The following is a 71,101-nucleotide window of genomic DNA, read 5'->3' as shown; positions in this document are numbered from 1 at the left end:
AATCCTCAAACCCAAAAGATTGAGATTAGAAGCAAAACTTGATAATAGTTCGTCGATCTCCCTCTCCCATGATGAACTGGTCCAATCCAATAGGTCTCCGGTAAAAGAGGAACATGGAAGCCCGGGAAGCCAACTTCTTCTATCTCCGATGCCAGGAAAAGATATTGGTTTGAGCTCGGAGCCAGGGGTCTCAGTGAAGTGCAGAAGCTTCACCGATCTCGAACAGAAAGATCGGTCTGAAAGGAAACAACAAAGTCGAGAAAGGCGGAAATGGTCGATGGATGTTTGAGCAAGAAGGCGGCGGCTGAGATATGTTAGGGACTTAGGGTTGCGAAAAGAAAATGCTGAAAGGAAAAGAATAGATGAAGCAATGAAGGCCGGGGTAAATGGTGGAAGCATCTAGATTCTAGAAGGCACGTGATACCTGGATTTTTGTTTAAAATTGGATATATTTTTTGTTTTTTAAATTTTGATATATATTTTTATTATTTAATTATTTATATATAATATATACCCGGTTACCTGGTGTTGCGTCAGAAAGAGTCCAAACCCAAGTGCAGGCTTTCACAAGTAATAAATTATCGATAAGTACGAGGTTGATCCATAGGAAATGGTAGATACTAAGTAAAATTCCTATTATTGTGCAGAAAAGTAAATTGAGTTGATTTTTTCACTAAAAAGTAGAGCAATAGAGAGATGGTAAACTAAAATTTAATTAACTAAACTAAATTAATAAAAATGAATTAGAGAAAATTAATAGGTTACACTAAGGTTTCGGAGATCTACCTAGCATTATATTACGTATTCCTGAGACATTTTTTTTAACTCAACTAGGTAGAGAATCAATTCTTCTAATCAGAAAATAAAATAATTAAGCTCAAATTAAATATAAAATAAATTAAATATGGATTGATTGAGAATTTGATTTTATATACATGTTATAATAAATGAAGCATTCAATATATTTCCGAATCATAACAAATCAAACAAAGTAAATATTTGATATAAACAAAAATATAATGAATTAATGAATCAAAATAAACTTGTAACATTAAATCACTCTCAAATTCAAATCATCTCCAACATTCATTCATTAATCTATTAAAAACAAATAAAATAGTCTCAAGAACACATAATAAAAATACTAGACTTCATTCCTAACCTTAGCTAAAGATTTAACCATTCATAACTATGAAAATAAATTTCATAACTAAAGTGCTAAACATTAAATTTAAACAACTAAAAGAAAATAAATTGAAAATAACAAATACTAGAACCAATAGAAAATCTCTAGAAGCCTTTTAAATCATCCGCTCCGTCACTTAGTTGAAGAGAAAAAAATTGCAGAAAAATTATCTCCTTTGGTTCACCGTGCATCATCTTTTATAGAGATAAAAGTCATTATTCTTTTGGGATTAGTACAACTATAGAAATCCCAGTCTTCTACATGTTCCAGGTCTCTCTTTTACATTTGAAACAAAACATTGCTTCTTCTTTTTATAGTGGCCAAAGAGACATTTTTCTTCTTGGTTTTGTATTACCCATCATCTTAGTGATAAACTAGATTTCAATCTTCCTTTTTCTTTTCCTTGTTTTGTCATGTAGTAGTATTATAATGTTTTTCCAATTCGTAGGTCCAGCAGTTTGGTTTCACATCTTCTTGTATTACACATTGGACTTTATCTTGGGCATATGATAGACTTATTCTTTTGACTCACCTCTTGGCTTTTACTCTTTACTTTCTTTTGTAATTCCTACGTAACACAATCTCTTGCATTAATATATCATTTAAGCTTAAGATTAATAATTGAACAATATTCCACAATTAAATATAAAATGCAAGAATTAAATCATAATAAGAGATGATAACGTTTACTTTAATGGATAAAATAAGCACTTTTAAGCTATTATCACTTGGTTTTTCGGTTATAACTGGATTTTTGAAAAGGCTAAAACTGGGTACCAAACTGGTTTTTCGGTTACCGGTTGGTACCCAGTTATGATTTCTCGGTCAGATTTATACCCCTCCCTCTGAATTGTCAGGAGTTTGCAATTATAATATCGAATTATCAGAACTCTTCATGTATAATTCTCAATTATTAGCCCAATTTAATTTCACTATTACTGTTAGGGTTTATGATTAAATCAAATGCTAAATTGGTGAAAATTTTCTTATGCTCCTGTAAAATTTATAAATTTATAAATTTACCCTAAATTGAAAAATTAAGAATTAAGAAAAAAGTAAAACAGGAAAAATTAACTCTAATTCTGATCTTGATCTGTAATTGAAATCTTTGTTGTGTTTGATTTTGTTGTCGGAGGAACGAAGAATCGAATAACTTACATGTAAGTTGTGCGTATGAATTCTATGTGTGTTTGTTTTTTTAGAAAATAAATTAAAGCAAAGGTATTTTGGTTATTTTGGCATTCCTTAGCCTAACCGATGAGTGAAATGAAAAGGGGTCGATAATTGGGAACCCAATATTGATAATTTTGATAATTCGAGGTTACAATTACAAAATTTTTAAGACTACCATATTAGCTTTATGAGATAATTATAAGATAAAAAATGACAGAGTTTTCTTTTAACCCAATCTATAAAAATACCATGTGTCCATTTTACTTGTAAAAAACACATTCTTTTTTTGGACAAAGATTTCCTCCAAGCTAGGTTGGAGGAACTTCTTCCAACCCCAATCTATAAAAATGACATGTGTTCCTTAGTATACGAGAATCACATGTTTTTTTAATAGTATGTGAGATGTAAATGCTTTATTTTCTTTCTCTCTCTCTCTCTCTCTTTTTATTTTTTATTTATTTTTTATTATAAAATTTATTCCAACTTTGTTCATACTATTAAAAAAAAATAGGAAAACTTCACTTATAACCCCTGATCTTTTATCACTTTTGAAATAAGGTACTCAAACTTTAAAAAGTTTCAATTTATGGTATCTATATTTCAATTTTAACCATCTTTTAGAATTTTTCGTTAAATTCATCAAAATTTTCAAAATACCCCTGTATTTTGTGTTTTAAAAAAATTATAAAATAATTTCATACATTTATGCATGAATATTTTTACAAATTTCGTTAAATTCTAACCAACACCTAAATCATTTTAATTTTTTTCTTTTATTTCTTAAAAAAAATGAAAGGTATTTTGAAAATTTTGACAAGATTTAACGGAAAATTGTAACGAATGTTGAAATTGAAGAAAATTGAAAGATATATACCCAAAATTGACATTTTTTTAAAGTTTACATATCTTATTTCAAAAGTGATAAAATGTCAGGAGTTATAAATAAAGTTTTTTCAAAAAACATTTGATTTTCACATGCTCGAAGTACATATGCCATTTTTATAAACTTGGTTGGAGGAAAACTCTGTTCAATTTTTTTTTTTTTAAATAGTAAAAAAATAGTCGAAAGAAATTTTATTAAAGAAATTTTATTATTTAAAAAGGGACACATAATATTTTTATAAAATAAATTTAAAAGAAAATTCTGATAAAAAAAATATGAGATATATAATTTCTCTTCCAAAAGAATAACTATTCCCTTCTTGAATTTATTGGTGCCACAAATTTTTATTGGGACTTTTGTTTGGTTTATATTTTTCTAATTTGTAGTTATATAACTTATATTGTACTACAAATTTTAAATCGTTAAAATTGAATTAGTGCAATGAATTGAACAACACGTTAAAATTTCAAAAACCAATCTGCATTTTATAAATATATATAAATTAAAGTCTCAAGCTTTCGTTCGTTATTGTTGTGCAATTTCGGTCGCCCCAGGTAACACGGAGAGAGAGACAGAGAGAGAGAGAGAGGGGGGGCTTTAGGTGGTGGTTATGGCCGATAGCAGAGAGGGCGTGTCACTGCCATCGGGGCCTGACGCGAAGAAGAGGCGAGTGAGCTACTTCTACGAGCCGAGCATAGGGGACTACTACTACGGGCAGGGGCATCCGATGAAGCCCCACAGGATCCGGATGGCCCACAACCTCATCGTCCACTACGGGCTCCACCGTCGGATGGAGATCAACCGGCCATTCCCGGCGGGGCCTGCCGACATCAGGCGGTTCCACTCGCTGGAGTACGTGGACTTCCTCGCCTCCGTCACGCCGGAGACCCTCACCGACCCGGTCTTCTCGCGCCACCTCAAGCGCTTCAATGTCGGCGAGGACTGTCCGGTCTTCGACGGCCTCTTCGGCTTCTGCCAGGCCTCCGCTGGCGGCTCCATCGGCGCCGCCGTCAAGCTCAACCGCGGTGACGCCGACATCGCCCTCAACTGGGCCGGCGGCCTCCATCACGCTAAGAAGGCCGAGGCCTCCGGCTTCTGCTACGTCAACGACATCGTGCTCGGCATTCTCGAGCTTCTCAAAGTTCACAGGGTATTTTTGGATTTTTCTGTTTTTCTTATTATTATTATTATTTTTTTGTTTTTTAATCCTAGTCATTGTTAATGTGCTATGGGATGCATTTGCTTCAGATTTTCTAAGCTTTGTGTTAATTATGGTTTGCATTTTACTAATATTGTTTTGTGTGTATTTGGGTGTGATCAAGTTTTGAGCTTTATTGATTTCTGGGTTGCTGAGTTTCATGATTATGAATTGTTCTCTTTTTTGCTTTGAATATTTAGTTAGCTTGGCTTTTCATTCTTAGCTATTGTTATCATTATATTATTCTTTGAACAGAACATTGTCCGGTTCTCATCTTGCTATTGGGTTTTGAATTTCGAGCTTTGGGTATTAGATTTTAATGTTGCTGGGCTTATACACTGTTATATTTGGCTGAGCACTTCATTTGTTGTCACTGGGCAGCGTGTACTCTATGTAGACATTGATGTTCATCATGGAGATGGGGTTGAGGAGGCATTTTACGCCACTGACAGAGTCATGACTGTATCCTTCCATAAATTTGGGGATTTCTTTCCGGGGACCGGGCACATTAAGGACACAGGGTGGGGGACTGGGAAGCACTATGCCCTGAATGTCCCATTAAATGATGGAATGGATGACGAGAGTTTCCGTGGTCTGTTTCGGCCCATCATTCAAAAAGTCATGGAGATCTATCAGCCGGATGCGGTTGTTCTTCAATGCGGAGCAGATTCGTTGTCTGGTGACAGGTTGGGGTGCTTCAACTTGTCTGTGAAGGGCCATGCGGATTGCCTTCGTTTTCTTAGATCTTTCAATGCGCCTCTGATGGTCTTGGGTGGTGGAGGGTATACAATCCGCAATGTTGCCCGTTGCTGGTGCTACGAGGTATTCCTCTCCATTGCGTTACTCTGTCTCTCTAACTTTTTGGCATAATCCTTTATAACTTTTGTAGGTGATAAGTTATCATTTTTATGAGTTAATTTGTTACTTTATCACAGACAGCAGTTGCAGTTGGAGTGGAGCCTGATAATAAATTGCCTTACAATGAATATTATGAGTATTTTGGCCCAGATTATACCCTTCATGTTGACCCATGTAACATGGAGAATCTAAACTCACCCAAAGATATGGAGAAAATAAGGTACTTCTAAGTAATGGGTTTTTTGCCTTTTATTTTCTGCCCCTTCTGATGTCTATTCCTTGCTTATACATACAGCTATAGTTCATGTTATTGAATTTATTTAAAATTTAGGGCTAAATACGTTTGATCCCCCAGTGGTTTAACGCCTTTATTTTTTGCACCTTGTGATTCATTTCGTATCATAGATGATACCTTGTTTTTGGCTAAAGACAGAGATGATACTTTCATCCAAAAATTGATGGAAGTTCATGTTAACATCTCTTAGAATCTGACTCGTATCCTATGCATTAAAAAACCGGCCATGAGCCACCCCTTTGTCCAAAATCCCAAAGGGGTGGCTCCTCCTCTATTAACTTTTTTTGTTTGTTTGTTTAATTTTTTTAATACATAGGACACGTGTCAGCTTTTGAGAGGTATTGACGTGGAATTCCATCAATTTTTGGACGGAGGTACCATCTCCGTCTTTAGCTATAAACGAAGTACCATCTACGATACGAAATGAACCACATGGAGCAAAAAATAAAGTTGTTAAACCACAGGGGGTAAAAAACGTATTTAACCCAAAAATTTATACTAAGCCTTTAATTAGTGACACTCATTAATTGAAAAGCCATACTTTTGTCTCAAATAATCTATCTGTGTTCGTGTTTTTCTGTTTGCACGTTGTTTGTGTTGGTATCTGAGAAAGCATCTTCCTATGATGTTGTCCATTTTCCAGTATCTTGTATGGTTGTTTGAGTTCATCATTGTCATTCTTGGTGTAGCTATGTTATACTTTCATTTACCATTTTATTTGAAAAATATTTGATCTATGTAATTCTCAGGAATACGCTGCTAGAGCAACTTTCAAGATTACCACATGTGCCTAGCGTGCCTTTTCAGACAACACCACCCACCACACAAGTCCCGGAAGAGGTCGTAGCCTGTATTGAATTTCTCATTTATATTTCTCAGTATCACCTCTTCACTATCTCTTTGTTTTGATCTCACTGGAGGTTTCGTTGGATGTAGGCGGAAGAGCGCATGGATCAAAGGCCGAAACCTCGCATATGGAATGGTGATGAGTATGACTCTGATCCTGATGAAGACGAGAAGCCTCAACATACTGAGTCAAATTTGGAAACGAGGTAAGCTTTATTTCTCATCATATCAGATTTGGGAGATGTCATTTATTTTTTTGGTTCCTGAAATTATGACCGTGTTTGGAACACAAGTCTGATATGGTCCTTCATATAGGATAGTTATGCGAGTCAAATCTCTGATGTTGTACTCATGAAAAGGTTTTTGGAGCCACCTTTTTATGATATTCTCTAGATAGAACTCAAAGAATTCGAATTTGGATAATCATATGGGGGACCTTAATTTATGCCATTTTCAATGAAACCCTTTTGCCATTATTTTCCACGATATCCATTTATTAGCATTGATCTAGTTGTAGATTTGAATTCTCTGGCCTTTATGTCAGATGGGGTATAAACTGGCCTCTCTTAGGATCCATCAGTAATTGGGTAAGGCCGTAGTTCACTATTCAGTGCAAGATAAGTTTTGAATCTCTTAGAAAACTCGTGTCAGTTATAGTATTATAAAATGTGTTTTTTCTCTGTATTTATGTATGTAATCTGTATACTTATATTTCTGTAGAACTGAAATCTCTCCAGCAATTCACTTGAAGCTTTGAATTCCTTTCCGAGTCTCAGGCAAATGAAACTCAAACCTTAGGTTAATTTAATAGATCCATTTATTGGGACCTTCCTAAAACTCACCAACTGGTGCTCCCAGTGTTGATAGTGGGGAGAAGGTGGTGTATCTATACCAGGATCTCTCTAGTTGTTACTTGATAACATTCAATCTGCATACAAATTAAGAACTTAAAAAAAAGAGAGTTGCATGTTCAGCTTTAGGGTTGCTTTAGGAGGTTGCCCGGTGGTTAATATCTAGGACGAGCCGCATATGTAACCTTCTTTTCCTTAATCTCTGATAGAAATAAATAATGACAAAATAAAAAGGGGGTTCAATATCCCAATATATTGTTAGAGAGCCTTTATAATTGTACCTTACATTTCATTTGATATAATCCTATGTGATTGTGAATGCAGAGATGCAGTTGATGAAATGGATGAAGATAGAAGTGAAGTGCATCCTCTGTCCTGATATTGGATTAACTTCATAGCTTCTATAGTTGTATCTCATTTGGACATTTTAGCTCAGAGCTTAATTATAATCTGGACATGAAAGCATTAGAATAGGCACTTTACTAATGGTCAAGTCGACAACCCCCTCCTTTCTTCTTTTTGTGTTTTTTCTTTCAAACTTGTTTTTGATGTTACAATCCACTAGAATCAGAGTTAGGTTGAATACACAGTGCTTGGATTAGTTGGATACTTAATTTGTTCATAATCCATTCTTCTCTTGGAGTGCCTCGATTCAATTTTTTGTTTACCTAGATTGCTTTGTCCAATTACAGTGAACTCTTCGTTTAGAAATCAGGTAGATGCACATTGCCTGTCAATCATAAACTGGCACTGTAAACAACCCATCCAATAATTGCTGTTTATATTCTGCCTTCACTTCCTGGAAAAAATGAAAGAAATTTGCAATACTACCCAGTTTTCTTTCATTCCCTTGCCAGCCTTTCCAATTACCAAAATTTACATAAAGAGAAGTCTTAATAATCTAATTCAGTAGTCAATACTCCAAATGCAAACACTTCATGAATACAATCAATTTTTAATTTGTCAAGTAATCGTAAGAATAAAAGAAAGGAGGGATGCTCACGAGCCAATAAGCCCTCACCAGTCTCATCCTCCATGCCATGTCTTTTTAAACCTGGCCCTTCATATCCAAGTTTTCTACTCTTCCCTTCTCACCCCCCCGCATCATCCTAATGAACTCGAAGAGCTTCTCTTTCTGTTCTTCCCTTCTCTACCCCCACATCATCTTAATGAATTCCTCTCCTTCATCCTTCCTTTATTTATCGTTTTCTCTCTTCTTTTTTTTTTTTTTTTTAGTTTTTACCATCTTTTTTTTGGGTATTAGATGTTAGATTTACCTCACTCCCACCTTCTCCACCATCCATGCGCCTATCATCCACCCTTTTCAGTCCCCGCTCCACCATCCACGCGTTGCTGCATGTGGCGCACATGAGCTGCATGCGCGGAACCTGTTTTTAGGTCTTTTGTGGCAGATTTTAAGCTCCTCAACCCCTACTCCTTTCGATCTCTATATGTGATGTCCCTTTTGGTGTATGGAGACTTCTAGATCTAGGCCACTCTTAATATTGTCCTTCGTGTTATTTACCATTCAATTATTGTTAGTTATGTTTTCTTTTGTTCTCTTTAGCTTCTTTAGACGTGAGTCAAGAACTAAGATAAATATTAGTACTTTTAGTTGCACTTACAACATCTCACTATGGGTCGTTACAATTAGTTCTGCTGGCAGCATTCTTACTCGCTTGTTGTATCATAAGAATTTCTCCGGGCTATGAAAAGACCTGCTTTGGATTTTTGTTGGGGACGTTATTATTCTTTTTTATAAGTATGCACTTGTTTCATCTCATCTATTAAAAAAAAAAAAAAAAAAGGAAATGGTAACTGATAGGGAAAGTTTAATTATGTAGTTGAACAATGCAAGCCAAGCCTTTAGCTTGGCCTTGGAAGGATAGCTCTCGAGTCCAAGAGATTTTTTTTGGGAAAAATATATGCTTGCCCATACATCTTCGCAAGCTAGGTCCAAAATAGGTTTTTTTTTTTTTTTTTTCTTGGAAAAATATACTTAGCTTCCTCTAATTTTCACTTACCCTAAATTTTCATTTGTGACATTTCACCATCTCCAATTACTGTTTATTTATTTGTTTGTAGTTGGTACTTTCTGTAAGCATTTAGTGTTAAATTGGATGGAAAATATTGAATGTATGTGACCGACACATGCATTATTTTTATTTGAAATGCCTATACCTTGATTTTAGGAGATAAATTGTCACATTTGCCATTCAAATAAAAATAAAAAATATAATTTTATTTTTTTTTTATTATTTTTATTTTAAAAAAACAAAAAAAAGAGATGGTGTGGTCCGACCACCCCTCATATCAAAAGGGTAGTTCAGCCACCCTAAGCCATTGGAGGTGGCCACACTAACCCAGCCCTCAACTGTTATTATTATTTATTTTTTTATTAAAGGCTAATTTAGACATTTCAAGTAAAATATTTGCACGTGTAAGTCACGTGCACAAGTTTCCGTCTATTTTAACGTCAAATACTAACAGACAACATCATTTGATCCGGCTTACATCCAATAAGTAAATACTGTGAGTGGATTTGGACGATCAAGACTCGATCAATAACTTCCATTTTTACATAAACAACATTGTTGGGCTCAAATTTTACACACTTGATGCTAGCAGGCAAAACAAATGGAGACATTGGGTTCAAGAGAAAAATTTGAGCTCCCTGTTTCAGCCTCCACTTACTAGCTAGCTTCGAGGAGAGGGGGAAAACAACGCCTACTGCTCCTTCCAGCCCTCAACGATTTTGCAACCTTTTCTTCAGCGCCGCCACGAGTTCGCGCGACAACCTCTCTCTGCATGACATGATTCCCATAAACTCAGCTTCCTCAGTTCCCTTTAACTCGGAAGAAAAGCCCAGAATTCCCAAAGCCACCAATAGACGTGGCGAAAACAATAATGATAATTGATGAGGATGGAGAGTATTTGAGTTCAACTTCAGTGGGCAATTAGAGCAAACATGTTGTGGACTGTTTTAAGAGGGAGAGACCCACCGGCAGAAATCTCATGAAATGTACGTCCATAAACAAAACAAAGACAAGAAAATTAAAAGAAAGGTTTTTGTATGGTCATATGAAAGACTCGGGCTAGCTTCGTTTGTTCATGTGTTTTCGGAGATGCTTTTTGTTTTTAATTTGAAAAATTGATTTGACACGACATAAATGTGAAAGCATTTTTTAGTGTTTTATAGGTATTTTGTGTTTTGATTTGTTAATATTTTTGTTTTGGAAACAGAATTCAAAACCGATCGAGAAGAACATTTTACCAAACAAAGCCTTATACAATAATATTCAGGTCTTCCCAACAGACCATTCCCGACTATAAAACATTTAAGGCATGTTTGGAAAACAATTTTTTTTTTATTTTTTTATTTTTTTTTTATTTTTCTATTTTTCAAAAACATGTTTAGGCATTTTTTTTTTTAAAAAAAAAATTGAAATTTTACTTGAGTTTTATCTAATTTTGGCTCAGGCTTTCTAAACTATCTAAAAATAGTTTCAAAAAACAAATTTTCTTGGTATTTATAATTTTTAATATAATAAAGAATAGTAAAATATAATACAAAAAAAATCGCAAACTTAAACAAGCCCTTGATGAACTTTGAAGCACTCATCCTCTCAAACCCACAACTTGTACAGTAGCTCTTGAGCTGCAACACTGGTACTTATGTTAGAATCTTTAAAGTTAAAAGTAAAACACAAGAAGCTTAAAAGGAAAAAGTTGATCAAGATGAGATGGAGGAAAAGAACAGTACTGTGGATATATATGTTGAAAGAGTGAAATGATATAAAAGACCCTCTTCTAGCTCCAAGAAAAGAACTAAAAATATTAAATAAATACGAGAGAGAGAGAGAGAGAGAGAGAGAGAGAGAGAGAGGTGGTATTGATATGTCGAATTGTTGAGATCGACCTGGAAGGAGCTATCATGTATAGAGACGAGTAGGCGTTGTTGTCCCCTTCCCCTTGAAGTTGCATGGACGGGTTGAAAGAGGGAGATCAAATTTTTATCTATACATACACATAAATACCTCATGTATCTTCTTGTTCTTTTTTTGTTTTGTTTTTTTTTTTTTACCATTATGGGAATTAGGGTGGTCTAAGCCCAAAGTAGTCGAATTTAATTGGTAACTCGTAGTTACCAGCATCTAAGGACCATTATTCCCTCATTCTTTGAGTTCATTCCATTTCCCTTCCCAAAACAAAGGCTAAAAAATAACACGATTAATTAATTGTAGTACACACCGCTAGCGGTGTTTGTGGTAGCGGCACGTGATGGTATGTGTGAGTACAAAATACACCCAATTAATTCTTAGTTTCAGACCCAAAAGAGCGGTGAAAACTAAGAGATAAATGTATAATAAGATAATTATATGATTATAGAATTTAATTGTAATGCTGCCTACACAATTGTATTGCGGTGTTTGTATTTATAACAATTCTTGAGTTTATCACATATACAAGATGATGCAGCACGGATAGGAACATTACATAAAATCATAAAAAAAATCTTGCGTTAATTTAGAGTCTCAGCAAAATAATGAAGATGATAGAACAAACCAGTGTCTCACTGACCTTGGTAGCGTCTCACCACCAAAAGAGAAGAGGAACCATGCCTCCAAGAAACAATTGTCTTTTTTCATAAATCATCATCTGTCTATTACAGTAGAACATTATGCTTAAATATGCTCATAAACTAAATCCTAACCCTAATGTGACTAACTTTGGACTAAACCCATTATTGAATTACAAATAACTTAATTCTTGCACGATACTAAGTTGGTATGGTTTTTTTTTTTCTTTAAAAAATAATTTTAAATTTTAAATTATTAATGACGTGTCCAATTTAACACCTCACTAAACAATAATGATCTATCATGATTGATCAGAAAATCTAACGATCCTATTGATCTATCATGATTGATCAGATGATCTATCGATCCTGTTGATCTATCATGATTGATCAGATGATCTATTGATCCTATTGATCTATCATGATCGATCGGATGATCTGTTGATCCTATTGATCTATCATGATCGATTGGATGATCTACCATGATTGATCGGATGATCTATCGATCATATTGATCTATCATGATCGATCGGATGATCTATCAATCCCATTGATCTATCATAATGGATCGGATGATCTATCATGATCGATCGGAGGATCTATCGATCCTATTGATCTATCATTATTGATCGGATGATCTATCGATCATATTAATCTATCATGATCAATCGGATGATCTATCGATCCTATTGATCTATCATTATCGATTGGATGATCTATCGATTCTATTGATCTATCATGATCGATTGGATGATCTACCATGAATGATCGGATGATCGGATGATCTATAGATCATATCCGATCTATCGATCCTATTAATTTATCATGATTGATCGGATGATTTATCGATCGTGATAGAGTTTGATCGACCAGACTTGACATAGTGAAGGTTCAATCGATCTTCTAATCAATCCTAGTGTAGTAGACTGATCGATCATGATAGAATAATATGATCGATAGACCATCCGATCAATCATAGTGCATAAATTTGTCCAATCGATCGTGATAGAGTTAGATCAATCATACTTGACACAGTGAATGTTCGATTGAACATGCGATTGATCTTAATAAGTACTAGTCCGATCGATCGAGCCTATTGCATTAGTCCGATCGATCATGACAGGATCATAGGATCGATATAATATATATTGATCGATTAAAGTGTATTACTACAATCGATCAAACATCCGATCTAACCTATTGCATTAGTCTGATTAATCATGACACAGTCCGATAGACTGGACTTGACACAGTGAAGGTTCGATCGAACGTCCGATCGATCCTAGTGTAGTAGTCTAATCGATCATGATAGAATAAGATTATTTAATCGGACTAATTAATACACTATGATCGATCGGATGGTCTATCGATCATCTTATTCTATCATGATCGATCAGACTACTACACTAGGATCGATCGAACGTTCGATCAAACCTTCATTGTGTCAAGTCCGATTATATATATATATATGTTTATGTTTTTCTTTAGCACACGACAAAAGCCAGGCCATTGCAATAGCCCACGATTTGGGCGCACCTTTCTAGATTGTGCAGTGGCAGGTAGATCTTCATAGTAATTCAATATCCAGACCACGTCCATTCGTTGGGATAAGGAGCGAAATTGATCAAGTACTTCGGACATTATCTCGTGTTGCTGTTGGGACGAAGGAGCTGTACGAAACGGTCTACCACTCTGTTATGTGATGATGGATTATTTTATTTTTTGTGCGGCAGATTGTCAATTGTTTGAGAAAACAGTTGATTCTTGAGCTCTAATACCAAATCGATGCAGTACGGATAGGAATATAACATAACATAAAAATAAATCTTGCGTTAACTTAGAGTCTTACCAAAATAACGAAGATGATAGAATAAACCAGCGTCTCACTAGCCTTGGTAGCATCTTACCACCAAAAGAGAAGAGGAACCATGCCTCCAAGAAAAAAATTGTATTTTTTCATAAATCATCATTTGTCTATTACAATATAACATTATGCTTAAATAGGCTCATAGATTAAACCCTAACCCTAAGCCTAACCCTAATGTGACTAACTTTGGGATAAGCCCATTATTGAATTACAAATAACTTAAACTTTGGGTCAATTAAGCTCATAATTAAATTCAAATAAAATTAATAATTTAAATAAAACTAAATGACCAATTTATTCTTGTCCCATTCTGCATCACACGATATATACAAAATGAACTTTATCAGAACAACGTAAGATCCGGTCTATTTGCTATTGTTTATCCTTTGATTATCTTCTGATAATGAGCTTCCTGCTTAGTGTTTATTTAGATGATCTTTAGCTTTAGCATTATCTGTTGCTTAGGATTTATGCCCTCTCAAACTCGAAGTGGGTAATCTAACTTTGAGGTTGGATTTAAGCAATGAAAACCTTTGAGAAACAAGAGGCTTTTGTAAGTATGTTAGCAACCTGATCCTCTCTTGATATAAATTGAAAATCAAAAGCTTTGGCAGCAACTTTATCCCTTACAAAATGGTAATCGATCTCAGTATGTTTTGTTCGAACATGAAAGATTGGATTGGATCGAGGTTAGATAGATGGCTCTTATATTATCATAATTAATGCAAAATAGGGGTACGAGGCAAAGTAATACCAAGCTCTCCTAGAAGGGATTGGATCCATATTAATTTTGCATAAGCATTTGCCAATGCCTTGTACTTAGATTATGTGCTAGACTTGGAGACTGTCGCTTGCCTTTTTAAATCTTGTAAAAGTAGATTGTTTCCAAGGAAAACACAATATCCAGATGTTGAATGTCTGTCATCTGAGCAACTTGCCCAGTCCGAATTTGAAAATGCAACAAGCTGTTGTGAAGAAGAGTGGTGAATGCAGAAAGAATGATCACTTGTGAATTTCAAATAATGTGTTTAACTGCAGTACGCCAGTGTGGCTCGATCCTACATGAATTGGAACACCTTATTTATTTCAAAAGCTATGTCAGGGCGTGTGAGAGACAAGTATTGTAAATATCCCACTGTGCTTCGATAAAGTGTAGGATCTATGATAGTGGAGCCCTTAAATATGCTTAGAGAAGATGAAGCCGACATGGGAGAGGAGATAGTGCAAAGGGCCAAGAAAAAGTGCATAATGGCAAAGGGCAACAAAAAAATTGCAAAGGGCCAAGATACTTGATGGCAAAGGAGGATTGCAGATAAGTGACAAGTTGAGAAATACTCTCTTTGTGTGAATTTCATTGTTATAATTATGTCACATAAATTAAAAGAAAATGGGTCAGGCCATTGAATTTGTAAATGCAAAAAAGAGGCCGGAACAGGCTTTTGAACTTGTAAAATTCAATTCAAGCAACTCTGCACTAAGGCGAGAAAATCAGGATTTTGCCGCCTGTTTCAATTTGTATAAAGCCTTTTGCAATTTGAAAAAAGCAGTGGAAAAGCTAGGATGTACAAAACCTGGAGGTTGCGTCATGTAAACATCTTCTTGTATGAATCCATCTAAGAAAGCACTGCCGACATCAATTTGATGAACAGTGTGTATGGTGATAGATTTCACCACAAAACCGAAAGGTGTAGCAGATGGAGAGTGTTTGAACAGCAGGAGAAAGAACTTTGGGCCGATGAGACAGGTGTTGTGGTAGTAGGATGACAGTGAGTGAATGGAAAGGAGTACTCTTCCTTAAAGATGACATGTCGGGCAATTAATGTAGATTTTCCTTGAAGGTATGTGCAGGCATTTGTACTTATGATGGTTTTTGCTATAGCCAATGAAGACACATGATTTTGATCGAAAGGCTAATTTGTGTGAATTATATGAGTGAAGAAATGGCCAACATTCACAGAAATTTTTATTTTTTTTTAATTTTTTTTGCAGAAACGACTTATTTTAGTCAAGAGCAGTGTCTTGAATCTTGATCAATAAGAGCTTAAATGGGGACTCGTTATGAGTGACTTTGGAAGGAAGTTGATTGATAAGAAAGGCTCCAGATTTAAAAGCATCATTCCAAAGGGATAGAGATGCTTCAGTAGTGGCTAGAAGAGGTTGATGATCAAGAAGAGGCGGCCATTGAAGCAAAAAAAATTTGACGTTAGTCTTGGAAATGCTATATACGATTATAGAATTTGATTGTAATTTGTAATGCTTCCTACCTCAACTGTATGTCGGTGTTTATATTCCTAGCAATTCTTGAGTTTATCACATATGCAAGTATATACAAAATGATCTTTATCACAATTCTTGAGTTTATCACATATACAACTATACAAGATATATACAAAATGATCTTTATCATTGTTAGAAAAAAGTAAACGAAAGCAGAAAACTTTTTAATAACTGGACAATGAAATACTTTTAAGGTGCGTTACCATATCATTTTCCTTAATAAATTATTTGCCCCATAAAAAATTGTATGCAAAGGGTTACAACAAACTTTTTAATAAAAGGACAATAGTTACTTCTTCAATGTATTGAATAACTATTTATTAACTGCTAGAGTAACAGTCATAACCGTACTAGAGTATACATATAAGTGCAATTTAATGCATACACCCAAGTATTACTTTAAGAGTAATGATTGAACACCACCCAAAGATACAACTTTTCACTACCTTGCCAATGTGGCAAAGTGGTTCCATACTTTAATTTATGTTTAAAGAATAAAAAAATTCAAAAAGTAGTGGGGGATCACCTTGCCACATAGGCAATGTGGTAAAAAGTTGTCTTTAGGTGGTATTCAATCATTACTCATATCTTCATTTAATGCTCTTTAATACATTTTTAAAACACAAAATAAATATATATACATATTAATTTTGAAAATGCTTTAACAATCATAACAACATAAGATACAATCTAGCTATTTGCTGTTGTTTATCCTTTCATGATCTTTTGATAATGAGCTTACTGCTTGGTGTATATCTAGATTAATTATCTTCAGCTTTAGCCTTATTTGTTACTTGGGATTTATCTTATCCAATAATAATGAGTTCTGACCATGGATTACGAGACAAATAATAGTACGGCCAGTATATATATATATATATATATATATATATATATTATGTGGTCCAGATCTAAATCTATAAGAAGAGAGTTTAAAGCTAGAATAGGAATATAGAACTGTCGAATCTACGGGAAGGAACCTCTAACCTTTAACTCATACATTTTCGTATCATGAGTTTCAGCTTAGCTGAGATAGCCCCCAAGTTTGAATGCTTTGTTTGACTACAAAGCATTAGAAGCTAAGTCCAAATATGAGGAAGTATCGATGCTGGTTCCTCCTCTTTGCACAAAATTCCACACTGCTTTTCTGGCCATATTATAAGACCAGGCTCACGAGTTGCCAAGGAATAGTTGACTTCATTCAATGCACGTGACATGTGTACTACTATGCTCTACCTGTACGGATTGTTTATATTATTCGATCCTTATTTTCTGAGCAATATTATTCGATCCTTATTTAAAGCTTTGGGCTCAGAAAATATGAGAGTGAGAGTGTTTATATTATTATTATTATTATTATTTTTTGAGATTATAGTGCTTTAGGGTTAAGTAGTCTACTCCAGAACCAATTGTTTTAATACTAGTAGTCAGAGACGGAGGGAGGGGGGCTGGCAGGGGACATGGCCCCCCTAATTTCCTTGAAAAAAAAATTTCTTAGGTTAAAAAAAAAAAATCTCCAAAAAAAAATATATATATAAGTTAAAAAACTAAAAATTTAGCTTATTGGCCCCTACCAATAATTTTTTTTTTCCACCGGCCCCTGCCCATAAGAACTTCTGGCTCCGTCCCTGCTAGTAGTAGAATTTGCAATTTTTTACACACGAATTCAATACAAAATTAGTTAACGAGTTATAGTTGATGAGTATGACTCGTTTAATTGAACGGATCGGATTATAGTTGATTTATATAGTCTTATATGCATGCATGTCTTGATACGACTTAGACCTTACTGGCGATATTTAGGGATAACAAGTTTTGACATGACCTACAAATCCAACACAAACTCAACATGAAATTTAAGGTGCAGATAACATCTTCAACAAAAAGTCTCAAAGTCAATCTTGTAGATATTTAAATCCAAGCATATCTTATTGTTTTTGTACCCCACCACACACAAAATAATATGCATAAAAGCAGGATGGCTTAAGGCGTCTCTCCGTCTGAAATCTTAGCCTGCTCCTGCCTGCCTCTCTCACTGTCTTTCTTTTCATAGCAAAGCTGAACTGACTGGCTTCTACAAGTTCGTGTTTACAGCTTCCCATGATGATCAGTAGTTTTCCAGTAAAGCTGATGGCAGCAGTAGTTGCAGTATTTCTTCTCATGGGTGATATTCCCACAACTTCTGCATTAGTTCCTTCTGGTAATAATAGTTTTTATTTTCATCACATTAATTATATATGTTGAATCCAAGATCGATGTTTTAAAGTATTGCCAATTGCACATATATATATTGAGGGCCCTTGAGGTTTGAGTCTTGGACCATTTCTCACAGGCTACCATTTTTAATTATTTGGGGTGAAAGGTGGCAGCAGGAAGAGTTTATGGCTTGTATACAGTAGAGATGGCTCCACGAAGACAGTTCCAAGAGAAGAAGGCAGCTCTGAAGGTCTGACCACTAGCCTACGAGGAGGAGGAGTTCTATCTCCGCCACCCTCACCCATCAAAAACCGACAATCGTCGATGCGTGCGGCTGCACCTCCCCCCGATCAGATTCAATGACTTCGTTCTGTGGATGTGATTCCCAGAAGGAAGTTCATCCTCAAACTCGATCAGTGCCTCATAAACAAGCCAGATTTCCTACTTTCTTATTTTATTTTTATCAATATTTCAGTGCTATCAGTGTATATACGCACTTGATTAATTTTAAATGTGATACGTCTCTCTCGTGTGCATTATTTATGGAAATGAAGGGATCTGAAAAGGACTGCCCAAGTACAAGTTGTAAATTAATAAAACAGAAATTCATATAAAATGGGAAGCTATGAAAACAAATGAATATAATATAATTATATTAACAAAGTCCTATGAAGAGCAAATGCCAAATTAATAAACATTAATTGTGACAAGGTTTTGAACAGACCAGCTTAATTCCCGTGACAGCTAAAATATGCGAAACTCTTGGTCAAAACACGTAAAGTAATCTTTGTGTCTGGGATCGATGTAAGGGACAGTGATGCAATGGAAATAATAAATTAAGATGGAATCCAATGAAATGAAATGAAATAAAAATAAAAATGGGTGTATTTGGAATGAAAAAGATTGGAGTGTTCTTCTTTGTGTTGTGTGTTTGGAAACTTATTAAGAAAGGGATGGAAAGAAAGCTGGTATCACGTGATTTTACTATTATATTCCTTAATTTTTATTATTTATGTTGTTATTGAATACGATATATATAAAATAAAATTTTCTATTCTATTAACATTCTCTCAAGAAAAATGATACACATACATCCTCTACACATGTCTACACAATGAAGTTTCAAATTTATCATTGAATTTGTGAGATCCAATGTGAGTTTTATAAATTAAAGAGTTAAACACCTTTTTGGTCCCTGAGTTTTAGAAACTTTATTTTTTAGTCATTGAGTTTAAATTCGCATCACAGATGATACCTCAGATTTGAAAAATGAATGAATTAGTACCTCGATTAAGTTCTTCGTCCAAAAACTAACAGCCTGTCATGTGTCCAGGGACGGAGCTAGACATTTAGTTGGGAGGGGGCCAAACAAAAAATAAATTAAAATATGTAGTTAAAGTATAAATATAAAATATTATGGGTAGGTTTGGTATCTCTTTATCTTCAAGTTTTTTCAACGCCTTATTGAGTCTCTTATGTGCTTGAAAAAAAAAAAATCTTCAACACATTTCCTTTTTTTTTTTTTTTTTTTTTTTTTTTTTCGGTCTCAACTATACACTACATCATCTACGACACAAAACAATATTTCCGTTCATTCAACAGGTAATATTAGTCACAATATGGTGGAGTGATGCTTTTCATGGCGTGGCCGAACCGCCTATTATTTCAAAATTTCTTCATAAGATTCAAACTCTTGCAAAGATTAATATTCTCAAGTTTTTTTTTTTTTTTAATCTTCATCTTCCCAAGTTAATTCTCAGCAGTCAAGAACAAACCTCCAAAAAAATATGTTGAGAAATTTGCTCCTCTGTTTTCGGCCTGCACCCATATTTTAATTCATTTCTATTTCTCCATAAATTATAAACCGTTTCACAAAGAACCAATCGACAAAAAGAAGTTCTAAAAGATTTATTCCTTCACACTTTAACAACAAAAATAGGCCAAAATTTCTATACAGCAAAAATGGGCCAAAATTTCTGTACCATATCACTGCTATACATGCCTCCAAAGTTAGCACAATAATCCTGATCATCATTCACCTTTATCGGATTAAAATTCAACGGCAGCAAAGAGTAATCTAGTGGCTTCACGCAAGATATAGGCTGCAGCTAATTAATTCTCTCTAGTTCCATATTCTTCTGAAGTATCATCGCCTAAGTATCTGTTATTCCTGATGTTGTATCCTTCATGATCACCATATAAACATCGTTTTTTTTTTTTTCAAATGAGCTGGGGGGGCCATGGCCCCTACTGGCCACCCCCCAGCTCCGTCCCTGCACGTGTCAACCCCATAAGATTGACACGTGTTGTAGTATAAAAAAATAAAAAATCTTTAAAAATTAATTAGAAAAGTATCCTACCTGATCTCCTCAACTCCGGTCAACCAGTACCCATCATCGCTGCTTTCCATCTTTTCCTCCTTTCGGAGATTATACACCACATGGCTCGAATAATTATCAACACGAAGACTCCCCATTTGTGAGCAATAGCCTCCCTTGCTTCGCTGTCACTGTCGCCATCATCAATCTTTTATTCCTCTTCAACATCGCTCCCTTCCAACTCATCCCATAGCTAGGCCTCGGCACAACCATGAGAGCAACCATGAGAGCCAATGACTCCTTCGGGCGAATCCACGTACGGATGTATTTGGCTAAGCACCTCTTCGTCCGCTTAATCGCCACCAGAAGCCTTGGATGTATTTGGCGTGAAAGAAGGACTGAAGGAGGTTAGGAGGCGTGAAAGTGAAAAGTGAAAATTGAAAAGAAAAGTGATGCGGCTAGGTTTGTTGTGTTTTTTTTTTTTTTTTTTTTTTTTTTTTTTTTTTATTTAAAAAAATAATAATAAACGAATTATAATCATGTCCCGAACCCAATTATCCCAAACCCAAATTCTGTATTTTTGTGTCGTGTTTGTGTCGGGTTCACGAGTCGTATCAAAAATTGCCAACCCTACTCTCAACTCTCTCTCTCTCAACATGGACGAGTATGGACCACTTTAAATTTTGCCTTATTTTTTATTTTATTTTTTTATTTTTACTTATCTCTCTGATCTCAACTCTCTCTCTCTCTCTCTCTCTCTCTCTCTCAATATTGAATCAAAAAAAAAAAACCTCTCTTTCAACTCTCTTTTCTTCTTCCTCATCTCTCTCTACCTCACTCTCTTTTCTTTGTGTGTGTGTGTGTGTGTTTTTTTTTGTTTTGTTTTAGAAGATGACGACTCACCCACCGGCCTCACGGCTCATTCGCCACCACCCGGAGAAGCTCGTTTTCGTCGTCGGTGACGGAGATGAAAGCGTCGAACTCCACTCCAGGCCGAATTTTTTTGGGTCACCCACCGGTGCTTTTTCTCTCCTTTTGAACTCTCTTAGAACTCTATGTTGGCCGGATTTTAATTTTGGGTTGGATTTTTTTGGTTGAATTTCATGGGGGAGGAAGGCGAATGGAAATTGTTTTTGTTTGTTATTTTTTTTTGGGTTGAATCTCTATGCCGGTTATATTGATTTTTTGGGTTGAATCTCTATGCCGGTTATTGTTTTTCGTCTCCGGGGAACGGAAATCCACTCCGAACGTTGACGGAGAAGGAAAATCCGCTCCGAATCTCGACGATGAGTTGGACCCGAAGATCGGGCGCAGATCTTGCCGGAGATCCAGTGAGATATAGTGATATACGTACGTATACGTATATCGTATACGATCGATATTAGGAAGACAAGAAAAAAAAATTTTGGTTTTCGGCGACGTGGGTTAGGGGTAGGTGGCAAAAAATACTTATTTATTTTTATTTTTTTGGTTGTTTTTTTTTTTTTTTAAAAAAATAAAAATAAAAAAGCATTTAGCCATGTGGGTTTCCCACGTGGCTAAATGCCGCTTGGCTAAATAACCACGTATATGAAAAGCCACGTGGCTAATTGGCATTTAGCGACATCCTAATTAGCTACGCGGAACCCATGTGGTTAATTGCATGTGGTGAACCATTAGCCACATGGATGTGGCACATCCATATGTGACTAATTGCAGGTGGCTGGCACATCCACATGACTAACTGCAAGTAACTAAAAAACACATTTAATTTTTTTTGTAGTGAGATCACACCCCTAAATTAACTATGGTGTCATTTACAGAGAAGTGGGTCGTTTTTCACCAAAGCAGAATAACAATATTGACTTAATTCGGAATAGGACAAGAGGCAAAACATTGAGAATTCCTACGAAAACGACTTATATCTCCTCATCTCCATTCAGATCGCTGTTAAATCAGCAAACTCAAGAGTTTTAATTCGAGATAATATTAAATTACTATTTATTTCAAAAGCTTAAACTAATAAAAATAGATGAATTTAATAATTTAATTTATATTTAAATAACCATAAAAAAAAGTTTTTCCATTTTTATTTCAATTCAATCTGTTATGATCACATGGAGAGGACATGAACATAAGCTGATAAGCGTTTAAGGTGCCTCTAGGGCCAATCCTATGAGAGGAGCCACCTGCTACCGACAAGTAAATCAAGACTAATCTATAACCAGAACTGTTGAATAATATATTTTTTTTAAAAAAAAAAACACTGTTAATAATTTTTTTATTTAATTCTGTGCATGCCTTTATAGGCAAGACAAGAGTTATATATATATATATATATATATATGTGTGTGTGTGTGTGTGTGTGTGTGTGTGTGTGTGGGGTGGGGCAACCCGTTGAGAACTTGTCTTATTTTATGCAACTATCACTTTGCCCATCCTCTAGTAGTCGCATGTCTTGTAGTGAAAGCGTGTTCCTAAGTGGTACCAACACCACCTCCAACAAAAGTCAAAAGTGTTGAATCCATTATGAGATATGATTTTAGAAATTTGATTGTAATTTTCTAAAATCCATATTTGATTGCATTTAAATTTGACTTGATTCAAAAGGCAAAAGTGCTAGAATACGTTATGAGATTTGATTTTAGAAATTTGATTGTAATCTCCTAAAATCATATTTAATTGTATTCGAATTTGATTTCATTTAAAATAGATCTATTATTTTGTATTCTTTTTACTTTCCTATAAATTAAGGCAATTTATATTGTAAATTTTATCAAGTGAATAAGAGCAAAATATAGTAGCGCGCTCTTAAGATTTTATCTTACGGAGATAATAGACTCAACCCGTAAGATTTATTGTCTATATTTTTATTTATTCCCTTATTTTATATTTATTTGTTATTTCTTCAAAAATAAGTATGCCCTCAAAGTCAAGCTTGTAGAATTTTAAACCATGTGGCCAGTTGTTGTTCTACCTAACCAAAGATAAAAATAATATGACTTATATAAAAAAAAGATAAAAATAATATGCATAAAAAGAGGAGGCCGGGCTAGCTTAAGGCTTACGCCTCTCCGTCGACTAAGACTCTACGTGCCTGGCCTTAACATCTTTCTCCAAACTCTCACCGTCCTAGTGCTCATAACAAAGGTGAACTGACCGCCGGCCGGCCGGCTTCTACAAGCTTGTGTTTGCAGGTTTACAGGATGAGTTGTTTTCCGGCAAAGGTGATGGCAACAGTAATAGTAGCAGTATTCCTTCTTGTGGGTGATATTCCAGCAACTTCTGCATCACTTCCTTACGGTAACAATAGTTCTCTAAAAGTCCTTCTATATATATATGACCCCTTTTTCTAATTATACATATATGAAGGTCGGCCTTGACTCTATGGTCTTTCTTTGGCCTGAAAGGTGGTCGAAAGAGATTATGGCTTGATGGCTCGACGAAGATAGTACCAAGATTGCAAGGCAGCTTTGAAGGTCTGAGCGTTAGTAGTAAGAAAATAGTTTCCTTCCGGAGCCTACGAGCAGGAGGTATAAAGTTGCCACCTTCACCCGTCCATAACCCACGAAAATCTTGGGATCTGCCTGCACCTCCGCCTCAGATTCTATGATTATATATGTTTCTGACTTTGTTCTCTGGATGTGATTCCCAAAAGGAAAGTCATGTTCAAACTTGGCGACTCAAAAACAAGCCAATTTCTTTCTTTCTTTCTTCTTCTTCTCTCTTTTTTTTTTTTTTTTTTTTTTTTTGGAGGTGCTTTGTTAAAATATTAACGAGGCAATTTGAGGTGTTTCAGTCTATGTAATTTACGTACTTGATTGATTTAGATATGTGCATGATGGTCTTTTTCTACCTAGCTTATACATTATTCATCCAAACGAACGTACGCAACGAAGGGATCTGAAAAGCCCATGATGTACATTTTTTTCATTCTGCACTAATTAAACCCACAAGAAAAAAATAAATGATCTCTATCATCAATCCCTAATCTTAAAAAAAATAAAATAAATAAATACATTTCACATCCCCGTGAAGACCTCAACACAAAAGCTTCCTGCTAGTCAATAACGCATCCCTCATCTCCAACCAAATGACAAAAGCTTGCATAGTAATAAAAAAAGAAAACCAAATCAAAGACCACAAATCCACGATTTGTTACTTAACACGAATAGCATCCCAAGTATATATGTAAACAAGAAGACACCATGTTTTGAAACAAACTAGCGTGGAATATCTTTATCACCAAAAGAAACCAAACTCAGCTTACTATGAATATTTACAATTTGATCAGAACGAGTAGTGTAACGCCCTGCCCCGTCTTGTACAAAAAGACGTAAGTGAAAATTTCGATTTTCACGTGACATTACAACTCATCAGAGTTATAAATTGGCAGCGGAATATATTTTGTTTTATCAATGACGCGTCAAAGCTAACTGAAATTACTTCTAAATAAATAATATAACTTGATGTACTAGCGTGGAATATCTTTATCACCAAAAGAAACCAAACTCAGCTTACTATGAATATTTACAATTTGATCAGAACGAGTAGTGTAACGCCCTGCCCCGTCTTGTACAAAAAGACGTAAGTGAAAATTTCGATTTTCACGTGACATTACAACTCATCAGAGTTATAAATTGGCAGCGGAATATATTTTGTTTTATCAATGACACGTCAAAGCTAACTGAAATTACTTCTAAATAAATAATATAACTTGATGTTCTTACATAATAAATACACTTTAAAAATAGTAACATATATGCCATAGACGACACTACTATAAAATACCAACCAAACTGTAATAAATATTACAACACTAAATAAAATGAGTCTGACACATAAATGAAAGATAGACTAAGCAGGGTAATTTATCACATCCAAGAGTTTACAAAATGAGAGGCAACCTAGCTTCAAAAGACCGCCACTAGGATTCATCTAAGCATCTGGATAGTTTTAATACTCTTCATCCTCAAATCCTGTATAAGTAAATAATACAGAGAGAGATAATAATACAAAAATACCTAAGTGAGTTCACTGCTTCCAATAATATATATATATATATATATATATATAAAGCAATGGCATGATAGTTTTATATGCAGATTTTTGATTATATTTTTGTAGCACTCATCTCGTAATAGATCCTATGGTCCGTATTAGCGTGTTAATTGGGATCCTACGGTCCCCCTTTTACGAGTTACTTGGGATCCTACAACCACTTGGAGCCTATGGTCCAGTGTCATCTCACAAAGTTTTATTAATCTTTTATTAGAATCCTACAGTTCCAACATAACTAAAATCCTATGGTTTCAGTGACTTATTTATTATTTTTTTACTGGAATCCTACGGTTCCAGCGTAACTGAAATCATACGGTTTCAGTGGCTTGTTAATCAGTTTAGTTAAAAATAGTAAATATGCAAATTCACATGCACTACCCAAGAAATAAAACAGTAAACACAATATCAAAGAAAGGTCCACCAGCATCACCATCGATAAGTATAAAGATAATTACAGTCTTCTGCTTCCAAAAAAGTATCTACACAATTGTTGATAAAAGCTTCTAGAAAAATAGCTAAAATTACACCCATGCTGTAACACACGAAACAGAGAATTTTTTTGTTTTCCTTTTAAAAAAGATGCAACCCATGCCATGAGAGCAACAAAGAGTTTTTTTCTCTTTGCTTGCTTCATTCTTATTTGATTTTCTTTTCCCTTTCATTAACATCATAAAGTCAAATCTCAAAATTCGCGCACCAAATAAGAATTAAATTCTAATTTCAAAAATCGAACACCTAAACGGACAATCGTTTTTTCCTCTTTCTGTTTTGTACTTCAAAAAAAGGAAAAAGAAAAAGAAAAAAGGTGACTCTAGGGCCAATCCTATGAGGAGCCACCTGCCACCCACAAGTAAATCAAGAAAAATCTATAACTAGAACTGTTTAATAATTTTTTATTTAATTCTGTGTATGCCTTTATAGGCAAGAGTTACATATATGTAATATGTATACATGTGGTGGGAACTTGACTTATTTTATGCAACTGTCACTTTCCGTGTCTAATATTTACTGTTCTTATGTATACTGTACCATAATGGTGGTTGCTACTGTAGATTGGTTGACATGCATGTGAATCTAACGCCCGGCATTGAGTATAAGTGCTTCATATCAATTTAAATGCTTAAGGGTCGGTTTATGTTTGCGATTTTAAAAAGTGCGATTTAAAAATAGCGATTTCAAAAAGTGATTTTTAAAAATGCAGTTAAGCGTTTGGCAAAATCACAGTTTGGCTTTTAAAATCGCAGTTTAACCTCTTAAAATACTGCGTTTTCAAAAAAGCATCATATTGCTTGCGATTTGAATGAACACTTTTCTGCATTTTCAAATCGCAATTTTTTAAAAACGCAATTTTCAAACGGTTCATTTTCTACGATTTGGTTTAAAATTACACTTTTTCTCTACGAAATTGCAATCTCAAACGCACCCTAACACTATTTACTCACGTGTCATGCACCAACTCCTCTAGTAGTTGCATGTCTTGTAGTGAAAGCGCGTCCCTAAGTAGTAGCACCACCACTTTCAACAAAAAGTCATAAAAGTGTTCGAATACGTTATTATGAGATTTGATTTTAGAAATTTGATTGTAATTTCCTAATTAAAATCATATTTGATTGTATTTAAATTTGATTTGATTTAATCTTGACCTACCATTTTATATTTTCTCTATCTTCTTATAAATTAAGACATTTTATAGTGTAAATTCCGTCTAAAGAATAAGTGTAAATGTAGTAGCCTTAAGGATTTTATCTTATGAACGTAGTTCATAAACCGAACTACGTAAGATTATTGTCTCTATTTTCATTCATTCCGTTATTTTATTTATTTGTTATTTCTTAAAAAATAAGTATACCCTCAAAGTCAAGCTCTTGTAGAATTTTAAACCATGTGGCCAGTTGTTCTTCTACCTGGCCAAAGATAAAAATAATATGCATAAAAAGAGGAGGGCTTGAGGCTTACGCCTCTCCGTCTGAGACTCAACATAAGTTCCCGGCCTTCACATCTCTCTCCAAACTCTCACCGTCCTAGTGCTCATAACAAAGGTGAATTGACCGCTGACTGGCTTCTACATGCGAGCTTGTGTTTTCAGGTTTACAGGATGAGTTGTTTTCCGGCGAAGGTGATGGCAACAGTAATAGTAGCAGTATACCTTCTTGTGGGTGATATTCCAGCAACTTCTGCATCACTTCCTTACGGTAATTAACAAGTTTTCTAAAAGTCCATATATATGAGTCAATGTGACCCCTTTTTCTAATTATATATATATATCAAGGCTAACCTTGACTCTATGATCTTTCTTTGGCCTGAAAGGTGGTCGGAAGAGTTTATGGCTTGATGGCTCGACGAAGACAGTACCAAGATTGCAAGGCAGCTTTGAAGGTCTGAACGTTAGTAATAAGAAAATAGTTTCCTTTAGGAGCCTACGAGTAGGAGGTATATGGTTGCCACCTCCACCAGTCCGAAACAAGTCGCTTAAGCCCAGGTATAGTCCCAAGCCCCCGCACACCCCCGAGCCCGCACCTCCGCCGCAGCCCCCTCCGCCGCCTCAGATTCTATAATAATCTACGTTTCTGACTTTATTCTCTGGATGTGATTCCCAAAAGGAAAGTCATGTTCAAACTTGGTGGCTAAAAAACAAGGCAATTTCCTTTAATTTTTGTTCGTTTGTTTTGTTTTTAAGGAATGCATAAATATGTGTTGTAATAGATAATGTGTATTTTTATTAGTCAATCGGACTTTCTTCATTTTGAATCCTCTGTCTCTCTTGATGTCTTACTGTTTGGTTGCCAAGAAAATGCAGGAAAGGAAAATAATTTTTTTTTATTTTTTTATTTTTAAAAGTCTTTCATTTCCTTTTCTCAAGTTACCCCGATGCAACAACTTTGCTTACTTAAGGTTTTTTTTTTTTTTTTTTTTAAATTTTTTATATGAATGAGAAACTTTCATTAACAAAACAACTGAACACTTTACAAAGAAAAGCTATACAAACAAATTTTATAACCAACAAAATACTGTACCCTATGCAAAATTAAAATAAAATCTCATCTATACTCCCAGCATTACAAAGAATTATATATGATGACACGATGCCCATACTTATCATAGAGTACCCCATCCGGGTGCTAAACATCAAATCAGAAATGTATATCCTGACCAGTACCAACAGAAAAGAAAAGAAAATATGTGCATGGCATCACCTCTAAGCTTTAACAACTTCCTCCAATTCAAAGAGCAAATATGAAGAATACGAACTTGTCAAAAGGTCCTCCAACTTACTCCAAGTTTTCTTTCTTTGTAATTTTGTAGAGATGGAAGCAACCGAAGAATCCAAGATCGAGTCAAAGTTCAATTTATCTCTTCTTTTCCTTTAGTTTCTCGTGAACCAAACGGGGTACTTTAAGCTAGGATTTATGATTCATTATATATATATATATATATATATATATATATATATATATATATATATATATATCATTAATTTTTTATTCTTGCTAGATAGTTCTCCATGACAGTACTATATGCACAATAAAGTCTTAGAGATCCTTTGACAATGCTTTTAGAATGTATTTTTTTGCTTTTTTATTGTGATGTGATATAAAAGTGAAAGTAATTTTAAATATTTTGTGAGTTATGAGTAATTTATTAATGTTTTTGCTTTTCTTTTTTTTTTTCTTTTTTTTTTTGAAAAACAAAAACAAAAACCAACCCTAAAAGGCGTGCATTGTCAAACGAGCAAATCAATCTTTGGAGGTATATATACCCTCGAAAAATTGGATTTTGATTGGCTCCAGATTTGATGTGATTGCTTTACTTGTGTGTCAGTTAGGGTTTATCTGTATAAGTACCCAATTGAATTCTACCTGTTTATATGAATTGGAAATGAATTAAACCATCATATATAGTTATTTGTTATTGCCTCTTCGAATAATGCTAATAATTCCGCTTTTAATTAGTCCAAGTTTTTGAGATATAAACTGGTATCTTGTCCTCTGCTCCTGAATTTGATGTTATAAAATTGATTATCATTCTAGCTGACTGTAGTTGATATACTCATATATACTAATGCAAACTGGTGAAATCGACCATCTTTTTTTTTGATTAATCGACTGGGGTTGTGAACTTATAAACCGAGGTTATCTATATTTAAATACATATATTTTGTGGTTATTGAAAGGGAAGTTCCTAAATTTGTTAGAGAAGATAGAGAGAATAGTTGTTCATTTGAGGATCTGGGAATCTGAAAGAGCGATGGAGTAGCACTGCTCCATTGGTAAGAGCAACTCCAATTAACAGAGTAGTTAAAGAGCCCATTTTTTAGAATTAAGATCCCCTCAAATTCTTTGTCCGAATTTGATAGAATTCGGGCAGGTAGTTGTGAGTGAGCATTTATGGGATCCACTCGACCAAATAAAAGTTGGGCTGCCCAACTGCTTATCCGGTCAGGTGGATTTCATAAATGCTTACTCACAACTACCTGCCCGAATTCTATCAAATTCGGGTAAAGAATTTGAGGGGATCCTGATCCACACAGTGTTCAATTTTTCTTTCTTTTTATTTATTTAATTTTTATATTATTATTATTTCTGTTTCATCTTCTCTTTCTCTCGATCGCTGGGCCTCCAACAGCCAAGCAACTAGCCATGGCCGCCCCCCAAAACACTCCATCTCCCTCCACGCTACGTTCTTTCTCTCTCTCCTTAAAAAACGAGTCTCTAGCTCTCACAATAATCGGCCATAACCCACCAAGCCAACCCCCAAACAATAACTGACGAGGAGATCGAGCGTTGTGGAAGGTGGGCTGGTCTCGGTTGTGGGAACTCAGTAGCAGCCAATAGCCATTGATCGAGGACCACGTATTCCTGGATATGAGCACGTTCTTTTTAATTTGTTGTCATTCATGAATTTTTGACGGTTTCAAAGCTGGTAATTGCCTTTTTTTAGGCCAAATTTCTTATGGGTATTGCAATAAAAGACCAATTTCAATGTGGTAATTAGCTTTTTAGGGTTTTATTTCTTGTCGGGATTTCATTAATTGGCTTTGTCGGGGCGTTGGTGGTGTTGTTAATTTGTGAGGAGATGGCCGTATGGGCCTATGGGGTTGATTTTTATGCGTTGATATTGGGTAACAGATTGTACTATTATTTAATTAAAATAGAGCATAAAATAGAAAATGTGATAGAGTATGTATAAAAAAATAATAACTAAAATAGAAATGTGTACTTTCTCGGTAGTTATTTTGGTTATTACTGCTGAAAATGCTCCGCTCCAACATAGACGGTATGTTTATTTTTTTTTTTCTTGAATGGTAAATAAAAGGCTTATTTTTGGTTATTTAGGTTAGCTTCGTGTTTGTTCAACCATATGTCAATTCGTAAACATAAACGGGATACATTTTGTAATCTAGAGCCTTTCCTTTTTTTTTTTTTTTTTTTGATACCATGCGATTTGATTTGAGTCGCTCACATGATCTTTTATATTGACTTATTATGATCTCAGATATACAAAATACAAGGATAATTTCATCTCTGCTGGGTTTCATACTTGTTTGGAATCCGAGCTATCTGTAATAAAATTGTGTACGAAAATGGTATATATGAAATGCGATGATTGGAAACTGGCCTTTAGTTTTATGTACCGTTGATTATGAATTTTATATGTATTCACATCTGAAAAAAAAATATATGTTTCATGAGAATGGTACAATATATGCGTGAATGGATTAATTATGTCAAAGAATTGCATGTAAACATTTTGTAATGAGGAGTTGTGTTTCTCACGGCAAATTAAGAACAACTTTATTTATAATTTTTTATTTTTCATCGCTTTAAATTTTTAAAGTACACAAATTTTAAAAAGTGTTAATTTTTTATATTCATTTTTTCATTTTTTTTTTTCAATTTCAACCATCAAATTTCTAAAATATCCCTCATTTTTTTAGGGAAAAAAGGAAAAAAAAAATTGTTAAGATTTAAGTATTGGTAAGAATTTAACGAAATTTACAAAAAATACCCATGTATAAATCTTTAAAAAAATTTATCTATTATTTTTTTTTTAAATAAACACGAGTATTTTGAAAATTTTGATAGGATTTAACAGAAAAATTCTGATGAATGGTTGAATTTAAAAAATAGATGCTATAAATTGACAATTTTTTAAAGGTTAAATACATTTTTTCAATAAATTGACCCTTTATAAATAATTTTTTTACCTGCAAATTATAAACCAATGAGAAAGAGGATAACGATCCCCAAATGATAATGATAACGATAACAATAACTACTGGGTATTGTAATTTGATATTGAAAGCACAATATCATCGTGATTGATAGTGATAGCAGTAGCTATACTGTGAAATGCAAAAAATAAAAAAATCTATTATAGCGGTATACTGTAAAGGGAGCAAGCACAATTGCTCTTGGAATTAGAAAAAAGATTTCAAAGAATCTTTCTTGAGACAGGAAGGAAGTTTAATTTGTTTATGAAAGAAATTAAAGAGAAAACTAATTATTATCATTATTATTTTTTTCTAAAAAGCTGATGAATTTTCCTTCTGACAGAAAGTATAACTTTTTGGTCACAAGACTAACTTGCTGATTTATTGATTTAATGTTCAAGAATTCAAGTTAGCCTATCACCTAGTCAGTTAAAGATTGTCATATATATATATATATATATGGTAATTAGTATTGTTTTAACAGTGTATGATAGCCACATAAATTAATAATTTAATATTGAAAAATAAATTCAGTAACTGAGAAAATAACAAATAGGGAAGACAAAGACTCTAATTATCCTAAATAAAAAAAAATAAAGAAATAATTCTGAAAGACTGATATTTAATTGATACTTCAAAACTTTATTGTTCTATTGAGTAATGAAACGTACCCTTATATAGACTAAAATATGCCTTTAATTTAACAAGAAAAATGAAAAACTAAACAAATCTTAATAGGAAAAGAAAAACATAATCCCAATAAAAAGAACAAAAAAATAAAAATCAATCCATATTGAAATTAAAAAAGAAAAAAGAAAAAAAAGAAGGTAAAAGGCACATGCATAAACGATAATAATTCGCCTATATTACTTAATTACTTAGCCGCAAACTCAACATTTCACTTGTAAATATTGTTTTACAATTTAGACTGCTGCCCCATAAAGTAAAGATGAACCTGCAAAGGACTAATTAAATCTTTTTGATATATATGCTGTTAACCACCAAATTAATTCTTTCTTTGAATAGTCATAGCTGTTGTGAGATTCCATTCCTATCAACGCCAGCTACATTTTACATTATTGCAAGCTCTTTAATTCTTGGAATAATCTTGTGGTGTCTGCTTCTCGTCATCACGTGGTAAGATATATATCTTGTGGTGTCTGCTTCTCGTCATCACGAATAATATGCATAAAAGCAGGAGGGCTTTGTATTTTCAGCTTTACAGGATGAGTTGTTTTCCAGCAAAGGTGATCATGGCAACACTAGTAGCACTATTCCTTCTTGTGGGTGGAATACATATTCCACCAACTTCTGCACCACTTCCTAACGGTAACAATAGTTTTCTATATATGACCCCTTTTTGATCTATATATATATATATATATATATGAAGGTCCTTGACTATATGATCTTTCTTTGGCATGAAAGGTGGTCGGAAGAGTTTATCGCTTGATGGCGCTAGCTCCACAAAGACAATACCAAGATCAGAAGACAGTTCTGAAGGTCTAAACATTACTAGAAAGAAAATAGTTTTCTCCCGGAGCCTACGAGGAGGAGGTTCATTGCCGCCACCTACACCTATCCGAAGCCGGACACGTAGCTTTTATCCCATGCTCGCACCTCCGCCGCCTTATATTCTATGATAATCTACGTTTCTGAATTTGCTCTCTGGATGTGATTCCCAAAAGGAAAGTCATGTTCAAACTTGGTGGCTCACAAACAAGCCAATTTCCATCGTTATGTGTTTTTTTTTTTTTTTTTTTTCCTTTATCTTTTTGAGGTGCTTGTTAAAATATTAACGAGGGAATTGTAATTCATCGAGACGAACTGAACGAAGGGCTCTGAAAAGGAATGCGCAAATATGATTTGTAATTGGTATTTTTATTAGTCAATTGGACTTTCTTGTGCAGGGTAGGGGTTTAAGACCCCCTCCCAAAAAAAAAAAAAAAAAAAAGAAAGAAAGAAAGAAAAAGAAGAAGACAAAATGGAAAACTATGAATCGAAGGAAATAAAAAGAAAAATTAGTATAATTAGATACAAAGTTATGTGAAAAACGCTTTTCTTTTCTTTTTTTTTTCTTTTTTTTTTTTAAAAAAAAAAGAGTTAAAAAATCTGATTTAAAAATAAAGGGGCAAGTTAAAATATCCTTCAATTAAAAAATTTAATCCAAATTTCCCTAAATTTTACGGTTTAGAATGGGATTCTCCTCTTCCATTCCATTGAAAAACTTTCAATTTCCTTCCGATCCAATGCAAGACGTGTCGAAAAATAGATACTAGAGCTCATATTTGGCTAAACAAATGTTTAACTAAAGTTAAATAATACAATTTTTTCTTTTAGCTATTCATTTTTTCAAAGCAATTATATTCGACTTAGCATTTTAGATATTCACTTTTATTATTTCATTTAAAATAGTCATTATATTTAGTAGACTCATTTGTAGTTGTCATACAATTGGCCGAATGATGTGATACTAAAATATAATCGAGCCATTGGATATGTAGCACCCACATGAATGAATGTGTGAGTCCTACAGATCTAATTGTTATTTTTATAAAACTTGTATAGGAGGAAAGGAGAAGAACGTTTAAAGTTTCTCATTCATTTTTTATAAGTATTGATCCAAATGCTGATTTTTAATGTCACATTATCCAGTTGTAATAATTGTAGAGTATGCTAGGGACTATTTTTTTATACTCTCAAAGTTGATGGGTTTAAAATCAACATTGGATCAAAATCCAATAATGATCCATCACAAATCCAAATATGATTTTTGTTAGAGTATTGATTAAATGATTAAATTTACCTCTTCCTATAAGTTTAAGCTTTTTAGATATATAATTAATGATTAAACATGGTATCAGAGCCAAAAGTCTTGAGTACGAATATTGACTCCGTCATTCTTCTTCCATTTCAATTAAATATTTCACGTGTTGGACATCATCTATTAAAAGAGATGGCGGTTGTGGCACGAAAAAATTGGCTACTCAGAAATTGAGTGGGTTTATGGAGGTGAGCTTATTCATCATCAACAAGTATTCTAGGAAGCAAGCAAGTACTCTCTTGATGATTTTAGGAGGGCTACCGCAATAGATTTGGATGCACGGAGTCCCACCCACGAAGCATCCCCATTATTATGGCAGCCACCCCTACAAGTATGTATAAAATTAATTGGGATGTAGCTGTAGTTAAGGCTCCTCAGTGTATTGGAATTGGTGCATTGTTGTACGGGATCATTCAGGCTTACTTGGCCACCATCTTCCACGGCTTCCCATCCAAACAACTGCTATCAACGGCCTTCCGCCTTTAAGCACGGGCCGGGAGTGAATCCTATGCTCGTAATTACATTCTTCTATTTTTACCTATTTGTGTGCACTAGCTAATTCTTCTCCCCCAATTCCACTTGCTGGTAGAATTATTACAGCCTATATAGAAAAATAATGATCCAATTCCAATGTTCTTCCACCACCATTTTCTTCTCGCCAAGATTTACCAATCCCTGTCAAGAACCAAACAACTGCATGTTTTAATCATAAAGACCCACCTCCTCGACCCATTTTATGCAACCAGAATAGTAATAGTCTACGCAATCAATAACGACATTTGCGCTGCGCGCAACCTGTTCGACAAAACACCCCACCAGAGGGTGCTTCTTTGGAATTCAATAATTCGAGCATATGCGACAAGTCCACTACTTTGGTGAAGCATTGCCTCTATTTAATTAACATGATGCCTAAAACTGAAACTAAACCTGATAGTTTTTCTTATGCTTGTGTTATACGAGCGTGCTCTGAGGACTTCAATTTAGATGCGCTGAGACTTGTTCATGGAGGAGTAATACTTTCTGGGTTGGGTGGGATTGGATCCCATTTGTAATAGTGCATTTGTGAGTCTGTGACGGCTTATTCGAAACTGGGTCTGGTTGATGAAGGCAGTAGGGTATTTCATGGGATCAATAGTTGAGCCAGATTTGGTTATGTGGAATTCGATAATTTCTGGTTACGGATATTGTGGATTTTGGGATAAAGGGCTACGGCTGTTCAGTAGAATGAGAAACATAAAATAAATAAAAAAAAAAAAAAAAAAAAAAAAAAAATGCACTTATTTATAACTCATGATCTTTCATCAATTTTGAAAAAAATGTACTAAAACTTTAGAAAGTGTCAGTTTAAGATATAACCCTGTGTTATTTTTAAAAAAATAAATAATTTTTTTTTTAAAGATTCAGACATCAGTATTTTTGTAAATTCCGTTAAATTCTATACAAGGTACAGGAATCGAGTATGAGCCATCTTCTAATCATTATGGCCTTTTGATTTTAATTCAATTAATCTTAAACTTGTCATAATTTGCCATTTGTCGATTTGAAGATCGCTGAAGCACTCAATAATCCTCTTTTATTTTTTATCAAGATTTTAGTAGATCCCTAAATATTACACCCGATCTAAATCCTTAACACCCCGCATGTACTCGAGGCTGACTCGATACATTTTGAGGCCTTAAGCAAGAAGTTTAAGTAAAGCCTTTTATTTAAAATTAATTCTTCTCGATTTTGGGGATGCAAAATTACTTATTAAGTTTTTATATTCAAGTTATTTTAACATTCATTTTCAACCGATAATATTGCTAACCCATTTAATCTTTTTTTTGACATTGTTGATTTTATGTAGGATTTTATCAAATTTTTTATTTTTCATCATATTTTGAACATTGGATTAATCATAAATGCACTATTTTTGAACATTGTGTGTATACTAAAGCAACACATGGAAGAAAAAAAATAAAAAAATAAATAAAAAATCTATATTTGATATCTCGTACAAAGATATTAATGTCTTTCTTAATATATTTTAACCATAATTTAGGCCTTAATTAAAGAATATTGATGGTAATTAAGGCATTCAATGTTTTTTTTTTTAATAGATCTCCATAATATTTCGTAATTGGGGGCCTTATTAAATTGGGCCCGGTTGATATTAAATCCTTTTTTAATTTTATTTTTACTGTAATTTGGGGCCTAATTAAAGAATATATATGATAATTAAAGCCGTAATTTTTTTAAAAATAAATTTTCATTAATATTTTTTAATTGGGGCTTAAGCCGCCACCTGCTTAAGGCCCTGATTATGCTCACGCACCTAACTCCTCGATCCACTAGTCGCGGGTCTTGTAGTCAAAGGGCGTGCCAAGTGGTACCAGCACCACTTTCAAACAGAAGTCGAAAAGTTTACCCTCAAAGTCAAGCTTGTAGAATTTTAAGCCATGGCCAGTATGGATATAATAAAACAGGATTGAGGAGGGCTTAAAGACAGGATTACGTCTCTCCGAACTCTCTCACCGTCCTGGTGCTCATAACAAAGGTGAACTGACCGGCCAGCTTCTACAAGCTTGTATTTTCAGCTTTACAATTACAGGATGAGTTGTTTTCCAGCAAAGGTGATGGCAACACTAGTAGCACTATTCCTTCTTGTGGGTGGAATTGATATTCAACCAACTTCTGCATCACTTCCTTATGGTAATTAACATTACTTTTCTAAAACTCTCATATATATATATAACCCCTTTTTCTAATTATATATGATGGTCCGATCCTTAATTGACTCTATGATCTTTCTTTGGCCTGAAAGGTGGTCGGAAGAGTTTTTCACTTGATCGCTCCACGAAGACAACACCAAGATTAGAAGGCAGTTCTGAAAGTCTGAACAATATTATTACTAGCAAGAAAATAGTTTTCGCCCGGATCCTACGTGGAAGAGGTCCATCACCGCCACCTCCACCCACCCGAAACCGACCGATAAAGTTGAAGCCCCCCTCCAGGCGCAAGCCTCCACCTGCGCCTCCTATTTTAAACTAGGACAAAAATTTCTTACGAAATAGGTTTGAGCAATTTTCTTCCTACCCAATTTAGGGAAGTGATGGTTCTTTAACAATTACATGTAATTGTTAAAGAAACACATTTTATTTTAATAATTATGTTTCTTACTTTGTTCTCTTGATGTGATCCCAAAAAGAAAAGTTGTGTTCAAAGTTGGTGGCTCACAAACAAGCCAATTTCCTTCTTTAATATTTTTCTTTTTCTTTAATTTTGAGGTGCTTGTAAAAATATTAAGAGAATTCGAGGTCTTTCGATCCATGTATGTACTTGATTGGTTTTTTTTTTTTTTTTAATATCACATCAATAATTTTTTATTCTTACTCAAATAAAAAATTTACTACAAAATAAAACTTTATCACTTTTTCATACAAATTTTTCTACTTTATATCACTTCAATTACATCTTACTATTTGTTTAGAATCTGAGCAATATGTAATAAAATTGTGTACGAAAATGGTGTATATGAATATATTTATTAGTGTTGCGACCTCGGCCCATTGTCTCGTGTCTAGGGGCAAAGCCACTAAGGAGCTTGGGGGCCTCCCCCACCCCCCAAACCCAAGGTTCTGCAAAAAAAAAAAAATCAAAAAAAAAAAATTTAAAATTTAAAATTTTACCCCTAATTTTGGCCCCCCAACTTTTTTTTTTTCTTCAATTTGGCCCCTCCAAGTTGCAGATGCTGGCTCCACCCCTACTCGTGTCCTAGTTTTTGGTGAAATGTGATGATTGGAAATTGGTTAGTTTTATGTACCGTTGATTATGACTTTTATATTCACATCTGAAAAATATGTTTCATGATAGGGATGTGTTTGTTGCACAATCCAAATGCACAACTCTTATAAAACCGAAGACACATTAGTGGGACCTATACATGTGTGTCCTACCATGCATGGATCCCATCAATGCGTCTTGAATTGTGTAAGAGTTGTGAAAAAAACATTTTTCATTCATGGGAATGGTACAATATATGCGTGATTGAATTATGGAGTTGTAGTAATTATTAGGGTTAAATACCTTTTTAGTCCCTGAGATTTGAAAATTTTATTTTTTAGTCCATGAGTTTCAATTTGCATCACAGATGATACTTCAGTTTTGAGAAATGACCGAATTAGTATCTCGGTTAACTTCTCCGTCCAAAAACTAACGCCCCGCCACGCCACTGACACTTAGCACCACTAGAAAGTCGATACATGTCCAGTCAGACACGTCAGCATCCACTTAATTTTCAAATCACCCAAACATCTCCACATCACATACCCACGTCATTTGTTTATTTTGGGGGGGAAATATTTTCTGCAATTTAATAAACTTAAAACTGAAACTGAAATATTCAAATATTTCAAATAAAGAATTGAAAGTAAAAGAGAATCATCATTGATTTCAAAAAGAAATTGCAGAAGAAAAGAGGACGGAAGAATCCTAATCCCTAAACTTCCTCCCGAACTCGCTCCCATCAGTCCACAGAACCGGTCGGCCAGTGCTCCGTAACTTGCGGTCTTTTCGTCGGTTTCACACCCGGACGTTGAAGAAAGGGGATTTCGCTCATCAAATCGGCACATTCTGAAGTATTTTGCCCATTTTTGTTTTCTAGAAGACTTGTTAGAAGTTTGTTTTGTGCTATATATATGCGTTGTGTATTCTGATTGTTGGTTGAATATTTGTTTTGGTTTTTGGAACAAATGCTTGTCGATTGTTGGGCAAAGTGATGAGGTTATAAAAACCAAAACTTTCGGTTGTTGTAGGTGGAAAAAAGTTGGGTAGAGCCTGACCATCATCATGTGTTTTTGTCTTTTTTTGGGTAAAGAAAACCAACAACCAGTTTGGTTGGCTTGTTGTCCAGCACATTGCATTTTAGAATGTATTACTTTATTGCATGTCTTTGTCTTTATCTGTTTGCTGTGTTTGTGGTTGCACATAAAACAGGATTGAGGAGGGCTTAAAGATAGGATTACGTCTCTCCGTTTGAGACTCATTGATCTACATCTTGCTCCAAAGTCTCTCAGCGTTGGTGCTCATAACAAAGGTGAACTGCAGGCCGGCTTCTACAAGCTTGTACTTTCAACTTTACACAGATGAGTTGTTTTCCGGCGAAGGTGATGGCTACACTAGTAGCAGTATTCCTTCTTGTGGGTGGAATATATTTTCCTCCAACTTCTGCGTCACTTCCTTACGGTAACAATAGTTTTCTATATATATATATATATATATATGACTCATTTTTTAATTATATATATATGATCGATCATTTTTCACCTGCTATGATTTTTCTTTGGTCTGAAAGGTGGTCGGAAGAGTTTATAGCTTGATGGCTCCACAAAGACAACACCAAGATTAGAAGGCAGTTCTGAAGGTCTGAACATTACTAGTAAGAAAATAATTTCCATTCGGAGCCTACGCAGAAGAGGTCCATGGCCGCCACCTCCACCCATGCGAAACTGACCAATATCGTGGAAAAGCCCACCTCCACCCCTCAAGCCCAAGTCTCCACCTCCACCACCTCCACCACCTCCACCCACCTGAAAACAACGAATATCGTGGAAAAGCCCACCTCCTCCGTACAAGCCCAAGTCTCCAACTCCACCTCCTATTTTAAACTAGGACAAAAATTTCTTACAAAATAAGTTTGAAAATTTTTCTCTCAACCCAATTTACAGAAGTGATGGTTCTTTAATATGTAAAAAATCGTTAAAGAAACACATTATTTTAATAATTATGTTTCTTACTTTGTTCTCTTGAAGTGATCCCAAAAAGAAAAGTCATGTTCAAACTTGGTGGCTCACAAACAAGCCAATTTCCTTCTTTAATGTTTTTTTTTTTCCCTTTAATTTGGAGGTGCTTGCAGAAATATTAAGAGAATTTGAGGTCTTTTAGTCCATGTACGTACTTGATTGGTTTTTTTTTTTTTTTTTTTTTTTTTTTTTTTTTTATTTTCCTCTAAGAAATACAGGAAATGGGGAAGAGGGCTACAAATTATAAAATTCAAGACAAAAAAACCAAAGAGAGCTAGTCATTTGATACAAGACCAAAAGATTTAGATATGTACGTACTTAATTGATTTTGATAGTCATTATTCATCGAAACGAACTCGACGAAGGGATACAAAAAGGAATTAATTCGCAAATATGAGTTGGAATAAAAGATTTCAAAGAATCTTTCTTGAGACAGGAAGGAAGTTTAATTTGTTTATGAAAGAAAAGAGAAAACCAAAATTCTTTTGTTCCCCCCTGGCTTGTTTTTAGAGGTGGGTGGTCTCTTTCTTCAAGCCTTTAGGGCTGTTGGAGCTTTTGGTCCTCCTGGTGCTTAAACCGGTGGAGGTTGTTGGTGTTTTTTCTTTTATTTTTCTGTTGTTTCTTGTTACAAGCAGAGATTTTCAGGTACTAGCCCGTGAAGAACGGTGGGTGTTGGTGGATTTCCGGTGGAGATGTTTTCAAAGTTAGATCTATAATCCTTTGCTGGTTTTTCTTCGACAAGAACCTTCAAGTTGCGGTCGCCGGCCTTTTTCGGTCAAGATGGTCACTCAACGAGACTCTGCGGTTCGTCTTGTTGCTGTTCTGTTTTTGCGCGTGTGGGTTATGGCTTTCTTCTTTGGTCTTGGAAGGTGTCGATTTGTGTTCCTGAAGGTCGTCTATTGTGGGGGGGTTCCCGGAGAAGGCACATGCTTTACACGTGCCGACTCCGGCGGTTGTTTTTCCCGGTGCTAGTGTTCTGGAGTTTTCTGTTTGGTGTTTATGTAAATTCTTGCCTTTGATCACAGTCTACCGTTTGGTAGCTGCTTTAAGTCAAGTTTTTCCTGGCTTAGTGGGTAGAGATTCTTTATCTCTAGTTCACTAACTTCGGCCTCCAGGCACTGATTTCGCCTTCGGGCTTAGTGGTTGTTTCTGGTGCTGTTGTCTTTTGTATTGGCTTTTTGGTTGTGTAACCCCTTTGGGGCCTTTGGGGATTGACTCTCAGTAATGAAGAAGAAGGCACTGTTCGTTCAAAAAAAAAAAAAAAAGCATTAGAGTATATCAGGAGTTCAAGAATTCAAATTATAGTTAATTAAAGTCTATCACCTGATCAGTTGAAGACTGTTAACTAGTATTGTTCTGGCAACGTATGATAGCAGCAAAAACTAAAAATTGAATATTGAAAAGGGAACTTAGGAAAAGAGAAAATAATAAATAGGAAAGAGAAATACAATAATTACTCCAAATAAGCAAACAAAGAAATAACTCTGAAGACTAATATTTAATTTATACTTCAAAACTTTATTGTTCCATTGTGTGTAACCTTTATATAGGCTAAAATATGCCTCTAATTTAAGATCACCTCTAATAGAATAGGCAAATGTCTCATAATATTCAAATTTGATTATTATAAGTCATTTTTCGTCTCCAGCTGAATAGACAGAATATAATTTTTTTTTTCCTCTAGTGTAAATAAATAGTAAGAGCATCTCCAGGAGGATAATCAAATGCCTCAAAATAGTTAAATTTGACCATTATCAAGTTTATTTGTTGTTGTTGGTTTTTTTTTTTTTTTTTTTTTCAATTCAGCAAATAAGGCCAAGTGGCTATTTTCCTTATAAAATGAATTGTGAATAGCCTATTCATTATTCATTCTATGACTAATAAAATATTGAAAAAAATTAAAATTAAAACTAAAACAATATAATATTCATATATCCCACTCTTTCCCACCCACTTTTCATTAGAAAAGTGTGCATAATAATGCATAATATGATTATTGAATACGAACGAAATACTGATGATGCTAGTGACATTGAATATGAACAAATTGATGAAACTCCTTATGTACAAATTTTTCACGAGCATACCCCTGAATCTCTGGAGTTCATTGAAAAGCATGTGAATATCAGAGACGGTCAAGTTCATTCTCAACTGCAATATGAGCTTATTAAGCACATGTGACAGTTGCATGATCAATCTTAAGAATTATTAGTCTTATTACATGTTTCTAGTTGCTATGTTTTCCTAATTTTTGCATTTTTTTTTTCTTTTTGTTGATTTTTTTTTAAATGATCAATTGCTTTGTTTTTGGTTGCTTTACTTTCATAAATTGTGTAATTTTACTAGAATATTGAACAAGTGTAACATTCTTACAGTGTAACTAAAAAAAATGTGTGGAAATTCAATATTTTATATTTCATTATAAGTGTTGAAAAATATAATAAAAAAAAGAATGAGAAATAATATTTAAATGTAAGTAAAAAGTAATAAAGTAGAAAATCTGTTGAAGAAAGTATAGAAAAAACAGTAGTTAAAGTAGAGAGTTATACTTTTTCAATAACTACTTCGATTATTATTGCTGGAGATGCTTTAAATAGGTAGAAGAGCCTATTCACTATTCACACTGCATACAGTTTTTTTTTTTTTTGTTTTATCTCTTTAAGGATAATTGCACCGTTGGTCCCTGTGGTATGTCATAATTATTTTTCACTCCTTATGGTTTAAAAAGTGCATGAGAGGTCCTTGTAGTATGCAATAATTACAAATCAATCCCTAGCGTCAAATTCTGTTCAAATTTTTAACAGATTCCGTCAAATACCACGTCAGCGCCACGTGTCGCCATCTTATTGGCGACATGTGGTGCTGACATGCACATCTTAATAAAATAATATAAATTTATTAAAAAATAAATAAATATACGCCAGCCACCCCCTTGCCCCATTTTTTCTTTTTTCTTTTTTTTTTTTCAAAAAAAAAAGTATATTTATTTATTTTTTAATAAATTTATATTATTTTATTAAGATGTGCATGTCAGCGCCACGTGTCGCCAATAAGATGGCGACACGTGGCGCTGATGTGGTATTTGACGGAATCTGTTAAAAATTTTAACAGAATTTAACGTCAGGGATCGATTTGTAATTATTGCATACCACAAGGACCTTCCATGCACTTTTTAAACCATAGGGAGTGAAAAATAATTATGGCATATCACAGGGACCAACGGTGCAATTATCCACTCTCTTTATTTCCTTCTTTCACACAGACTCTCTCTCTCCCTCTTTCTTTTACACTCTCTTCCACAAAATAATATTTAAAAACATAAAGAGTAGAACTATGACGACCCAATTTTATTTTATTTTTAAACGGATCATCGCAGTGGCATGACTACAAGCCATGAACCAAACATCAACTATAAACATCTAATAACACGAGTACATCATATTAGATGATACACATAGCAACAAATATACCTATAATAATTTTAGCTCATGAATTGACCTAATAATATATCAAATAAACTAACCAGAGCTTCTGTATCACTATTTAACATCAAAACATCTCAAAATACTATTACAATGAATATGTCACAACCACATAACGAGAGATTGACTTAAATTAAGTCAATGCCTCACAAGACAGTAACTCGAAGGAATCCCTTCAACAACCTTTAATCTTGTACACGATCTATGACCCACGATGCTCATACCTACAACAAAACAATATTTATGCGATTGTGGTACTACACGATAACATAGGCAGATTAATGAGTCCACATTCCCAGTGAATATATAAAGCATTAGGTTTTCGCATAGGGCCGACTTTTCTTTCTTTCTACCATACGTTTACAATATCAACTACCTTATAGATAATAAATATATCTCTTTTAAAAGGTTTCGTAGCTGATGAGGTAAACACTGACATTTTATAAATACATGAAATCATACTATTTAGCTGTGAACATATGTATATATTTCAGTCTCCCGCTTGGAAGTATACACATATAAACTCATATATATCATACATGTCCATAAATCATATGTCTCAGTTATACTCATATACATGTACTCCACGACTTTCGGGAATACAAGCATATATGTACACCTAAGCAAGAAATCATTTAAATCCTTATATGCAAACCAGTCGTATCGGTATACGCATGCTCTATTCCATTCAGACTAATGCATATTGATACACCTAGTATGAAAATCCACAATAAAACACTTTAAACATCATCATCGTGTTATGCTTTCATACGTCTTCATAATATCATAATGTTGATAAGACTCTCACCCAAGCGATCTTGTTGCTTGATACTAAAGGGACTTCAACCCAACTGGTCTTACACATGATACCGATGGGACTCTCACCCAAACGGTCTTGTTGCTTGATGCCATTGAGACTCTCACCCAAACGGTCTTAGTTCATCGTTTCATGTTCTTGTTTTCTTTTCACATCATGTTTTATGCATTCATGCCATATAATGATCATGTTTGTGCTTTCATACATTTATACATAATTTTAACATCACATGCTCGTCATGATCTTTTCAACACATCACAAACTCTTTAATTCATCATAAAACTCAAAACACATTTCATTTCTCAATCTCATAAACATACTTTGAAACATTATCAAATCATATCCCATTTCTTATTTCATAAACATACTTGAAAACTCATAAACCATCATCAAATCATATCTAAATATAATTGAAGGTATTGAAAGTATTCTCAAAACACGCATTATCATAAAATGTGATCGGCTCGAATTAAAGCAAATATATCATTTAGTAATACCATAAAACCTCAAAACTTAGTACATTTTCTCAATGAGTCCTTTAGTAGACTGCATAGGACTCGCGACTCAAGTACTCATCCTTGATCTAGTCACGTCGTACTATACAGTGGAGGACTAGTTTTAGCTTCTAATCTCATGTCACGTGCCTGCAATTAATCGTTAGACTCGGCTAAACTATCGAACCCTCTCCATTTCACATATAGCTACCACGAGCTCTCACATAGCATTCTCACTTTCCTAACAGCAGGTAAGCCTTGTTGCCTTTCTATATAAACCCACAATGAAGAACTTATTTCAGATACTTGCTTTACTCTAAGACACCTAAGACTACTATATTCTTATATTTTGTTTTAACTTGATTATTAATTACATACTTAATAATTTCAATCTTTGCATTCTTAATTTCATTACTTTATCGATTTAAGTTAACAAGGTATCTTGGGTCCTTATATATATATATATTAAATGCTTATTAAACTAAGCTTAATTCAATAACACACTTAACTACTTTTATTGTACGTGAATAAATGCATTACTTATTTAATTACTATTCCAAATGGATCCTAAGTCTACTTATATATTTCTATAATATTGCTAATTTATATTTATTAACTTAAGGTTATTTTGGATCATTTACCATTCTATTACATTCTTATCTAAACCGTAACATTTAACACTTTACCCTTATTAATTTCTAACTACCTAAGTAGTTTAGATTATAGGACCTAAACGGTTTAATGGGCTATTGACTTAATTAGATTAAACTATAACTCCCATGACATTTTAATCTTAAACTATTGTATTCAACACTTTATTCCTTTATTATATAAATACTTGGATAATTAGAGTATAGGGCCTTAATCTTATTCACAATGTTAATTTAATAACTCCTATTAGATTATAATATAATTCCATATTGTAAAATATTCATTTACTAAAACTTGAGGCATATACATAGACTTCTAAACTAAGCATCATACTTAGAATCAATTTGTTATTAGTCCATAACTCTTATGACTTCTATCTAGATATTAGTTATATCTATTTTGATATCCAAATTGTTATCTATATTTATTAGACTCACTCATTTATTAATTCTAGTAATTCCTTTATATCTATTTATTCACTTATTACACTTTACTTTTATTTATTCATTTTACTTCATTATTTGTTTCTCATTCCTCATTTAGCACCAAGACTAAAATCTACTTATCTCATTCGGTTCTTATAAACATAATAAAACCTCAACTTTAATTCCTAACCGTATTTGCCATTTACACAAAAAGCGTCTAATAAATACATTAACTTCGAACTCTACTCTAACAAGCCAACAACACTCAACAACAAATCCACCATTTCAACAAACCACACTTTACCCCTCAAAATTCCATCTACTAAATAAACTAACCCGTTCGGAATAGCACACCCAAAATAATCCCAACTCCTAGTTCAATACCTACACGGCTAACACAAGAACATAGCCAGAATTTCAACCAAACCATAGCCATTGCCGACACACACACAACTGACCAAACAGAAATAACCATCAACAATCTAAAACAAATATTGTACGGCCAAGAAAGACCCAAAACCCAAATACCCATTCGGCCAAGCTTCCATGAAACGAAACCGAAACTCCAACGACATCACACTCAAGCTCTAATCGGTTAACATCCACTCTAAATCTACAAATCCAAAATAACCAAAAATCCTCCAACCACATACCCATTCGGTTTGAGCTTTAACAACCAACACCCACAAAAACCCAATCTTAGATGCTAGCCAAATTCCAACAACCAACCAGATTTTAGCTCATAAATCTCAACGGATATAAAGAAATCACAATGTGAAGCTCGGATCCTTACCTGATTTTTGTGGTTTTTCCCCATGGCCGAACTCTCCATTTTTTCTTCTCCTTCTCCTTCTTCCTTGTCCGCGTCATCTCTCTCTCAGGTCTGCAACGTCTCTTTCTCTGCATCACGGCCTCTCCTTCTATCTCAACCTCTGAATCTCTCACTCTCAGACTGATCTCACTCCCTTTGTATCCTCTCTCTCGGTTGTCTCTCTCTCCGCATCTCTGTGTCTCTCCCTCTCTCGATCGAGCCTAGTGCACGAACACAAGAGAAGACAAAGAAAGGAAAATGGATGAAAAGGGAGGGGAGGGGGGCTGTGTGAAACGGATCCAGCTTCTGTGCTGTAGTTTTAACTACAACACAGATGCTGTAAATTTAAGGAACGACTCAGATTGTTTTAAAATCCTTATAACCAAAACGTGGTCGTTTTAAACTCAAAGTTGTCTTCTCGTGGTTTCCTGTTTGACGCCGTTTAAGGGTATTGCGTCTTGCTTCTCCACATCTCTGCAAACTTGGTTCTTGGAGCAAGCCCAACAATGGAGGTTCGCCTTAGGGGTCGAGCGAAAGAGCCACGCTTAAAAGATCTAGTTCTTAGAAGACCCGTGCTTTGAAGACCTGGTGTTCGGAATACCCATGCTCAAAAGACCCACGCTCGGAAACCCATTGCTGGGAATTCCTGGTGTACAGAAGATCCAGTTCAGCTTTCTTCCCCATTTATCTTGCTTCAATCCGGTAGTCCCTTCTTAGTGTTCCAGTAATCCCGCTTGGTGGTTCATGCAGCTTGTGGTTTTGGAGTTTTCGACTTTAAACCTTTTATTCTCTGCAAGCCAATGAATCTGGATTTGCTTCAGATGCTGCTAGGCAATTTGAACGGTCTCTTAGCTGGAAGGTAATTAAGATGATTGCCTTCGTATGTTTTTGCCCTTTAATTGGGTGTTGGAGCTCTCTTGGTAAGTTGGCTGAGTTGGCGAGGAAGAAAACAACTATTGTGTGGAGAAAGAGTGGATTTTTTGTCTTTTCTTTTTATAAACCCCTGCAATGACAAGAAGACCTCTCCTATTCAAAGAAAAGGAAAGGAAAAACCCACCTTCCTTTGTTGGTCGAAGAGAGAGAGACCCATTTTGTTACTCTTTATTCATCAAATACAAAATCAGAAACCCATTTCTTTTCCTTCTTTTTCAACAAATGTAAAGGAAACAAAGAAAGAGAGAGACCGATTTTTCTTCCTATTCATTGCTGGGCAAGAAGAAGAATCTTTGCCTTCGTTGCTGGGCTTCTGTCAAGAACCAGCTTGCATAGATGTGGAGAAGCAAGGTGAAGAGGAAGACGTTCCCACTGCCCTTAAACGGCGTCAAGCGGGAAACAACAAAATAAACGTTTGCTTCAACAACTTTAAGTTAAAAACGACTGCGTTTTAGTTAAGAGAATTTTGTAACAATCTTAGCCGTTCATTAATTTATAGCATCTGTGCTGTAGTTTTAAACTACAGCACAGAAGCCGGATCCGTGTGAAACAGGCAGAATGAGAAGAAAAGAGAAGAAAAGAAAAGGGGGAGTGGACGAAGGAGACAGAAGGGGAAGAAAAGAAAAGGGGAAAGAAACAGGAGGGGGAGGGGAGAGGGATCTTATACACTTCATTTACTATCCGGTTCATTTTATGCAGGGGCATTTTTGTTTAAGTGCGGGGGACAAAAGTAGCAGATCATTAAATTATCACATTGTTTATTGTTAAATAAAATAGTATTTCATTATATTATTGAAAATAGTTGACTTACGGTGTGGAATTGTGATGATAATCACAATCACATAAATGTTTATGCAAGACTATAAGAAGGTCAGGTTTATTGGGATTTTTATGCCAATCCTGATATTTATGAATAAGGCTTTTACGTATTTCTGTTAATATGTAATATTCTATATGATGGTTTGTATTAAGTTAAAACAATGATTAAGTATTATTGGTGTCGTATGTGACACATATGTTAATACTTTGTGTGTAATTAATATGTGAGAACGCTAAATTATATTATTATTATTATTATATTGAGATAATTCAACCAGTTCTGATATGTTATATTTCCAAGTTTTTTAGAAAAAAAAAAAATATATTTCATTATTAAATTTTAACTCTGGTGATGTCGTAACGTTACGTAAAATTTGACTTTTTGAAAAAAGTGGGGCACTATGACTGTTGTGGGATTCCATTCCTATCAACGCCATCTACATTTGACATTATTGCAAACTCTTCAATTATTGGAATAATCTTGTGGTGTCTGCTTTTCGTCATGGCCTGGTAAGATATCTTGGTGGTTAACAAGTTCTTCATCTACATAAGCACGAATAATATGCATAAAAACAGGAGGGCTTAAGGCTCTTACGTCTCTCCGTCTGAGAGTACTCTACATCTTGGTCCATACTCTCTCACCGTCGTGGTGGTAGTGGTGCCCATAACAAAGGTGAACTGACGGCTGGCTTCCACAAGCTTTGTGTTTTCAGCTTTACAGGATGAGTTATTTTCCAGCAAAGGTGATGGCAACACTAGTAGCACTATTCCTTCTTGTGGGTGGAACACATATTCCACCAACTTCTGCATTACTTCCTTACGGTAACAATAGTTTTCTATATATGACCCCTTTTCGATATATATATATATATATATATATATATATATGAAGGTCCTTGACTATATGATCTCTCTTTGGCTTGAAAGGTGGTCGGAAGAGTTTATCTCTTGATGGCTCCACAAAGACAATACTAAGATTAGAAGGCAATTCTGAAGGTCTGAACATTACTAGTAAGAAAATAGTTTTCTTCCGAAGCCTACGAGGAGGAGGTTCATCGCCGCCACCTCCACCCGTCCGAAATTGGCGGTATATCCCAATATATCCCCCGCCCAAACCCAAGCCCCCGTACATGCCCAAGACCCCGCCTCCGCCGCCGCCGCCGCCGCCACCTCAGGTTCCATGATAATTTATGTTTTTGACTTTGTTCTCTGGATGTAATTCCCGAAAGGAAAGTCATGTTCAAACTTGGTGGTTCACAATTACACGCCAATTTCCTTCTTTAATGTTCTTTTTTTCTTTAATTTTGAAGTGCTTGTAGAAATATTAAGAGAATTTGAGGTCTTTCAGTCCATGTACATACTTGATTGATTTCTTATTTTTTTTATTTTTCTAAGAAATACAAGAAATGGGAAAGAGGGCTACAAACTATAATTCAAGATAAAGAAAAAAACAAAAGAGAGCTAGTCAATAGATACAAAACCAAAAGATTTAGATATGTAGGTACGTACTTAATTGATTTAGATAGTCATTATTATCGAAACAAACTCGACGAAGGGATATAAAAAGGAATTAATTCGCAAATATTAGTTGCATTAATGGGAGATAATTCCTGTGTATTTTTATTAGTCAATATAATGTGACTTTTTTTCTTTAAATCATCAATTAATTGGACATTCTTGACTCTTGCGTAGAAAAAAAGTTATGTGAATCAAGGGAAACTACGAATCAAAGGAAATAAAAAGAAAAATAAGTATAATTAGTTACAAAGTTATGTGAAAAAAAGATGTGAATAACCCATACATGTATAATTGTATTCAAGCTAGACAACCAAAATACTGATAACATTCTTCCATTCGATCAATTGAAGTTACCGTACGTTCAAAAGTGGGTATAAAATTCTTACAAAAACCAACTTCTCAAAACGAAAAACTTCAACAGCTCAACACCTAGATATTGTCATATACAACCAAATCTAAAGTTGTCATTTAAAAAAAAAAAAAAAAAGGGTTCATATATATAACTCTTACATCCATATTGACCCAAAACATATAAATATACAAATACTCATATGCTACCAAAAATTAATTGTCACAAATACATATATAACAAAAGATAAGGTCAATGTCAGTTCATAATTTATTGTCATAGTCCTATTCAGTAGTGGCCCCTGGGCTGTTTTAATTTATTCCACAAGCTGTGATCCTCCATCCTGCACCGGCCACCAGCACCATATAATGACACATAAGCCATCTATCCGCATACATGCATTTTCAGCCTAACACTGGACAAGCGGATACCATATCTAGCTACTATCCACACATGCCAACGAACATTGGAATATGGGTAGGTGAAAGGGGATAATATCCATCTCTATCTACCCATATATATATATATTATTAGGACTTTATTTCGATGTGCTTCATACATTTTTAGTATTAGTTAATTTGGCTTGGTGGTTTGAATTTTTTTTTTTTTTTTTTTTTTTTACATGTCCACGTAAGAGGGGAATGAGGGTTTCAAATTAGTGACTTCCGCTTGATAAGGCGTAGTTCCCAACCGATTAAACTACTTCTTGGAGACGGTTTGAAATGTTATTAATTAAAATACAAAATTGACAATGTTACTAAAGTTAATTCATTTGTTTTGTTTTAGAGAATATAATTAATTTCAATTGTATTTTGTTTTTTTTTAAAAAAATTTACTTAATTTTATTGACCAAATTTTACAAATAATATATTATCGCAAACTCTGAACCCTCTTTCTACTCACCTTTGATTCTGATATCATATACTGATCCAGGTGATAGTAATGAGTATGCAGTTAGTTATATATATATGACTCAGTTTATAAATACTTGTATTGTTCAATTATAATTCATTTTGATCAAGTCTATAGTTTAAAAAAAAAAAAAAAAAAAAAAAAAAAAAAAAAAAAAAACCACTCAGTCTGTGTGTGGTCCAAGTATTGCACAGGCAGAGGCGCAGTACATTTTTTTTATTATTATTATTTTTGCAGTTAAATGAACATTTCAAAATGTGACAACAAAGCAAAAAAACAAATTTGGGGTTGCTGAACGTTTTCCTTTGACACATGGGTGCATGGTTCAATAACTCCCAATGGTCAATTTGAAGTGGTCAACGAAAGAGGGATTCACCACTCTTGATGACTGATGTGGGGATGACTAAAATCACCCAACAACTCTGCTTTTTATGTTTTTTGCTTTGTTATCGAGATTTGAGTCTTTTGATTAAAAAGGATGGATTTCGTCCGATAAAATATGCTAATGTTCCGTTGGATTAGGTGTACAATATTTTATGTATTTTTTGATTTTTAGGGCAATCGAAAATATAATAAACAGAAATTATTTTTAGTTTCACAATAAATATTTTTTTAATTTTTGGAAAACGATTTACGATTTCTAGATTTAAAATCTTCATTCTTTCACGCACGTTTGTGGGAATCAGTTATTATCGAGTATTGGAGTTTGTTGGTAGCCCGAATTTACCACCGAAGGTTTCCGAATTTTGGTATTCAATTGCCGAAATCTGATGGCACTGGCTTGATTCTAGCGACCATTGTTGGAATCCAGCAACTGCCGTCGGAATCTGGTAACCCAAATTCTAGCAAACATGTCGGAATCCATCAGAGGGTTTGAATTTGGCAATTCACGCCGGAATCCTGCGACAAGGGTCGGACGTCGCTGGATTTCGATGGACCAAATTCCACCTAAATTGGTCGGAATCTGGCAATACAACTGGAATCTGGCTAACCCTGTTTTCGACGAAACTAGTCATAATTTGGTCATGGCCGCTTGATTTTGTCCTTCATCGCCAGAATCCAATGAAACTGGCTGGAATCCAACCGGCCAGTGACCGAATCTTGTCACAGATGATTTTTCGCCGTTAGTGATTTTTTTGTGCGATCCAAACACCGAAAAATATTTTTAAGGAAATAATTTTTCGTTGAAAATATTTTACAATAAAAAACATTTTAAGTTAAAAAAAGAAAAGAAAAGGAAAGCATAAATATCATGCATGATCTAAATCCCTAACACCACTAGCCGCTCCTCTACTTGTCACAGGTAGGGGTGTGCAAAACCCGTAATCCTCGCCCCGCCTTGCCCCGCAGAGGACTGGGTTTTTAAGTTTTTTTGCGGGTTAGGGTCTTAATTTGAGAAATTTATGTGGGGCGGGGCGGGTTGCGAGTTTAGCCTTTTAAAAAATGCGGGTCCCCGCCCCGCATAACACAAAGGAGAAAAAAAAGAAAAAAATCATGTTTCTTAGAATTTTATCTATAATTAATAGGGTTTTTAGTTTAGTTTACAAGGCTAATTCCGTGGAAAATGTTTTTGTATGGAAATAGGAACGATTGAAAGATATGTGTCAACATGTCGAAGGACTAAATTTAAGAAGCTTTGAAATTATAATTTATTTTTTTTAATGAAACAAAGTTGATTTCCTAAAAATTTAACTTTGCATTTATAAGATTCTGTGAAAAATTAATATGAATTTAATTTTTTTATTAAAAAAATCTGTATTTTTTTTGAAATTTTTATTTTTTACAAAATAAAATCAAAATTACATAAATGCCACTCAAAATATCCGCCCTGCCCCGCACGGTTAGTCTTTATCAAATGCGGTTTGCGGGTTGGAAATTTCCAACCCGCAAAGGTGTGGGGCGGGGCCAAAAAAGGTGGAAACCCGCCCCGCCCCGCCCCATGCACATCCCTAGTCACAGGTCTTATAACATTCCTAGCAGCTTCCTAACTATTTTTCCTAAATATAAGAAACAAAACTACTTTTTATTTATTTATTTAAAAAATAAGTTTATTTATTTATTTTTTAATAAATTTATATTTTTTTATTCAGACGGACACGTGTCAATTTTTTATTGGGTCTGACGTGTATGGTTAACAGATTCCGTCAAACTGGTGGATGAAAAATCGACTCAATGAGTAAAACGTAATTATTGCTTACCATAAGGACCTCTCATGAACTTTTTGAATCATAGGAAATGAAAAATAATTATGACATACTACATTATCAATAGTTTAATTATTGTTTTAAAAAATATGGTGTGAATGCTCTTATGGTCAAAGCGTGTCCCTAAGTACCACCTGCATTCAGCCCCACGTTCAACAAATGTCCAAAGAAGTGTACCCCCAAAGTCAAGCTTGTAGAATTTTAAACCATGACCAGTACTTGTACTTCTATTCATAAAAACAGGAGTCAGGAGAGCTTAAGGCTTACGTCTCTCCAAACTCTTCCCGTCCTGTTGCTTACTGCTCATAACAAAGGCGAACTCACCGGCTTCTACAAGCTTGTATTTTCAGCTTTACACGATGAGTTGTTTTCCGGCAAAGGTGATGGCAGCACTAGTAGTAGCTGTATTCCTTCTTGTGGGTGGAATACATATTCCACCAACTTCTGCATCACTTTTTTACGGTAACAGTAGTTTTCTATATGTATATATGACCCCTTTTATATATATATTATATATATATGATAGATCATTTCTCACCTGCTATGATTTTTCTTTGGCCTGAAAGGTGGTCGGAAGAGTTTATCACTTGATGGCTCCGTGAAGACAACACCAAGATTAGAAGGCAGTTCTGAAGATCTGAACAATCTTGCTAGTAAGAAAATAGTTTCCGTCCGGATCCTACGTGGAAGAGGTCTGAAGCCGCCACCTCCACCCACCCGAAACATACCAACAAAATGGAAAAGCCCACCTCCACCCTTCAAGGGCAAGTCTCCACCTCCGCCTCCTATTTTAGGCTAGGACAAAAATTTCTTACGGTTTGAGAAATTTTCTTCCTAACTCAATTTGTAGAAGTACTGACGGATTCTTTAACATGTAGTCGTTAAAGAAACACATATTATTTTAATAATTATGTTTCTTACTTTGTTCTCTTGATGTGATCCCAAAAAAATAGTTATGTATTCAAACTTAATTCGCAAATATGAGTTGTATTAATAGTAGATAATTATTAATGTGTATTTTTATTAGTCAATGTGACCTTTTTTTTTTCTAAACAAAAATCATCAATTGGACTTTCTTCACTCTTGTGTAGAAAAAAAAGTTATGTGAATCCAGGGAAACTACGAATCAAAGGAAATAAAAAGAAAAATTAGTATAATTAGATTACAAAGTTATGTGAATCAAAAAAAGATGTGAAAAACGTAAAAATGAGTTTAAAAATTGGATTTTTGTTTTTTTGGGTAAGTAGGTAATTTAAAAATAGAGGAATAAAAATTATGATTTTTTTTTTCAAAAAATTATTATATATATATATCCCAAAATTAAAAGGTTTAGAACGTTATAGGCTAAAATCTTGCAACGGCAATCGCCACAGCCTGTTCTCTCTCTGTCACACCTACTCGATCACCATCTTCTATGGCTTCCTATCAACGGCCTTCCACCTTTAATCGTGGGAGTGAATACGTGGGAATCGATCGTAATTACATTCCTTTCTTTTTTCATATTTTGTAAACTAATTCTTCTCCCCCAATTCCACTTCGTCGTAGAATTATCACAGAATATATAGCAAAATAATGATCCAATTCCAATGTTCTTTCACCACCATTTTCTTCACTTAGAACTCTCCAAGATCTACCACCTCCTTGATCCATTTTATGCAACCAGAATAGTAAGATTATATGCCATCAATAAAGACATTTGCGCTGCGCGCAGCCTGTTAGACTAAACGCCCCACCGGAGTGTGTTTCTTTTGAACGCAAGTCCACAACTTTGGTAAGGCATTATCTCTATTTAACATGATGCTTAAAACTGAAACTAAACCTGATAGATTTTCTTTTGCTTGTATTATACGAGCTTGTTCTGACTTCTGAGGACTTCAATTTAAGATGCACTGAGACTTGTTCAGGGAGGACTGAGGAGTAATACTTTCTGAGTTGGGATTGGATCCCATTTGTAGTAGTGCATTTGTGACGGCTTATTCGAAACTGGGTGTGGTTGATGAAGCCAGTAGGCTATTTGATGGGATAGTTGAGCCCGATTTGGTGACGTGGAATTCGATGATTTCTGGTTATGGATATTGTGGATTTTGGGATAAAGGGCTAGCTAGTCCTGTTCAGTAGAATGAGAAGTGAAGGGAGGCGGCCAGATGGATAAGTGTATATCCAATGGATATACAGTAGCCGGGTTGCTCTCAGGTTTAGCATATTCCCGCTTGCCGAGTATTGGCCAAGGAATACATTGATTTTGTCTGAAAACTGCCTTCGATTCTAATGCTCATGTAGGCAGTGTAGTTGTGAGCATGTACTCGAAATGTAAGTGCATGGATTCTGCATATAGAGTTTTTTGTAATTTGTTCCAACCTGATTTAGTTACATGGTCTGCTTTAATAACTGGATATTCGCAATCTGGAGATTATGAGAAGGCTCTGTGCTTCTTCAAGAAACTGAACACAGAAAGTAAGAAGGCAGATCCCATTTTGATTGCCAGCGTAGTGGCAGCTGCTACTCAATTAGCAAATGCTCTCTGCTCTACTTTGTGCTTGCTGCCACGCTGGCCTTCTCCAAGATGGCCAGGAAATTTTCAGAAAAATGAAAGATGAATTTCAAATTCAAGCTAGAATTGAGCATTATGTTTGCATGGTAAAACTCTTCGGGATGGCTGGTTAGTTGGAAGAGGCATACAATATTATCCTGTCTTTGCCAGAACCAGTGGATTGTGGCATCTGGGGAGCCTTTTTATCATGCTGTGATGCATGTGAAAATTCCAACCTGGCAGAAATTGTAGCTCGGCGGCTTTTGGAAGATAATCATGAGAGAAATGCTTACAGAGTCTTGCTTTCTAACATATATGCAGCTGATAGGAGGTGGGATGATGTGCAGAAGTTGAGGAATGATATGACAGGAGAACTGAAGAAAATTCTTGGGGTTAGCTGGATTGCAGGCAGTAGTCATTAACTGTTGAAAAGATATCTACACGCTTGATCATATGTTCCCATATCATCTTGTGCCGACATTTATGGATAAACAAGATGAGAGGCTCTGGGAGCACAGGGAAAAAATGCCGCGTTAAGCCCCAAGAAAACAGAAACGAGAACTATTCAGAGAAAAAAGAAACAGAGAGAGCCAAAGAAACGAAAATGGTGGGAACTGAAGAAACCCTAAACCCCATGGAAAGCCACTTCTTCGGCTTCTTTTCTCTCCCTTCTACCTCTTTCAGCCTTGTTCCTCTCCCAGGTTCAAGAAGATTGGCTCCAGAGGCACTTGGCTCTCTTCATCTTCGACGGCTTTGCTGGGTCTTATCACTGGTCACAAAGCTCAGTATGTTGTTCTCATTGCCTCCTTTCAACGAAATGAGTTTGTGTCGTTTTAGCTTTTTGATAGAGTTTCCCTAGTTTTAGCTCAGTATCCTGCATTTCACTGATAGGATTTCGTGTGCATGGGATTTTCAGCTTGTTAACTCGTTGTTCAATGTGTGCATGGGTTTTTTTTCCTGGTTTTGCTGTAGATTGCAGAGCTTTGTGGAATTTGTGAGGCATGAGTGTGTGGATTTGTTAAAACTTGAGGCTTGCCCTGCTTTTGAGTGCAATAGCAACCTTTATTTGTAAATATATATATATAGTGCTTTTTGAAAGGCTCTCTGGGAAATACCTGTATGATATTATTTCTAAGAGCTTTATTTCCATTAAGTTTTTGAAAATTTAGATCCTTAGCTTGTTTTGTTTTTAGATCTTCTGTAAGTATATAATATCCATGGGAAAATATTTTCTTATTATCTTCAGCTTGTGTTGACATATACTTCTCCTATGTTATTCAGGTGCTTCCTTCAGTCTACGAATTTTTCAGATTATATTGTGTAGTGCTTGATGTAGCTTTTATGCAATGCTTTTCTTCATTATGTTCACCCACAAGGTCTAGATATTCGGTCATCCTGTGTCTATGTTTGCAAACCTACGAGATGGAACAAATTATATAATGCAAGTGGTTGATTGTCTTCATTTGTTTATGCAGAAGAAATAGGAGAATTGAATTCAATGATCAAAAGAAAATACACTCGTCGATTTTAAACAGTATACCATGCATCCTTGAGTATCAAACCATTTTGAACAAAGAAAGTAAGGGCTCTACAATTGTTTCTATAAGAAAAGAAATATTGCATAAGATCTGCAGTCTTCTTAATTTTTCAAGAAAATTTTGGCTAGCTTTTGAGTGCCCAAAATCTTGTTGTACATAGACAGAGTTAGGTTTTGAAAATAGCCCAAATGAATTGCCAACAGGGAGATTTGTCCATTACATAAAATGTTTTTAAATTTCAATGATTACGCGGTGGTATTTTGATATAAGAGAAATGCTACACTTCTCGAAGTTTTTCTCCAAAAGTTGATTTCAAAATGATGTGTCAGTGTCACCATCCCATAAGATCTATTGTTTTAAGAAATGTATCATCATCTAGTAGCAAATCACTTGAAAACCAATTTTTGAAGAAATTTTTTGAAAAGTGTAGCATTTCTCGAGTTTAGTTGTATTTGCAAGTTACAAAGATTCTCTAGGCCAAATTAAACAAGCTTTTTAACTATAACTAGGATTCAAATTTTATTTTGTTCTTAATTAATTTGAATTCAAAACAAAAATTTGTACTGTGCAACAAAGTTTCTAAGTGACGGGCTACACCAGTTTTATTTTATTTTTTATTGTTTCATTTTTTTATGGTTTATTTTAAATAGTTATGGAATATCCTGCATCCACATTTTTCGTCAGGGTGCAATAGATAATCCTCTATTGTTCTTTCTTGTCCTTTTTCTCTTTAAAGTGATTGGTGATATCAACAGTTACATTTTATTTTATTTTTATTTTTTGTGTAGACTTATTCGGTAATAAAAATGGTGTTTGTAAGTCTTTTTAAGACTTGAGATTTTGAACTATATATATAATTATTTGAAGATTTGCACCGGTGTTAGCAAAGGCATCGTGACACGGTTACTTTAGAAGGCTAGTTGAAAGCCTCATAAGCAAATCCATCAAATGGGTGTCCTGACGTGACTTTCACAGTATTACTCCATGTAGCCTCGTCAGCAAACCGTCCTGACTAGACTTGTTTAGAAGACAAATTCAAGTTTGTGTATTATGTTCAAGAATGACCAAATCAGAGTAAAATGGTCATAACTTTTTATTCCGACATCAGATGAAGACAAATTTAATAGCATTGGAAAGCTAACTCAAAACGTGGCAACTTGTATTTAACAAAACATTTTCAATGCTTACGTTTATTGGGTCAAAATGTATTGTCAATAGAACTCTGATGAGCTGATCAAGGCAGTGATGTCATTGATACACGTCAGCAAACCAGTCAACAAGGTGTCAATACGAGTAAATGGCAGAGAAGCCCGTCAGGACGACCTTGCTGACACCCTCGGGGAAAGAGTGAAAACCTAAAGTAATAACCACATTATTTAATCTTGCATATAGATTTAGATAGTAATCTAAATCTCGATTACTTTATAAAATAATGACATTTTAGATCGATAATCGTAAATTGTGTAAGTGAAATCTTAATTTATTTAAGCTTGCATTTATTAATAACCGCATTACTTAATCTTGCATATAGATTTAGATAGGAATATAAAATACCAAGTACCTCATATGCAGGTAGCGGATAATAACTATAATTATCGTGCTATCTAAAACGCCAAGTACCTCATATATAGGTAACGGATAATAATTGCAATAATTGCACGGATGTGGATATTGCTACTAGCTACACTCGCATTTTCATCCCTACATGGCAAATAGATTTTGGTTTATTATTAGGGTGTGCCTTTTAAGGGATGGCTTAAAGCACTCTCATGAGCAGCTTCTCTTTGATTTTCTCTAAATTTAGAGGGGAAAAAAAAAAAAAAAAAAAAAACTTTTTGCTTTTGTAATTACTTTTTACAAAATACAAGTTTCTTACGTACCCTCACATTTTTTACAAAATTCCAACACAATACTAAATGAAAGGAAGAAAGATGAGAGAAATGTTTTGTATTAAAATAATGGATATGGAAGATAAAGTGTTATACCCAATGCATTGGATAGCAGTGTAGCTTACCCAATGTTTAGGGAAGATAAATAGCATATGTTGCATGTGACTTTTTGAAAAATTTGGACAATTTTTTTTATATTTAGGAAATGGAATAGGCTTTAGGAAAGCTATCGAGAGTGATCTTACTCTTACTAAATAGAACTTGGCATATTTTAGGAGGGATGAAATTTGGAGGAAGTGAACGTTCGAGGAATACCTTATGCAACTATCACTTCCCATGTCTGATATTGACTTTTCTTATAATGGTGGTTGCTCGTGAGGATTGGTTGACGCGCATGTGAATCTAACGGCTTGGATTGAGATTCGTTGTAATACTTAGGTCTAAGTATTACAATATTGGATGCAATGCAATGTTTTTGGAGGCCATTAATGTGACAACAAAGCAGAAAACAAATTTGGGGTAAAGGAGTGGTTTGGCAACTCACGATGGCAAGTTCAGAGTGATCGATTTGGAGATGGCTGAACCACTTAACAACGTACCCTTCTTTTTTGTTTTTTACTTTGTTGCGGAGATTTTGAGTCATCTATTTAAAATGAACGATTAAGGGAAAAAAAAATGTCTTACATCATGTACGTGCAATACCTAAATATTGCATCATATAATCTAAATTCCTAACCCCTTGTATTCATGCACCAAGTCTATTCGATCAATCTTGGAGTTTTCTCTCTTTCGTGGATAGCAAGAATTGAAAAGACCAAAAACTTCTCTGACAAGCTGTTGAGCTAGGGACTCCATTCTTCCCTCCTTCCTCCCTCACGATATCTCCATTACTTGCCTTTTTAGACTTGTTAATCATTTACTGCTTTTTTCCCTTTACTGTTTATTGCTTGAGATTTTGAAGATAAGATCTACATCCATCTAACCACTTCGGTCTTCCATGTGCCTCCTCTCCACCTTCACCGGTCTACTCTCTTCCACCCTATGGCTTCTATCCTCGCGGGTGTTCCATATGCGCAACCACTACCATAAGTCTTTTATAACAGATCCATGGTCTCTTGGATCTTTTCCAGAGAGCTCCTTAATTTCCAAGGAACCTTTTTGTTCTTCAGAGCTCTCATATCCGAATCTAATTATAAGCTTAAGCTTCACCTGATTTGGTTAGACTTTAGACTCGCCATCTTAAAAGGAGATTTCTCATATGTTGTATGTACATATACCTCTTAGTCCCTCAATTTCTTTTGAGGGTTAGTTAGGAGCTAAGTTTTATAATGTTCTCTTCTTAGCCCTCCTGATTTCCAACATGGGGCCGCTTTCAGCTTCACTAGCAGTGTTCCCGATCGACTTCCGACTCTTTGAGGTCTCCTTCCGGACCAGTGAGGTGCTAATTGTTTGTCCAGATTGGGACGTTTGTTTTCTGTAATTCAGTTTTCTGTCCTACTTCAAAAATTAAATAAATAAAAAAGTCTTCTACTAGTAGCAGGTCTTGTAGTCAAAGCGCGTCCTAAGTGCATGCCTAAGTGGTACCAGCACTACCTTTGAAGTCAAGCTTGCAAAATTATAAACTACAAATGGCCGGCCATGCGATTGCTCTTCCACCAAACCATAGAGATAAAATAACACGCATAAAAGCAGGAGTCAGGAGGGCGCCTTAATTAAGGCTTACATCTCTCCGTCTGAGACTCGATCTACACCTTTGCTCAAAAGCCATAACAAAGGTGAACTGACCGGCTGGCTTCTACAAGCAGCTTGTATTTTCAGGTTTACAGGATGAGTTGTTTTCCGGCAAAGGTGATGGCAACACTAGTAGCACTATTCCTTCTTGTGGGTGGAATTGATATTCCACCAACTTCTACATCACTTCCTTATGGTAATTTAACAATACTTTTCTAAAACTCCTTCTACATTTATATATATATGACCCCTTTTTTCTAATTATATATGAAGGTCCTTAATTGACTCTATATATGATCTTTCTTTGGCTTGAAAGGTGGTCGGAAGAGTTTATCGCTTGATGGCTCCACGAAGACGGCACCAAGATTAGAAGGCAGCTCTGAAGGTTTGAACATTACTGGTAAGAAATTCGTTTCCTTCCGGAGCCTACGAGGAGAAGGTATATCGCCGCCACCTTCACCCGTCCGAAACCGATCACCAAGGAGCGGGCCACCCCTTTAATTCTGTTACCCATGATTTATTTCATTCACAACCAATTCTCTGTCTAAGAATATATATATATATATAGCTGTGCTATACCTAATACCTCCTTATTTAAGAACAATATATACTTTATGGTCACGGATTTGAAGAAAGCCACTACTTAAATTTTCTTAGTTGGAAAATTGAGTTAGAAGATACTATTTAGCAGCTCTCCATTGGATAATAATCTTTCTTTTTTCTTTTTTTTTTTTTCTGAACTATTGGGTTAACCTTTTCACATTGAATTATTAGATGTTTATTGAGGGTTTTTGGTTTATATATATGATGAATAATGGAATTGGATACTATTATTATTATTATTGTTCGTTTTTCTTTTCTTATTTCGAGAAGGGAAATTGAATTGGATCCTTTGTCCACCAATCATGGGCATCAATCTTGAATAAAAAAATAAAAATCAAACAATACGTTAGACGTTAGATTAAATTTAGAATAGTACTACGTAGTTTTCTTCTTATGTTTGTTTGAAATGAGATTTTTCTTTTTGAGTCGCGATTTTTCTTTTCTTCGGTGGTAAAATTTTATCAGTACTCATTGTTGACGGGTGAGACTTTGTTCACCATGAGCTTTTAGTTGCGGCATATATTCTATAATGAATAGTAATTTTTTATAAATCGGTTTGTAAAATTTTTTTTTCATTTTATAATTTTTTTTAGTGATAATTGAATCACTGGTCTTTGTGATTGACCTAAATTATAAATCACTCTTTGTAGTATCACCATAAATTCAGAGATTCCTATGATTAGCTTAATTTACAAATCGATCCATGGAACTAAATTCCGTTAAATTTTTTTACATATTCTATTAAACGCCACGTAGCGTCACATCAACACTAATAAAATGACGTATCCATTTTAATAAAAAAAATATAAATATATTAAAAAATAAATAAATAAAACTTATTATTTTTTTTAAAAAAAAATAATTAAAAAAAAAATAAAAAAAAATAAAAAATAAAAAGCAAAGGGGTGGCCAGGCCACCCCCAGCCAATTTTTCGGAGAGAATTGATGAGAGCGGTACTGTATAAGGTTGAGGATCTGGAGCTTGTGAAGAGAGAGAGAGAGAGAGAGAGGTTTGTAATTGAGCAAAGAGATCAATTTTACAGCGCTTTAGTGGAGACATGGAGTCAGTCTTCAAAGAATAACTCTTTTTTGTAGTACAGATAACACTTGAAGAGCTCTGAACGGGGCCCCTTGGAAGGAATTCTAAGTGGATTCGGTTTTGATTTCCGTAGCTGATTCCGAAGATTGGGTTCGTTTCATTGAAGATAACGCAGAGGAGGTCGATAATTTCGAGTTTTTAGGTTTGCAATTCGAAGCAAAGTTTGATTTCCTTCATGTTTTTGTGCGATTTATCATCTGAGATAACTTTGTGTTCAATTTCTGTTATAGGTACATTTATGTGAGATTTGAACAGTTTTTAGAAGGAATCTGGAACCTTTCAATGAAAATATACGGATAATTATTGGTCTGAGATTGGATTGTTACATGGGATTTGAAGATTTAGGCTCTGAAATGTCATCATTTTGTTTAATACCGGTCATAAATTTGCATTCTTGGTAGTTTGAAGACTGAAAGAGAGGAAAACTCTTTCTGTAAATTCCCTATGATGATTGTGGCAGAATCTAAGTAATACAGGTGAGAAATCATTATCTAAATTGAAAATCAAGTATCGGTTTTCAAATTGAGCTTAGGAATTTGATGTTGGTTCTTGAGTGCTTTTATTCGGGCAAATCAGTTTTGCATCCCTATAACCAAACACTGCTTTTCTTTGGTTCTTTGTATTTTGCAAGCATCGAAGCTCTCGGAAAGTGATTCTGATTCGCAGACTTTCATTTTTTGAAACAGAGTTGAAATTCTCAGGTAATGCGTTCATTTCCAGATCCTAGGGCTAGGCTTGGCAATTCGGGTTCGTGTCGACCCGTCTGACCTGATTACACAATCGGGTCTAACACGAACCCGACCCGATTATTAATCGGGTTGAAAATTTGAAACCGAACACAGCCCGCCTGCCAAACGTGTTACCCGAACACGACTCGGGTAACACGTTATATTCAACCAAACCCCGATTGTCCAGAGAAGTAAAGAACCCAATTTTTATCAAAACAAAACCAATACAAGCGCTAACAGATCTAATGAAAAATTCACCTAAATCGGGACGATTAAGCTCTCAAAACAAGTCGATTCGTGAGGCTATGAGGCTATGTGAAGGTTGATTCGTCGAAGGAGGCGTGAAAGTGAGAACAGAAAATTGAAAAGAAAAGAGATACGAGTCGTGGGTCTTCCGGTGGTCGTGGGTCAAGCTCTTCTGGTCGTGAATCAAATGTGGGTTTGTCTTCCGTTCTCCTCCCTTGCCGGTTCTGGTTTTGAATCAGACTGAAGCTCTTCCGGCGATCGTGGGTCTGTCATCTTCTGAGGGCGAGTCAAGCTCCTCCAGCGGTCATGGGTCTGGTTCTCCTCCCTTGCCGGTTCCGATTTTGCTGCCTACGGTGGCCCTGGATATCCCTCCAGCGCCGGTTAAGCCTTTAACAGTTTCTAGCTAGGGAGAGGGACCTAGGGTTTGTTTCAGCCGGATTTCACATTTCGGCCTTTCAGGCTTTCAAGTTTTAGCATTTCCCTTTCTTTCTTGAAGTTTCCGGGTTTTTTTTTTTTTTTTTTTTTTAAAAAAGGGTTATAATCGTGCTAGCGGGTCAACCCGCAGATTGACCCGCCAAACATGATTATAATCGGGTCAACCCGATTATGACCCGAACCCAATAATAACAAACTCAAACCCGGTTTTTTCGTGTCGTGTTCGTGCTGGGCTCCCAGGTCGTGTCAAAAATTGCCAAGCCTACCTGGGGCCACCCCCGAAGGGTAGCCACTCCAAATTTATTTATTTATTTATTTTTAATATATTTATATTTTTTTATTGAAATGGACACATATCGCCATCTTATTAGTGTTGATGTGGTGCTTACGTGGCGTTTGACTCCAATGATTGATTTGTAAATTAAGCATCTCTGAATTCATGTTGATACCACATGGAGTAATTTATAATTTAGGCCAACCATAGAGACTAATGGTGCAATTATATATGCATTCTTTTTATAAAACTAATTTTGTGATGGAACATATTTATTAGCCTAGATACCATTAAATTTTTAAAGGATTTTTTAGACGTCGATTATACATCAGCAATATTTATTCTCTCTACTATCTTATATGCACTTTGTAGAAACAAATTTGTACTAATAATAATAATTTTTTATAATCTATTTCTTTAGTTATCTTATACAAAGCATGCTTTTATATAAATATTTAAACGTTTTAGTTATATATCAATTGTTAAAAAACATGTTTTTATATTTTATTTCAAAATTATACATAGCTAGCCCCTTGGATAAGACATTCCGAGTCCGTTTGAGTTTGCGATTTCAAAAACTACGATTTCAAAATAGCGATTTTAAAATGTGCGATTTGAAAAAAAGTGATTTTTAAAAACGCAGTTAAGCGTTTGGCAAAATCGCAGTTTGGCCTTTAAAATCGCAGATTAGCCTTTTAAAATACTGCGTTTTCAAAAAAGCACCATATTGCCAGCGATTTGAATAAACACTTTTTTGGGTTTTCAAATCGCAATTTTTTAAAAACGCAGTTTCCAAACGGTTTATTTTCTACGATTTGGTTTAAAATCGCATTTTTTTTTCTACGAAATCGCAATCCCAAACGCACCCTCCATTCAAGAGCATGGAATAATAAGCCGGCCGAATTGGGCTTCCCTAGTCTCTCTTTCATTCGGATTTAAAGTGGTATGGACTATTCTTTGTAAGCCGGCCGAACCTTGTCTTAAATTCTATGATTATCTATGTTTCTTGCTTTGTTCTTTACACGTGATTCCCAAAAGGAAATTCGTTTTCAAACTTGGCGGCTCACAAACAAGCCAATTTCCTTCTTTATGTTTTTTTAGTGAGAAACTTCACTTACACTCCTAGTATAAGTGAATTTTAACGATTGTTTATTTCTATGCATGCCTCTGCATGTAGGCAAGACTTAAATATAATAGTGGCGTACATGGAAAAGAGATTTTGGTTTATTAGGTGTTAGGATAGTTTTTTGGGTCAATTCTTTTGCTGTGAGTTCGGGGTATCTATCTCTGCAAAAGAAATAGAATTTAGATAAAGGAATTTGCCGGAGCGGGTTAGAGGGAGATAATTTTGATGCTTAAGTTAGATTTTGAGTATAGAAATACTAAAGGTGCGTTAAAAATTGCGATTTGGTAGATAAAAAGTATTATTTTAATCAAATCGTAGAAAATAAATCGTTTGGGAATTTCATTTTAAAAAAAATTGCAATTTGAAAACGCAGAAAATCTGCATTTTCAAATCGCAAGTAAGGGGTGCTTTTTTGAAAATGCAGAATTTTAAAGCCTAAACTGCGATTTTGCCAAACACTTAACTGCGTCTTTAAAAAAATATTTTTTGAAATCGCAAATTCAAACAGACTCTTAAAAGTAATAGCATCAACTTTCCTTAAACTTTTTTCTCAATTTAGGAAATTAAACCACTTTTTGCTTCCCTATTTAAATGCACTCCATAATAAATTCCATTATTATTTCCTTATATCATTTAAATATTATTTAAATTAAATGTTAGGAGAAGAGAGATGAAAGAAAAATTATTTAAATATTGTTTCAAATAAATGATAGATGAATGAGAGATGAAAGATAAAGTTTTTTATATAAAAATAATGTTAAGAGAGCCACTTTCGCTTCCCTAGATCTAGGTTAGATGTTTCCTTAGTTTATAGAACAATAAAAAAATCTGATTCCATAGATCTGTTAGGAATTTTCCTTACATATAGAAAAGATGATGAGATTTAAAAAAGTAGGTGTTAGCTACTAATGCTCTAAGAGAATTGTAAAGTTTAAGAATTAGAAAAGTTCAAAAGTCTCATTCCCTCGCTGCTCTAAAGAGCATACATAGTGAGCTCTCCAAGTTTCCTCCAAATTTTTGTTAAAAAATCTATTTTTGCTATTTTAACTACTACTTTTAACAAACTTCCAACATCAAACTCTCCAAATATTTCTTTATTTCAACTAGATATTAATTTTTTATTGGTTTTAAGCAACCACTCCTAACAAATGAGGAGAAAGTAAAAGCAAAAAGTGAAAAGTGAAGTGAAAAGAAAGATAAATGATTAAATATTCAATAGCTCATGAAATTAATTTGTGAGCCAAATTTAAAGTGAAATTCTGATAAGAGCCAAAATAGATAAATTATAGAGAGTTTGTTGAAGTAGACCTTTTTTGAATTTTTCACTAAATTTTGATGAAAAATTTAAAATGGAGAGCTCACTAAGGATGCTTTTAGTATATATATATAGTCGCTTGAGAGCATCTGCATCGAGCTCAGCATTTCAAATTTTTCACCAAATTTTGGTAAAATTTCTCAAACTCTCTCATACATCAAGCTCTCCAGCGTTTTACCAAACTACCGCTTGTCAAAATCATTCTCCATATCTAACGCCCAAAATCTCCATGCTATTGTATTTTTTATTATTTTTCTCATTCTCGCTCCTTTCTTCACCTTCTTCCAGCAAGATCTCTGTCACTTTTCTCTGCATCAAGCCATCAACGAAACGAAGCAAGCCACTGATTTTTCAGGCACTAGGCCAACTCGCCCAGGCTACAAGGTGGGCTTTGGACGGACGAGGACGAGATCGAGCTCGACACCGACAACGCAATTGACGAGGACCGACGCCGACAACCTAACCGACGAGGACCGACGCCGACAATGCAACCGGTGACAAAGCCGTCGACGATGAAGATCCCAACCTCAAAAACCCTAACTTCACCGATGAAATAGATGAGAAGCAACCGAATTTGACCTCGAATTTCCCTTCTCAAAGTTGATTTAGAGTTTGAAAAAGTTGATTTAGGGTCTACATTCGCCGCAAGCTCAAATCCGTTAATGGGTTCACAAAGATTAAGTCTTTTGGCGATTTGGGTTTCACAGTTTGTGGCCCTGATGATAAGGTACTCACCATCTTTCACATGCTTTGTTTTCACTTTTCATCGTTTGGTTGCTGAGAAAAAAAGAAGGAAAACTCGGGTGGTTGTTGGTAGCAGTGTTCGAGTCGGAAATGTGGGATCCAGGTTCTAGGTTTTCTTTTTTTCTTTGTTTTGTTTTTTCTTTTCTTTTTTGTTTTGATTGCTGCTTGTTTTGATCGGTGGGTTGGAGGGAGATTCTTTGGAGAGATCTTTGCTTGCTTTGATTTTTTTTTTTTGTTGATTTGAAATCGAAGCTGGAGTTTGAAATTGTGGGTTTCAATTGGCTTGGCCGATTCTAGTGAGAACTTGAGTTCTCTGTTGATGGCCGATGGGTTGTGTTTGATGGTGTAATTTTGAGATTTTGATTTTGTGCGTAGATGATTGTAGTGGAATTGTTTTTGGTAGGAAAATTTGATGCTCATACAGTTAAATTGGTTTGTGTCAAAACTAATAAAATAAATAATATATAATTAAAATAGAGAAATATTTAGAGAATTTGATGTATGAAGTTTATCAAAGTAAGAGATAAAAAATAAAAAATAAAAAAATAATAGATTGTTTGAATTAAATTTTAAATTTTTTTTGAAGAGCTTGATTCGTCTTATTCCTATTATCTCGCTATTTTCCGAACCCGAATTAAATGATTTCACTGTCGCATCTGACGTGATTATGATAGTTCAGGTACGTATATATACTTGAATATGGCGGGTCATTGTACTTGATTACATCCGTATCCTCAAATCGTGGAAGGGTATATATGGTTCGGCCATTTTTTGCATGGGACAACATTGTCAGCACTCCTTACTTAGTAAATGGCGAGTGACTTTCTTAACGATCGTGTTTGTTGACCAACATTTCGTCCGGAGTGAAGACATTCGGATAGTTGATGATCGGGGTACTTCACCCGTGAGTGGGCCGGCCTCATCGGATTGGGCGCCTCCTAAGATATTAATTTGGCCCGGTTCCTAACTGTGTATGACCGGAATTTGGGGAAGCAGGACTTTGGAGGAGTGTCTTATGCAACGCAACTTTCACTTTCCATGTCTGATATTGACTTTTCTTATAATGCTGGTTGCTCGTTGCTCGTGTACGTACGTGGAACCAACTGAAGAGAAGATAATATGTCGTCGAAATCGAATGCTCTACTGCAGAGTAACAGTTGCATGTCTAGTGTTAAAAAAAATGAAGGGACTTCATTAGCACATAATTAGTCAAACGGCAATTAAGATGTATCTGCTACCTGTATTTCTTCTTTGTCATCATCTCCCTTGGCATAATCGATCACTTGAAGCACGCGTGCTTACTTCCCAATTATCACAATTCCAATTGTTGAAATCACTCATATGATCATTTCTTTTCAATTTCCACTTATATCGCCGGGCCCAAAAACACTCCCCTCAAGTCTCTCCACTTGTTCTAGCTTCTACAAAATCATGCATAAAAACAGACCGGAGTCTGCGGGAGGGCTTAAGGCTTGCGTCTCTCCGTCTGAGACTCTACCTGCGCGCCGGCGCCCCTTAACATCTTTCTCATAACAAAGGCGAACCGACCGGCTTCCACAAGCTTTGTGTTTTTAGGTTTACAGGATGAGTTGTTTTCCAGCAAAGGTGATGGCAACACTAGTAGTATCAGTACTACTATTCCTTCTTGTGGGTGATATTCTAGCAACTTCTGCATCGCTTCCTTACGGTAACAATAGTTTTCTATATATGACCCCTTTTCTAATTATATATGTGATCGATCATTTCTAACCTGCTATGATCATTCTTTGGCCTAGAAGGTTGTCGGAAGAATTTGTCGCTTGATGGTTCCACGAAGGCAGTACCAAGATAATTAGCAGGCTGCTTTGAAGATCTGAACATTAATAGCAAGAAAATAGTTTCCTTCCGAAGCCTACGAGACAACGGTTTATTGCCCCCACCTTCACCCAAACGAAACCAACTCATACGAAACAATAGCCCAAAACGAGCGACTGACCCCAGGCGTAGGGATTGGAAGCCCGAGCCCGAGCCCGAGCCCGAGCTTGCACCTCCACCTCAAATTTTATAATGAGCTAAAATTTTCTTACAAACTGGGTTGAAGTACAACTCGATCATTTAATCCAATCTCTAAAAATCACACCTATCTTAGTGTAAACACAATAACTCCAAGTCGATCAATTTGTACCAGCGCGCAGCAGCTACTCGAGAAGTCAATTGAAGAGAGGATGCTAAGCGATTGATAAGATTAATTAATAGTCTACACCAAACTCTAAAAGCTACACTACTAGTGCACAAGTGTTTCTAGCATTTGCCATGGATAAGTCTTAGACTACTCACATTCGTATTTGTATTAGAGTCATAATTGTAAATAGTGTCAGAGTCGTAATTGTATATATTAATATTTCTGTAACCATTATTCTATATAAAATGAATGGAGAAGTCTCTACCGAGAAGCGAGAGACACTAGTAATTACATATTATGTTTGAGTGGTAATTCTCGTGATTTAGGTTAGTTAAAATTGTGATTTCGTAAACAAAAAGTGCAATTTTAAATCAAAGTTTAAAAAATGAACCGTTTAGAAATTTCGTTTTTAAAAAATTGAGATTTGAAAACACAAAAAAAAACTATTTTTTTAAATCGTAGGTAATGGGGTATTTTTTTGAAAACGTATAATTTTAAAGGCTAACTTACGATTTCAAAGGCTAAACTGCAATTTTTCGAAACGCTTAACTGCGTTTTTAAAAATCAATTTTTAAATCGCACATTTTAAAATCGTTATTTTTAAATTGCATTTTTTGAAATCGCAAACTCAAACGGACCCTTAGTCACTGCAATCCCCTCCCTCTCAAATATGTACACTATATTCAACATAAATTGACTTGCCACAAGTACTATTTAGTGTGACGTGCTCAACTTATTTCCTACCTTAAGTAGGGCACATAGTATATGCGGGTAAATATTAACCACTCGTATTTATATTTATTATTTGTACATGTAGATGCGGTTATCCACATACCCTTTATATATAATATTATATTTAATAAATTCGCCAAAACGACGTCGACG

At 34.9% G+C, this 71,101-nt stretch overlaps 6 protein-coding genes and 3 long non-coding RNA genes across 11 annotated transcripts; 8 read left to right on the top strand and 1 right to left on the bottom strand.

Annotated features, from left to right (window-relative positions):
• The first annotated feature begins 3,771 nt into the window (after positions 1–3,771).
• Positions 3,772–7,946, top strand: LOC133875721 (histone deacetylase 6-like). The gene is made up of 6 exons (XM_062313932.1): positions 3,772–4,392; positions 4,822–5,262; positions 5,376–5,518; positions 6,343–6,433; positions 6,530–6,645; positions 7,615–7,946. The coding sequence occupies exons 1-6, from the start codon at positions 3,853–3,855 to the stop codon at positions 7,667–7,669; spliced, it is 1,386 nt and encodes a 461-aa protein (XP_062169916.1). The 5' UTR covers positions 3,772–3,852; the 3' UTR covers positions 7,670–7,946.
• Positions 7,947–23,526: 15,580 nt separating this feature from the next.
• Positions 23,527–28,315, top strand: LOC133875409 (uncharacterized). Of its 3 annotated transcripts, none has more exons than XR_009901451.1 (2): positions 23,527–23,809; positions 23,917–24,361. XR_009901451.1 is itself a non-coding variant. In XM_062313537.1 (2 exons), the coding sequence occupies exons 1-2, from the start codon at positions 23,713–23,715 to the stop codon at positions 28,120–28,122; spliced, it is 345 nt and encodes a 114-aa protein (XP_062169521.1). In that variant the 5' UTR covers positions 23,552–23,712; the 3' UTR covers positions 28,123–28,315. The 3 variants fall into 3 exon arrangements, 2 of the variants coding, with proteins under 2 accessions (XP_062169521.1, XP_062169520.1); XM_062313537.1 differs by lacking the exon at positions 23,917–24,361 and adding an exon at positions 27,875–28,315 and having other exon boundaries at positions 23,552–23,809; XM_062313536.1 differs by lacking the exons at positions 23,527–23,809; positions 23,917–24,361 and adding exons at positions 27,510–27,759; positions 27,875–28,315.
• A 4,581-nt stretch (positions 28,316–32,896) lies between these two features.
• Positions 32,897–33,666, top strand: LOC133876567 (uncharacterized). Its single transcript, XM_062314873.1, has 2 exons — positions 32,897–33,107; positions 33,207–33,666. The coding sequence occupies exons 1-2, from the start codon at positions 32,963–32,965 to the stop codon at positions 33,419–33,421; spliced, it is 360 nt and encodes a 119-aa protein (XP_062170857.1). The 5' UTR covers positions 32,897–32,962; the 3' UTR covers positions 33,422–33,666.
• Positions 33,667–36,979: 3,313 nt separating this feature from the next.
• On the top strand, positions 36,980–37,805 carry LOC133874774 (formin-like protein 9). The gene is made up of 2 exons (XM_062312643.1): positions 36,980–37,293; positions 37,406–37,805. The coding sequence occupies exons 1-2, from the start codon at positions 37,194–37,196 to the stop codon at positions 37,630–37,632; spliced, it is 327 nt and encodes a 108-aa protein (XP_062168627.1). The 5' UTR covers positions 36,980–37,193; the 3' UTR covers positions 37,633–37,805.
• Positions 37,806–39,583: 1,778 nt separating this feature from the next.
• On the top strand, positions 39,584–40,390 carry LOC133874776 (uncharacterized). Its single transcript, XR_009901377.1, has 2 exons — positions 39,584–39,825; positions 39,935–40,390. It is a non-coding gene; the product is annotated as an uncharacterized LOC133874776 (long non-coding RNA).
• Positions 40,391–43,708: 3,318 nt separating this feature from the next.
• LOC133875967 (uncharacterized) lies at positions 43,709–47,579 on the bottom strand. The gene is made up of 2 exons (XR_009901513.1): positions 47,045–47,579; positions 43,709–44,088 (listed from the first exon to the last, which is right to left on the bottom strand). It is a non-coding gene; the product is annotated as an uncharacterized LOC133875967 (long non-coding RNA).
• Positions 47,580–49,281: 1,702 nt separating this feature from the next.
• Positions 49,282–50,157, top strand: LOC133875811 (uncharacterized). Its single transcript, XM_062314047.1, has 2 exons — positions 49,282–49,636; positions 49,742–50,157. The coding sequence occupies exons 1-2, from the start codon at positions 49,537–49,539 to the stop codon at positions 49,996–49,998; spliced, it is 357 nt and encodes a 118-aa protein (XP_062170031.1). The 5' UTR covers positions 49,282–49,536; the 3' UTR covers positions 49,999–50,157.
• A 3,848-nt stretch (positions 50,158–54,005) lies between these two features.
• On the top strand, positions 54,006–54,778 carry LOC133874773 (uncharacterized). Its single transcript, XM_062312642.1, has 2 exons — positions 54,006–54,259; positions 54,364–54,778. Exons 1-2 carry the CDS (start codon positions 54,157–54,159, stop codon positions 54,594–54,596), a joined length of 336 nt encoding a protein of 111 aa, XP_062168626.1. The 5' UTR covers positions 54,006–54,156; the 3' UTR covers positions 54,597–54,778.
• Positions 54,779–60,559: 5,781 nt separating this feature from the next.
• On the top strand, positions 60,560–62,214 carry LOC133874775 (uncharacterized). The gene is made up of 2 exons (XR_009901376.1): positions 60,560–61,681; positions 61,802–62,214. It is a non-coding gene; the product is annotated as an uncharacterized LOC133874775 (long non-coding RNA).
• The last annotated feature ends 8,887 nt before the right edge of the window (positions 62,215–71,101 follow it).

Source organism: Alnus glutinosa, chromosome 8, assembly GCF_958979055.1.
Source record: "Alnus glutinosa chromosome 8, dhAlnGlut1.1, whole genome shotgun sequence".
Taxonomy (NCBI): Eukaryota; Viridiplantae; Streptophyta; class Magnoliopsida; order Fagales; family Betulaceae; genus Alnus; species Alnus glutinosa.
Note: the sequence above shows the minus strand (reverse complement) of the source record. Positions and strands in the feature narration are given on the sequence as shown.

Bases quoted from the DNA above. Each gene is read 5' to 3' on its own strand.
- LOC133875721 (XM_062313932.1), top strand. From the start codon at position 3,853: ATGGCCGATAGCAGAGAGGGCGTGTCACTGCCATCGGGGCCTGACGCG. The intron at 4,393-4,821 runs GTATTTTTGGAT...GTCACTGGGCAG, and splicing joins AGCTTCTCAAAGTTCACAGG to CGTGTACTCTATGTAGACAT. The intron at 5,263-5,375 runs GTATTCCTCTCC...ACTTTATCACAG, and splicing joins CCCGTTGCTGGTGCTACGAG to ACAGCAGTTGCAGTTGGAGT.
- LOC133875409 (XM_062313537.1), top strand. From the start codon at position 23,713: ATGAGTTGTTTTCCGGCAAAGGTGATGGCAACAGTAATAGTAGCAGTA. The intron at 23,810-27,874 runs GTAACAATAGTT...TTGGCCTGAAAG, and splicing joins TTCTGCATCACTTCCTTACG to GTGGTCGGAAGAGTTTATGG.
- LOC133876567 (XM_062314873.1), top strand. From the start codon at position 32,963: ATGCATAAAAGCAGGAGGGCTTTGTATTTTCAGCTTTACAGGATGAGT. The intron at 33,108-33,206 runs GTAACAATAGTT...TTGGCATGAAAG, and splicing joins TTCTGCACCACTTCCTAACG to GTGGTCGGAAGAGTTTATCG.
- LOC133874774 (XM_062312643.1), top strand. From the start codon at position 37,194: ATGAGTTGTTTTCCAGCAAAGGTGATGGCAACACTAGTAGCACTATTC. The intron at 37,294-37,405 runs GTAATTAACATT...TTGGCCTGAAAG, and splicing joins TTCTGCATCACTTCCTTATG to GTGGTCGGAAGAGTTTTTCA.
- LOC133875811 (XM_062314047.1), top strand. From the start codon at position 49,537: ATGAGTTATTTTCCAGCAAAGGTGATGGCAACACTAGTAGCACTATTC. The intron at 49,637-49,741 runs GTAACAATAGTT...TTGGCTTGAAAG, and splicing joins TTCTGCATTACTTCCTTACG to GTGGTCGGAAGAGTTTATCT.
- LOC133874773 (XM_062312642.1), top strand. From the start codon at position 54,157: ATGAGTTGTTTTCCGGCAAAGGTGATGGCAGCACTAGTAGTAGCTGTA. The intron at 54,260-54,363 runs GTAACAGTAGTT...TTGGCCTGAAAG, and splicing joins TTCTGCATCACTTTTTTACG to GTGGTCGGAAGAGTTTATCA.